Here is a 71,327-nt window from a genome sequence, read left to right as displayed (position 1 = left end):
CCTAATTCAGTAGGACTGCTGGTCTGACCAGAGGGAAATCCAGACCATGTGGTGCCCCCGGAAGCCAGGACAGGCCTGGAGCCGACCGTCCACAGAGGCGGCAGAGGGAGCTCGGCGCCGCCCCCCACCTCCAGGCCTGGGAGGCCAGAACCTCCATCTGCCCTAAGCCTCCCGGTTTGGGGGTACTTTGTTATGGCAGCCCTCACACACTCACACCCCGTTGTTTCTGAAAGAAAGAATCCTCCTGTAGTCACTTAAGGCCACATGGGTTGATCAGCCAAACGTAATGATTCTACTACTTGTTTTCTTTTTAAATTCTCCACTTAACTGTTTCCACAAGACATCTCTATTCTTTTATTTCCAGATTCTCCATGTAAGAATCTGAGTAGAGGATTTGCCTAGAAATATTTTTCTTGGGGACAGGACTGTCCCCAGATTGATGTGATTAATTATATCTCTGCTGACGTGGGTTTTTTGGGGTTTGGGGGCGGGGTGGTCTTGGCATCCTGGCGTCCAATAGAAGCAGCCGTGTTCGATTTAGGTTACTTTGCTTTTTGGCTTTGCTCTGCTTTCCACTAATTGAATAACCTAGTGCATCTGAACCAGGCCCCCCGTCACTAACACTGAAAAGCCAAAACACATTCCCAATTTTCAGGGAGCAAATTCAGTTGCTCGTATTCTAGCCAGTTGTATTTATGCCCCCAAATTGTCTCAGACCCTTGATACTTCTACTTCTTCCCCGTTGGACCTTATAAATGGTATCTGATTTGGCACAAAATGATACAAATTACTTAGTTTTGGTTTACCGTGTCAGTACACACCTGTGTTCTGCGGAGAGCACGTGCCGGTAAGATGCCGTAGTCCCCACCCGGGGCTGCTGCAGAGTCCCCATCGGCCCGGGGATCCTGTACGTGCAGAGTGCTGCCAGCCCACCCCACGTCCCCGGGGTGGTTCCCAGGCTCCCCCAAGGCTCATCTGGCGCAAAAGCCCGTTGGTCAGAGAGGACAGTCGCGAGCTGTTGCTCCAGCAATGGCAAAGTAACCCGGTGGGGATTAATTCACAGACTTTCAGGAGTCCTATTTTATGACTCTCTGTGGCTCTTTGTTAAGTGGTCTTTATTAGTCTCTGCTTAAAGTCAGAACCAGTGTGGAGAGCATTTTTCTTCTTATCCGGTGGGCACATGACAGTGGGTAGGACTGAGGCATCACTCAATGGCACACATAGTCCAGACCCTCCCAATAACAATTCCCCATAAGATGCATGGACAGAACGAGGCTGATGTCCGTGGCTTGTCGATTTTCTGATTGCAGCGCAAGCTCACATACCCCCAGGTGCGAGGGGCTCTGGACATGTGCATGTTCCTGTTGGCCCGAAACTCTTGGTGTCCTCTTGATTTACATGGGTAGGATACGTAGAGAGTCAGCAAAGCCCGTGGGAAATATCTTCGTGATCTCAAAGAACACCACGTACATGTATGTACGCCAAGCAGTGTGTGCAATGAGCACATCGAGGACATTAAACACTAATTCGTGTGTTAAATGGTCATTTTGTGTGCTTAATGAAGCCGGAGACCATTGGACCCAGGAACAAAGGAGAACAGTCAAAAAACACTCAGGTTACACAGGTATTTCAGGGCTTTGCCTCTCCCCGCACGTAGGTGTCCCCTGCCCCTGGAGGTGGACTTGGAAAGTGACCTGGAAAGTAAAGTCGCTTTTAGCAAATGATAGACGACCTTTGCTCAGAACCTTCTGTATTCGCTGTGAAAGGCTGTATTACTGCATTTCCAGCTCTAGGTCGGACACAGGGAAGTGCACCTGACTTGCGCCACGAGATTATTCTCCGCATCCCTTCATACATACCTTCTGAGCCCAGGGCAGCCCTCAGAGAAGCACCATGTGATGCTGGGGAAAAGCTCAGGTGGCAAATACTAGTGTCTGAAAAAGCTCCTCACCGTCGATTAGGTGCCACATGGTTTTCAAGGGCCTGTCTTTCATCCTCCCTAAGAGATGGCTCTTAACTGATGTGGCTTGGAGAACGGATTGGCCCTCACCAAAACAAAAGAAAAACAAGACCTTTCCAGAAAACCGTGGTGCACTCGCCAGAGCCAGCGCCTCAGACCTCGGGAGGGGCTCAGAGGCAGGGCTGCTCATTGCACCAAATGGCCCTGGGGCCGAGCTAGAGGGATTTACCTCCAGCTTGAATTCAGTGCCACAGAGTGTGGTGTTTACCGATGTGGCCCTGAGGTCCCAGGGCCTGGGGTCAAACCCTGGCTCCTTCGTGCACCTGCTGGGTGGCTTTGGAAAGGTCATCTAAAGCTAAGCCGCAACTTCACTAGCTGCCAGACAGGCATGATAAAAAAACACCCACCTTTTAAGACCTTTCAAAGGGATAGCAGCTTATCATGGCGTCAGGCATGCTCTAAGCAAAGAATGCCGGCTCCCGTGATCAGGAAGTCCCCAAGCACATGGGATTCCACGGGAAGATAAGATGTCTGCATATGTAAACAGACAGCTGTTGTGGTACACATTGGATGCCAACGAATAAATCTGTGAATTTTTCTAGTTTTATTAATATATCCTTCCAAATTTCTGTGGGATTTTTTTTTTTTTTTTTGGTGTTTTGAAAAAAATCGGCATCTTGATAGATTTATGTGTATCTTCTATAGAAGGACCTGATGCATACACAAGACATATAATGTGTGCACCGTTTTTCTCCCTGAGGCTTGGGAAAGCTCTTCAGACGTCCCACCACACCCTCCTGTCTGTAGGCTCCAGTGCGGGGTACAGACAGGGCTCCCTCCAGCCTCCGGCCGTCTTGCTAGCTCAGAAATGTCAGTCACCCACAATCGGCCGTGAGCCCAGAGAGAGAAATCGATCCCTGGAGGTCCCTGGCTCTGGGACCTCCCCCCCTTTCCCCGGCTCTCACATGACGAGGACACTTTGATGGCTATTAGGACCCACCCAGACATTCCCAGGTCATCTTATCTCAAGATCCATAATTTAATCACACCTGCTGCTATATAAAGTAATCAATACTTATGTGGCCTGGGGACTTGGGAAGCAGTCGATCTCTGGGTGGCCCTTACGCAACCTGCCGCAGGAACTCGCAGGTGCTTTGGAGGAAAATGAAAGGCATGAGGCTGAGGGAGATGCCGTTTCAGACGGGCAGTCGGGGAAGGCCGTGCTGAGGGCGCACATCTACGTGCAAGCAGGTGCCTTGTTTGGTCTCCTCCTCCTTTCTGGTCGTATGGGGCCATTGCTCTTTGGAGAGCTTTCCAGCCCCTTTCAGAAGCTCTAGCGCTATTCAGTCTTACCTCTTTTCCACAAAATTTGAAATCTGTTTTCTTTAAGTCATTGTTTTTTTTTTTTTTTAATGTCCCTGGTTACTGGAGGTGGACATGGTCCCTTGCTCCCACATGAGCAGCCTCCTCCTCCGGAGGTCAGAGTCCCATCTGGGGGGCTATGCTTCGTCTCAGGCCCCAGTTTCCTGAGATAAGCCTTGTGTGGGAAGGATTAGGGTGGAGGCTGCTAGAGAAAAGGTGACTGAGCGAATGGTCTGTAGAAATCGGGTGTGGGACACCCGGATGTCTCTGTCACGTTGCCTTCCAGGGCCCGGAGGGAAATAGGGGCCATCGAGGGGCGGAGGCCACTGCAGAATGTAAGGTGCGGGTATCTGGTATTGAAAACACGTTAATCCTAAAGCTTCAGAGCTTCAGGCCCCGAGGGACCCTCCAGGAGGGAAGGAGACCCAGAGAAGCAGTAGCAGAGACGGAAGCGGACAGGTTATTTCTCTGCGACACATGGAGATAATCCCTCTCGGGGAGGTTCAGATAATCCTGAAATACTTTTTATGCTGTTCACAGTAGATAAGTCCCCAGGGAGCACAAATCCCAAAGATACGAACACGAACTCCGTTCTGCCTCCTCGTCCCCCCCAGCTCCAGCCCCCTTTGGAAGATAAGTCGCTGGCCCCATCAGTATGTATAGAGTCCCTCATCCCGGCCAGCACCCCGGCTCCGGCCACCTGCCACTCTCCGGGTCCGAGGTGCTGCTGAGAGAAAAAGTAGCGCCTTGGGGAAGGAAAATGACCCGCGCCGCTGGCTGCAGCCTCCGTGTCCCCAGTTAGGAGCCTTTTTGCATTATTATAAGGGCCAGTGTTGCATCTTGGGTTCAGGACAGGTGCTGCTCTCCCATTTCCATCTATTTTCCACGTGTAGCGGGGAGGGCCTCAGATGCTCTGGCCGCACGTCCCTCCTCCCCTCTTGCTGCTTCATGGGGTAGCAGAGAGCATCACCCCATAAGCATCAAGAATTCCTGCTTCTGATATTTGCAAATGACACTACAGATAAAGGGCTGGTATCCAAGATCTATAAAGAACTTCTCAAACTCAACACCCAAAAAACAAATAATCAAGTCAAAAAATGGGCAGAAGACATGAACAGAAACTTCTCCAAAGAAGACATACAAATGGCTAAGAGGCACATGAAAAAATGTTCATCATCATTAGCCATCAGGGAAATTCAAATCAAAACCACATTGAGATACCACCTTACACCAGTTAGAATGGCAAAAATGGACAAGGCAAGAAACAACAAATGTTGGAGAGGTTGTGGAGAAAGGGGAACCCTCTCACACTGTTGGTGGGAATGCACATTGGTACAGCCACTTTGGAAAACAGTGTGGAGGTGCCTCAAAAATTTAAAAATAGAGCTACCCTATGACCCAGCAATTGCACTCCTGGGTATTTACCCCAAAGACACAGATGTAGTGAAAAGAAGGGCCATATGCACCCCAATGTTCATAGCAGCAATGTCCGCAATAGCCAAACTGGGGAAAGAGCCGAGATGCCCTTCAACAGATGAATGGATAAAGAAGATGTGGTCCATATATACAATGGAATATTACTCAGCCATCAGAAAGGATGAATACCCAACCTTTACATCAACATGGATGGGACTGGAGGAGATTATGCTAAGTGAAATAAGTCAAGCAGAGAAAGTCAATTATCATATGGTTTCACTTATATGTGGAACATAAGGAATAGCATGGAGGACATTAGGAGAAGGGAGGGAAAAATGAAGGGAGGGAAATCAGAGGGAGAGATGAACCATGAGAGACTATGCACTCTGAGAAACAAACTGAGGGTTTTAGAAGGGAGGGGCGTGGGGGGATGGGTTAGCCCAGTGATGGGTATTAAAGAGGGCACGTACTGCATGGAGCACCGGGTGTTATACGAAAACAATGAATCGTGGCTCACTACATCAAAAACTAATGATGTATTTTATGGTGACTAACGTAACATAATAAAATAAAATAAAATAAAATAAAAAGAATTCCTGCTTCTGAATGCGTCCCATTCAGGGCTGCCTGGAAGGAAAGCCCGTCAGTCCGGAGGCCCCTCCGCTGTGTGCCAGAAAGCTGCAGAATCCAAGCTGGTAACTAGGAAAAGCCACTGTCCCATAAGAGCTTGTCCAGTCGGCCCTGTTTTCAAAGAGTTAAAGTCTGGTTCATGAGAGTGACCAGTCTCACCTTCCTGCTGCGGAACTTACCCACGGGCTGTCCGTCCCTCGGCCATCGGCCAGTGGACACCATGGGCCTTATTCCGGCCACGGTACCACGCTGACCCTGTGCCTACAAGGACGGCCTGTGTGAGGCTTTGTTCTGCTCGGCGGCCCCACCCCCGCGCCCGGAGACTGCCTGCTCATTGTTCACATTATCCGGGAGAAGAAAATGACCCTCTTGTGCATGGGGAGGACAAAAAGGACCAAAGGTAAATAAACTGAATTCGAAGCTTTCTCACCCGGCGCCCCACAGACTGTGTACCGATGGAAAGCTCTTGGTGCGTGATCAGCAGTGGGTAAGAGCCGCTCCTTCCCACTTTTCGCCGGCATCTGGTTTTTAAGGAAATCATCATGCCCTGCAGATTTGCGGGGCTGATTGGTTTGTTTAGGGAAACTCAGAGGAGACTACAACAGTGAAGATGGGTCCCCAAAACTCCACCTAAACCTGCATCATGAAATGACAGTATGAAAAGATCTTTTAATCGCAGTAAAATACACCTAACGTAAAACTTAGCATCTTAACCATTGTCAAAGTGCAACATTTTACAGTTTTTCAAGTTTTAAGTGTTAAAGTTGAGTACATTTACACAGCTACGCTCTGGTCACCACCACCACCCATCCACAGATCTCTGCATCTTGCAAAACCGAAACTCTACACCCACCAAACAACTCCCGTGCTCCCTGCCCCAGCCCCGGGCAAGTTTCAGTTTGTGAACTGTCAACGGAAAGTTAAGGCTAAGCAGAAGCTCAGGTTGGAACTTTATAAGTACTCTTCAAATCGGGTAATGGGAAAGCATGAAACGTTCTGCAGCTAGAAGGAGCGCCCTCTGCAGGCTTGGTGCATGGCGCCCCCTGCTGTTGGAAGTGCATCATTGCCGCCTTGCTCAGAATTGGGGCTTCGCTCCGAGAGAGGCACCAGTGCTCTAGTGGGGTGTACTGGGCAGTTTCATTCCATTGAAATCATAGCAGGGATGATTCTGTTTTCATACTCTTTTAAAAAGCTGACTTTAAACCCTACATCTGAGAACGTGAGCTTTTTACCATGGCTGTAGCGTAACATGGGGCGGCGGGGTTGTGCATCGACTCTCAGGAATGTGTGCGGGGAAGATGTGTAACAAGCGTGACTGTCCTCAAGCCACACTGAGACTATCAGGGGCGCCACAGACACTTTGTAATGTGCTTTTCCAAGCTGTGTGTGTCCGTGTGACGGAGGCGGTTTACCCCATCTCCTTCCCCCACTGCAGTCGGCAAGCCAGACCTTACAGACGCCGGCCGGACGGCGCCCCTCCCCGCTGGCTAGTGCTGTCATTCCCGCAACCCTTCCTCTCCAGGTTTTCCCTGCCTGTGACTTTCTCCTCCGCGGAAGTGTCCCCTCCCTCTGCCCTGTCCCCTGCTGTCCCTTCTCTGTCAGAGGATGGATCGGCGGTCCCCTAGAGTGCCAGTCGCAGGACAGCAGCTCATCCCCTCTGGCGATTATCCCAGGCTTGCTCCCCCGTCACCCTCTTCAACACCGATGTCCAGAAATGGGGCTCGTTGGCCATTTTCACACATTACATCTGCTTTAGTCATTTCTGTTCTAGTAAGATGGCATATTTTTTTTCCTTCAAAACTGGGATTCACACTGGTTCCAAGAGGCATCCCGATGGAATGCTGGGTCGTGAACTCACTGTTCGCACTGGGAAGGCTCTTCGCAATGACCGCCTCTAGCTCAGGTGGCAGCCAGCAAGTGGGAGGGAGAAACTGGCCCAGACAGGCTGGAAGGGCGCCCGCAGTGCACCCGGGCTCCAGGCTGACATGGACTACCGCTCGTCCACGTCCCACCGCACCCCTCCCTCTTCCTGCCTCACCTCTGTCCCCCGGCACTTCCCTTTAATACTCACTGCAAATTCCTCCACATCGACCCTTCCTCCCCTCTCGCTGGCCCGTGGCCAACTCCCGGCATAGTTACAGTAGCACCCACCCCCCGCCATGACGGGGCTCCCTGCTTCTGCCCTTGCCCCCCGCAGTCGGCCCTCACACAGCACCAGGGAGCAGAGGGCCAGTCAGCACACTATGCTGACCATGGCACCCCCGGGCCCCACTCCCTCACCCCCTGCCCGGCTCAGAGCCATGACCATGACCCACAAAACCCTTGCTGAAGTCCCCACCCCTGCCGTATGCCTACTGCCAGCGCAATTTGATGCTGAGAATCAAAAGGCCAAATGATGTTCCTCAGGTCTTCATCAGCGCTCACTGAAGACTCGGGCAAGGTAGACATGGGCTGCCCGAGAGCGTCCTGCTTTTTCTGATAGGGCCCCTCCAGCCACAAGCAAATCAAATCAGCGTGCCTTCCCACTGGCGTGACACGGGACGCAGCTCCCAGGACACTGGTTATGAAAATCCAGTTGTCATGGGGCTCCTGGGTGGCTCAGTCAGTTGGGCACCAGCCTTCGGCTCAGGTCATGATCCCAGGGTCCTGGGCGCTCTGCTCGGGGGGGAGCCTGCTTCTTCTCCTCTGCTGCTCCCCCTGCTTGTGCTCTCTCATTCTCTCTGTCAGGTAAGTAGATAAAATCTTAAAAAAAAAAAAAAGAAAATCAAGTTGTCAGCCGCCTTCTGAAAGCTGCCCTCCCTCCAAATCAGGATTTCTCAAATCCCTGTCATAGGCACACATGGACTTGATCTGTCCTTGACAGATACAGGGGTCCTTTTTATGCTAAAATGTTTTTCTGACAAAGAAAAAAGATTACAGGGGCACCCGGGTGGCTCAGTCGGTTAAGCGGCTGCCTTCGGCTCAGGTCATGATCTCAGAGTCCTGGGATCGAGCCCCACGTCCAGCTCCCTGCTCAGTGGAGAGCCTGCTTCTCCCTCTCCCTCTGCCTGCCTCTCTGCCTACTTGTGCTCTCTCTCTCTCTCTCTCTCTGTGTCAAATAAATAAATAAAATCTTTAAAAAAAAAAAGAAAAAGAAAAAAGATTACATGTGCTTTGTGGGAAATGAGAAAGTACAAAGAGAAAAATAAAATCAGTCCTAATCTTACCGCCTCCAGATGACTCCAAGGTTGACATTTCATTGTGGTCCCAGGAAAGCTTTGATGATAATGATAGCTAAGACTGATTGATCACATGGACTGCGCCGGGGGCTGATAGGGCCCTGAATGCACGGGGCAGGCTCCTCAGCGTGGGGCATTCTGGTGTCTGGTCGTGCGCACTGCGGAAGGGAGCTGACACCAGAACGTACATCACAGGCTCACCAAGCACGTGGTCGAGAGCCAAGCTCATAAGCACCTCTCTGTACACGGTGTAGTTGCGGGTTAAACACTGGCTTACCCAGTGGACACTTAAACCCAATTAAAAGGACATTGACCTTGTCTTTCTAAGTAAAATCTCCAAATAAAAATGATGCCCAGGCCTGACCATGTTAACTAAAAACAGTTGCGTGTATCCCTTTTTCTAACTGCAGGGGATCAGAATCTCTGACTTGCTACTCATCCTGGGTCTTTGGGGTAATGAAGACAGCTTTGTGAGTTCCTCAAAAGCATGGTCAACAGCTTCTGGAGATGAAGTCAAACCCAGAGCTCTTGGCCATGTTTCTTTGTGGAGTGGGCTCCTCTCAGGACGTGCGGGCTTGGCTGTCCCACAGCAGCTGGGTTTATATGTTCTCTGCGTTCAGACGCTGACAGAAACAACTGGCTTCTTCAAATCCCATTCCCAAGTCCTCGTCCCGGGGCAGGGCAGGGACTGACTCTGTGGGAGAGGAAGCAAGGCTTGGGGAGGACGCTCCTTCTGTGGTTCTAGTCACACTGACTCAGACAGGAGCGTCTTAGACCCAGGGGGGTTGTTTCTGTAAGGCTTAGGGCTTCCTTCGTCCCCTGTGCATGCTATAATCCCGATTGAGCATTCTAATATACGACAGAACTTTGTCATAGCTTAGATCATTGTTATACAGATTTGGAAACGAAAAGTTAAATACTGCCCCCGACACAGAACAACTGTGTACCGACAGGTGAAGCCAGCTTAACAGATTGCCCCTCAGGACGATGCCTCTCAGGAACAACACCATCATACAAGCCATGGCCGTTGCATCTACACCGACTGGGAACATCCTGTCCTGATTGTGAATAAAAGGGCTGTGGCCCAGGGGTGGTTAGTTTTCTAAAGAGGCTAACGCAATGAACGGAAAGGAAAAGCCAGTGATCATGAAGGTAGAAGGTTTGTCTGGAGAGGTCCATGCTCTACTAGAGATGAATGTATCTTGAAACACAGAGAAGTATGTCCAAGTTCAAAATAGAAATGTCAGAGTCAGTGGCCTGGTCCTCAGAAAAAGAATCACAGTCTGTCAAATAAAAGAGGAATGGGTCATGGATCTTCTTTTTCAGTAACCTTTTAGCATTATTTTAGGTTTACAGAAGCTTTGAGGAGGTAGCTCTTTGAGCTACCTCTCACTCCATCTTGCTCTATGAGGGCCCTTTTGACGCACCTGAGGAGCCAACCCCACCATTAATTAAACTCCAGAGTTCATTCCGATTTCACCAGCTTTTTCCTTGTGTCCTTCTTGTGTTCTATGGTCCGGTCTGCGTGACCACATTCCAGTGAGCCTTCTTGTCCCTTAGCCTCTCTGGTCTGTGAGAGCTTCTCAAACTCGGTTTTTGTGGGCTTGATAGTTTTGAGGAATACTCATTAGGTATTGTGTAGAGTGGCCTTCAGTTTGGGTGTGTCTGAGGTTTTTCTCCGTTAGACTGGGCTTATGGGTCTGGGGGGAGGAAGCCGACCCAGGTGAAGTGCTGTTCTCCCATCTTACCAAGAATATGTGCAATCAACATGACTTAATCACTGTTGACCTTGACCTTGATCGCCTGGCCGAGACTGTGTTCGCCACTTCCCTGCTGGAAGGTACTCTCTCTAGGAGGCAGTTGCTGTGGTCAGCCCACACTTCAGGATGGGGGGGGTATGCTCCACCTCCCTGAGGCCTCATCCAAATATATAAATTGTTCGGCATTGTATGTGGGAGATTTGTCCCTATTCAAATCAGTATGGACTCGTGGGTAGTTATTGTACACTGGGGGTCATAATTCAATACTATATTATTTTGGTGCTCAAATCGTTCCAGCTTTGGCTATCGGGAGCTCTTTCTGCTGAGTTCCTGTGTCCTTTGACACATTACTCCAGGCTGATCATCTCGTATATTTCCTGCCCTGGTCTTCGAATAAGCCACTTCTCTAAGAAGCCCCGGCTCCTTTTATTGGAGAATAAATAGAAGAACCCAGATCTGGGCGCTGAGTGGGTTATTCTGTTTTGCCGGCTGCTTCCTAATCAGATAATATTGACAGCAAGCTCTGCAGGGGGAAAAAAAAAAGCCAACCCCGCACCTGCTCCAAGGAGAACAAATCCTGTTCATTGTCAGTAGTTTATTAGGTTTGTGTTCTGGTTTGGAAAAGTCAATGTCATTAGGCTCTGCAAATATTTGAGGAACACGGCATGTCATGGTCAACTGGGAGGGCTTGTTCCGAGGGAAGCCTCCTCCGGGCAACTCATTAGAATGACACTTTTCCTGAAATGTTCTTTGTTAGGTTTACTTCTGAAGCTTCTTGTTTTCTGAAACAGGCTGGTCAGATGTGATCTGGTTATTATTCTTAGGGGAAGTTGACCTGCACGTAAGTATTGATTGCAGCTTTTAACCAACACCACACCTACTTCTAAGTTGCATGTTTTTCTCACTGGGCAGTGCAGGAAATAGTCACTTTCTTAGGAGCTTGCTGGAAGGCAGCGGGCGTTTTCATCCTGGAAGCACGGCAAAGGGGCCATATTTAGAAATTTGGGGGGAGAAAAGAAAGGAAGCGTCGAGGTAGGCCATGTTCCTTCTCTTGGAACAGTTACCTGGGATTGCTGAAGCCCCAGACCAGACTGACGGCTTTCGGCTACCTTGCTCTAGAAGACCCAGTCTAGGCTCTCGGTGTGTGTGACTGAAAACTCTAAAGAGACACCTCGGTGGCATGTGGCCTTGATAGGGACCTTTAAGGTATGCTTAGCACAGATAGAGACCAGAGGGAGACCAGAGTCGCTCCATGAGTCCAAGTCAAATACTGTGGAATTTTGGAAATGGAATATCAAGCCACTCTCCTGGAGGATCTGTTAGAGACCCACCAAGCCTCAGCGTTTGGTTTGCAAGGGACCAGAATGGTGGTCACCCGTCCAGGTTGAGATTCATGTAAACGTCTCATGTGACGTGGGCAGCTCGTTGTTGCTGTGCCCTCGGATTGCACTCCCTCCTTCAAAGGTTTACTCATAATCTCGTCCAAGGCAGTAAAAAGTTTCCAGATGAACATTGTCCATGTGGAGAAGCAAGAGGGAGGGATTATCTGGCTTGGCGACAGATGCTTTCTTGTTCCATCCTCTCTGACGTGTGGTTACACCCTCCTTTTTCCTTGGTTTGTTGAAACTTAGAGGCTACTTTATGGTGATTTACAAAACACAGAGAGATTGCAACGTGCAGCATTATCTCACATTCAGATCATCGCTGGTTGTAATAGAAATACAGCATACCCGTGATTCTCCTGGAAGCCTACGTTTTTAGGAGAATATGCCCTAGGTATCGCCCTCCAGCCGGGAAAACTTAGAATAGCTTACCCTCCACATCTCCTTAGGCACAAAGCAAGTCCAGACTTGGGGCGATGCTTACTTACCTTAATCTTTACAGCTTTACTGCAGTGGAAAATATTTGGAAGGAGAGATGATCCATCTCTTCATCAGGGAAATGGATTGTGTCCCAGTCCCATGCTCAGTGTCATTTTGAAGTTTTAATTGCATGAAATTGCCTCCCTCCCCCACCCCACCGCCTCCCCCGAGCTGTAGGCGTGAACCTCACCCTTTCGGGCTGACAGCTTTGCAGTGGAAAAAGATGACAAGGCCACTTGTCCAGGCCACTAGGTAATAAAGTCTCTGAGCTCTGGGTTGCTAGATCTAAGGAAGTACTTTTCCCTTCATGTCAAAAATTGGGTGTGAGTACTGGCATTAGGCAGGAGGGTTAAATGATTGTACATCTGCCACTTTTGAAATGCAATGGAATATTCTTTCCAGATGCTGAAGCATGCATGATAGAATAAAAGCTCCATTACATTTATAAAGTGAGACATATTTATAATAGATCTTCCCATTAGCACAACATAGTTAATGGGACCAGCCTAATTCCATGAAACTTAATTTACCCAAAGCCTAAAGGATCATGCATTCTGAAATTTCAGCGTTCTGTTTTTACATGATTGTGATTCATTTTAGAATGTATTCACTTTCATTTTAAAGAAGAATCACTTGCACCTGAAGCAAGAAAATATTTGGTGGAATTGGCAGGTGTTTAGCATTCTCTTCCAAAGTTATATTATTACATGTTTTCATTCAGGGTTTGTTAATCAGTTATACACACACAGAGGTTAAAAAGTCCATTCCCTAAGGATTGTTACCAACAGCCCTTCCCCCGGCCTGCGCACTCCCCACTTTTTGTACTCCCAGACAGCCCCCCAGCTCCACAGCTCTTTCGATGGATTCCAAATGTGGCAAACTCTTGACAGCTAGCTCTGATTCCCTTCTTTTCTTGAAAAAATTGTAGTTTTTCCTGGACCGTCATCATTGTCCTATTCATAATTTTTCTCAGCTTTCTATTTGCCACTAGTTTATTCCCACATGTTCCCTTCATTGCATGCACCCCACATATGAGGTCTATTCCAACCAGCTCCAGTGCAAATCTGCTGACCTGTGGGCCTGTTCTCGGCCCTTCCGGGATCTTCCCTGACCCCATCCCAGGGATTCCCCAGGCCTTTTTCTTGAGACCAATCCTGTAATTTTTCTTCATCCATGACTCCTCCCTTGCTCTGGCAGAGGATACCCCCAGTGGCTTCTTGAGAAAGTGTTGTGTAGGAAGGAAATTCTTTGAGGCCTTGAACATCTGAAGGTGTCTTTCTTCCAGCACACTTGATTGACAGTTTGGTTCTGAGTTCTAGGATAGAAACCGTTTTCCCTCCTCACTTACCGCCCGTGTCTTCTGACTCTCGGTGTGAGCTTTCTAGCTATCCACTGCTGGAAGCTCCTAGAATCTTGTCTCTGCCTCCAGCATTGTGTGTGCTGTGCTTGGCGGGTCTTCCTTCATCCACAGTGCTGTGTCCACCTGATGGACCCCACGATGGTCTTAGAAGTCGTATCTTTCAGCTCTCAGATTTTCACTGTTCTCTCTTCCTGGAACTCATATTACTTGAATTTGTGCCTCCTAGATTGGTCCTTTATTTATATTTTTTTAACCCATTCTCCTGTACTTCCCATGTCTTTGTCCTGCTGCATCTTTGTTATAGATTTCTTCAACTTTATCTTACTGTCGTTTTGTGAATTTCTTATTTCTGACTTAATCTTTTTAATTTTCAGAAGTACCTTTCTTGTTCTTTAACCACCTTTTTGAAATACCATTTCCATTTGGGCCTTGTTTCATAGATGCGGGATCTTCTATCACTCTGAGAATATCAGTGGGGAAAGTTTCCTCTCTCTCTCGCTCCCTGTGTGTGCGCACACACACACACGCCCAAACACACACACACACACACACACACCTGTCCATCTCTCTATCTCTCTGCTTTGTCTCTGTTTCCTCCGATTTTTTTTCCCTCTGTCTGAGCCTCTTCAACTTAGAGGCCTTCCTCAAAGTCTGGTGATCCCTGCTTGTCTCCTCACCGTGGGGGGGCATCAGAAGCCGACTGGCAGCCCTGCCCGTGTGGGGGTGGCCGATGCCCTGTGTGGGCCTCGTGGTGGCCGGTCAGGCACGGGAGGGTGTTCTGCCTCACCAGGAGCCTCCAGCCTCCAGAACCCTGGGTCTCCTCCCCCCAAAGGATGCAGCTGGTTTCCTGTGTTCTGGGAGCTGAACAGAGGAAGAGGACAGGAGCTTCGACGTCATCCTTCCCTTAATCCCCCGGGTTCCGGGCAGCAACTGTCCTCCACTGCAGAGATGGAATTCCAGGGTCCTGCCAAGGTCAGGGGCCACAGTCACCAGCTGTGCAGGGGCGACTGGACAAGCTGCTTACTAACTAGACTTTCCACCGGCCTCCTGTTGGCCCTGCCCTCACTTCCAGAGGGCCTGTTGCCACATTTCCTGATGGGGTGAGGGGGGAAGGGCTGGAAGCAGCTCGCTCCCCACCCCCACCCCCTGTCAGTTTAAAATTCTATTTTGGCGGGGGGGGGGGGGTCTGTTAAATCCTTGTACTCCTTGCCCACCTGCTCTCCAAAAGTGCACATTCCGTGGCTGTTGTCTCTTATTCTCTTAACAAGACCTTGAAAAGCTCCCGAACCCATCATGAATTTAAGTCTCAGTGTTTCCTTTCTCGTGAGGTGCGCTGACTCAGTGTGGCTCTGCGCGTGCAGATGTAGTCCAGGTGCTTTCGGGTCACTTCTCACTCCTGGGGGAAAGCTGTAAAAATCCCATGACTGAGCACGTTCACCCTGACCTCACTGAGTGGCTTAGCAACCTAGTTACGCCTTCCATGAGAGCAACTGGTCTCCCTCAGTAGCCCCGCTGCGGGGGTCCCTCTGGGGGTCCCTCTGGGGCACCTGTGCCAGATGGGCGGGGCCTGTGTCCAAAGGTGAGGACAAGGCAGGACGGCGGCAGTGTGAGGACGGATGCACCAGCCCCTGATCGGGCAGCTTCGCCCTCCTTCCTAGCTCCGCGGGGTCACGGAACACCTGCCTTGATGTCGTTTCACTCACGTACGCTCCTGCTAACGACCTTGCTGACTGTCCCTTCTGCCCCCAGCTCTGTTTCGTGATGTTCTGGACGCCCAACGTTTCTGAGAAAATTCTGATAGACATCATTGGAGTGGACTTCGCCTTTGCAGAACTCTGCGTAGTTCCCCTGCGCATCTTCTCCTTCTTCCCGGTTCCAGGTAAAGACAGAGAATGAAAGGAAAATTCCTGTCTACCCTCATGCCCGATGCGGTCTTCTTTCTTTGGAAATGTTTGCGATGATGTCCCAAACAGGAACACTAAAATGTCACAGTGGATTGGAAAGGTGCCAACACATTACCTACTGGGTTGCAAGTTCAAGAAACAAATCGGACAGCCATAATTTGTTTCTTCAAGGACAGAGGTCGCAGACACAGTAAAAAGAAAGCGCACCCAAAGGGACAGCGTGAGGAGTTTTGGGGGGCCCTGGAACTGTCCCGTGCCCTGCTCATGGTGATGGCTACACAGATCTGTGCGTGTGTTAAAATTCTTAGAACTATATCCTCCGAAGTCAGTTTTATAATACGTTATTTAAAAAGTAACATAAGCAAAAAGGCAGATAGACTGCTAAAACCTGCAGATGGACAAAGACAGAAAAATACTGCTGGAGTTAAGAATCTGGGGGCAGAGCTGAGGCCAGACGGCATATGGCCAGAGAGAAAAGTCTCCATAGCCAAAAATAAGCCAGGCTGAAAATTCCCAAACCAATACCGTAGGAGGAGGTTTACTATAACGAGTGAGGCGGTTCTTTATTAAATGAGAAGAGCAGGCCGCAGAATGGCTGATTAGCATGCTACTTTTCTGTAACAAGCATATCACACACGCTTGTTATTCTGTGTGTCAAGTTCATGGTGAGTGCTTGGGTGTCCACTCACTGTTCCTGGAAGTAACTCACCAAACTGGTACCAGTGGTTGCCTCTGGAGCAGGACCAGGGCCTGGGGGAGTCAGTTGCACCTTTTCAATTCCATACCAAGCGCATGCCATTACTTATTCAAAAACGTATTGCCCAGGGGTGCCTGGCTGGCTCAGACGGAAGAGCTTGCCACTCTCGATCTCAGGGTTGTGAGTTCGAGTCCCGCGTTGGGTATAGAGATGACTTAAAAATAAAATCTTAAAAAGAAAATTAATGCCCAAATAAGCCACTAAATCATTCAGCTGAGAAGGCAGAATGGACAAAGCCACGGTTAAGAAATGGGCCGCAGAGCTGGAGGAGGCCAGGGCCAGTGGGGCCATCCGGGCACCGGATCGTAGGCCACCCCTGCTCTTAGACGCCGAGCATTTCTGGAGGCCGGGCCTCTCAGGTGTCACCTTCCCGGTTGTGGAAGAAGTGGAGAAGTGGAAGATCGCGGCCATGGGGTGGTGTCTGGTCTTTCTCAAGGGGACACTGGGGGAGCCACGCTGTGGAAGGTGACCCCACCTAGAGCAAGGCTGCCCCCTGCTGGAGACTAAGGACCGGCCGCTCCTTCCCCAGATTCAACTGGCGGAGGAGCTGGGGTCCCAGACAAATCCTGCTGGGACTGGACTGGTTTTTAATCTCTTGACTCACTTCTGTGTCGGTCACACTAAGGCTTCGGGCCAGCCATCAGGCCCCATCTGTCTTTGCAACCTGCGGGGTTCAGGCCAAGCGGGTGGGCGTTCCAGTGGGCGCCCCTACCCTCTGCCTCAGCCAAACCCAAGTGTGTGTGTGTGCCTCATAATACAAGGCCTCCACCCCGGGCAGGCAGGGCCTCCCATGAGACGAGGAAGACAGGAGCGTCTTCCTCCCAGTGTGCCCTGGACATGAGTTTTTACCCCATGAGTCTGCCTGGCGATGCCCACCCTGGGAGGACTAGGCCATAGCTTCCAACAGCCCCTTGCAGTTGCAGATCAAATGTAAACATCCAGGCACTTCCTCCTGACCGGGGTGTCCGCGGCCCCCCACGCAGTCCGCGCCTAGAGCCCTCGTTTGTGCCCAGGCCGGGCGCCCTGCCCTGCCCCGCGCTGTGCCAGGGTGGATGCGGAGCCAGCGCCGGAATGCACTGCGAGGTCCTTGGGAATAGTGACCGACCGAGACAAGGGGGGCTGTTAGGGAAGGAGAGGAGGGTGCCAGCAGTCCGGGATGGCTGGGAAGGAACGAGGGAAGCCCCATCCTTCCCTCTCCCCGCTCCGGTCTCCACGATCCTCCCCCGCCCCTCCCCCCAGGAAGACGGGCCTTCTGGTCCGGCTTCCCTCCTCTTGCACAAACTGGATCGCTGGCAAGGTGTGGCTTTTCTGTGTCCTCTCTTCTAGAGAGCAGAGATCAGAGCTGGAGGCCGGGCTGGCGGGCAGGGGGGCGGTGGGCAGGCCGGGCCAGCCGAAGACAGACAGCAGTCACAGCGGGGAAAGGCAGCTGCCTGCAGCCCTCTGTCTGGGCGCTAAGGGCTGCAGTGAGGAGGCAGCCTGGGTAGGGATGGGGCTATGGCAGGCCCAGAAGCTGGCTCAGGAGCCCCGGCAGGAAGATGTGGCGGCCAGCCCGGGGCCGCAGCAGCACGGCCTGGGTCCTCACCCAGCCACCCCACGACCTCGGGTGTGCTGGCGAGGCATGGGGCAGAGGCTGAGGACTGGGAGAAGCAGGGTGTCACTGACCAGTCCTTTGCTGTCCCCTCAGTCACTGTGAGGGCCCATCTCACCGGGTGGCTCATGACGCTGAAGAAGACCTTTGTCCTGGCCCCCAGCTCCGTGCTGCGGATCATCGTCCTCATCACCAGCCTCGTGGTCCTGCCCTACCTGGGGTATGCTGTCGGGGAGCGGGGAGGGGAGGGCTTGGGGGCTGTGGGTCCTTCTGCCACTTAAGAACATCTGCATGTTCATGTGGCATCCCCAAGCATATCTAGAATTAGAAATGCAGAGTGATACCTTCTTCCTCTGTCCAGGCAGTAGGTGGAAGGCGGCTCAGCAACATTCTAGAAGAGTACTTTTGGGGTCAGGCCCATACACGCTATTCACTGAGCACCTGCTACGGGCGGCAGGCTCGGGAAGGGGGAAAGCACAGGGAGGAAGGGCGTCGTGACCCCCACCCTCAGAGCTCCCATCTCTGTACAGAGACGAGCGCAGGAAGGGCTGTGGGCTCACGAGTGAGGGGGCCGTGGCCCACGGCCCCGCCAGCAGCGTGGAGCCAAGATCTGGAAGGGGAGTGGGGGACAGCTCACCTCGGAGCTCCAGGTCCCCTCCCCACACAGGGGGGCCGCGTATCAGGTGCAGCCCTTCCAGCAGAGCTCGGGGTGGGCGGGGGCAATTGGTTCCTCTCTTGTCTGCACCTTTCCCGGGCTGGGTTTCCACTCTACCTGTGCCTCAGCACGGCTTTAACAGACAAATGGCCTTTGTGTTCTCATCCCAGGGTACACGGAGCCACCCTGGGCGTGGGCTCCCTCCTGGCGGGGTTTGTGGGAGAGTCCACCATGGTCGCCATAGCCGCGTGCTACGTCTATCGGAAACAGGTGAGCCTGGCTGCAGACCCACGCACCTGCCCGGGCTGTGAAGCCTCCCCAGGTGCAGGGATCCTGGGCAGCTCCCTGTGGACCCACAGCGAGAGGTGGCCGGGGCGGTGGCACCTCCCGTTCATGTCCCACCTCAGCTGGATCCACACTGCTCACCAGAACTCCGGGGCCCCTCCTGCGTGTGAGTGACCCTCGTGGCCAGAGTTGCTCAGTCCTAGGTCAGGTTCACTAACAAGGGGACACCTTAGTATGTTGTTTTGTAGGTTACTCCTTATACCCATTACGTGGATTATTCCTGACACCCGCCTCGTCTCAAAGGGCAGCCAGATTGCTCAGGAGAGACGACTGAAAGGATACAATCCTGCATCCTAGTGTTGCCTTGGGAGAATACAAATTGTAGAAACTAAATAATGCTTTGACTATGCAAGAAAATGCTGAAACCGATCCATCCTTTAAGTCGTTATAAACTCAGACTTTATCGCTGAGGAAGGACCAGTCTAAAAAATGTTGGGTGATTAGGATGCCCTCTCCCCACTCTGCCTCTGCAAAGCCCTTCCCCTCTTCAACCTCAGATCCCATGCCCTTCCAGGAAGTCTTCTCAACTGCCCACCGTGTGCACGCTTGCACACACACACACATACACAGTGTACTCACCGTTAGCACATAATTCATTTATCCTGCAGGGTTACCTAATTGTTTGGGGGTATAGTCCTAAGATTATGACTACTTAGGGAGCAGGAGGGACAGGATTAGCCAGGGAGTGGAGGGGGGTAGAGAAGGGAAGGGGCCCAAGGATGGATCGCTGGGGCTCCCCAGTGATTCCCCAGCCACGGCAGCTGGGTGGCGAGGGCTGAAATTGGCAGAGGCTTGAGCCCAACCAAGGTCAGGGTTTTACCTACAAATGAGATTAAAGAAAAGAGGGGCAGGGCACAGAAGCGATGCTAACTATTGAGCATTTCATTTAAGCTGATGCGCGGGGAGAGGAGGCAAGAAGGCCCATGGGTTGTGGGGGCAGGGGCCTGGAAGGAGAGGCAGACCGTGGCGGGAGGTGGAGGACCGTGTCCTTGAAGCTGGCCTGTCAGTGATGCCAAGGGTGTTGGTAATGACAGAGTCTCCAGTGAGCCGAGAATGGCGGGGCTGGGGGGCGGCACTGGAGAAGCTGACCCCCAAGGAGAAGAGGTCAGGGCCCGGAGAGGCATTTACCGCAAGGCGGCCAACATGGCAGTGCGGTCGCCGGAAATCGGGACAGGCGACCAGCAGGGTGGGAGAGAGACACAGACCTGGGGTGGCCTGGAGGGGAAAACAGTCTGCATGTGGGGGGGGCGGGGGGCCCCAGGGCAGGGGGACAGGGCAGCCAGGATCCCCCAAAGCGCCTAGCACAGTGCCGGCCCCCCGAGTAAGTAACCGGACTGAGAGGAATATACTGAGCCCAGATGCAGCCGCAGGGAGGTCACCCGAACCAGAAACGGGACCCAGGTCTGCAGCGAGGGGCCCCCTGAGACCCTGGCGGCCTCTCCCTGCTCGTGGCTCTGCGGTGTCGCGTCCCCGTCACAGCCCCACACTCATGAGTCTTCTTGGGTCTAGAAAAAGAAGATGGAGACCGAGACGGCGGCCGAGGGGGAGGACTCGGCCATGACGGACATTCCGCCGGCAGAGGAGGGGACAGACGTGGTGGAAATGCGAGAGGAGAATGACTAAGGCGCCGGACGCGGGGACAGCAGGGCGGCCAGGTGGCAGCGCAGCGACATCTCCTCTCCCTCGTGCTTTCTTTCTTCTGCTCTGGGGTTTGGGTTTGGGTTTGGGTCACGGAAGAGGCCTTGCTAGAGGTTTCGTGTAGACTCTGCGGCATACTGGGTATGCTCCCTCGGCTGTGGGGACCCGAACAGTGGTCCCTGCCATCGCTTTGGACACACAAACAGAACAATGAGTTCACGCCCCCACTTCCCCCGAAATCCCAAAGACGCAGCTGCCTCTAGAACAGCCCGTCCCCTCCTCCTCCCCCCTCGGACAATCTCCACTCGGAACCAAAGGACTGCGGCTGGGCCATCAGCGCCCTCGGCCGCCCCCGCCCAGCAGGCCCGACTGGACCCTGTCCCTCCGCGTCGCTCTTCCGAATCCACAGGTTACAGCTCGGCTCTCTGTGGCTGGCTTCCCAGGAACACGGCTGTGCAGAGAGAGACGCAGCCCCGGGGGCCTGCGGCCACCAACGCCCGGCCACCCCCCTCCCCCGCCGTGCAGAGCGTCCGCGACAGATGGCAGCCCGGCCTGGCCGCTCACACTGACCAGTGCCTTTGTGGACGCACTGCACGGCCGGGCGGACGGACGGACGCGCGGGCCTGACCTCCCGGGGGAAGGTTCGAGACGCCGGGGGCGTGGCGGACTGAACGGTAGCATTTCACCTGCATTTTCCTAGGTTTGAGCGAGCTCCCACTTTTCAGGCCCCGCCGTGTACATACATGAGCTAAGTTTTTTAAGTTGTCACAAAAGCGCATCTCCAGACATCAGCATCCTCAGGCATGACTTCCCCGAAGGCTTGTTTGTCACTCACCTTTCCTGAAGATGGCGCTAGAGCAAGCGAAACGGAGTTTTTTCTTAGTTTTTTTAAAGTGAAAGGAAGCTTTAAGTCATAATCTAGCATTCTAATGCCAGGTTGCTGTATCGTAACTTTTGAAGTAGATTCGTTACCTGGTTCCGCTACTCTTACTCATAACCATGCGGGGCAGGTAATTCACACCATGAGAAAGCAAGACATTTTCTAAGCGATAGCAAAGTCACTATGTGATATTCCCTGAAATGACACATTTGAAATCCATTTAGTGCAGTATATTTTTCTAAGTTTTGGAAAGCGGGTTTTTTCTTTAAAAAAATTATGGACACAGTTCACTAAATTCTTGATTTAGTCAAAATTCCTAGACGGAAAGAACCTAAACACAAAAATATTTTAAAGATATAAATATATACTGTATATGTTATGTAATTTATTTTAGGCTATAATACATTTCCTATTTTCGCATTTTCAATAAAACGTCTCTAATACAATACGGTGATTACTCCTGTGCTCTAGAGACCTGCGGTTGAAACGTATTGTATCGATGAACATTGTATCTTATTTACAGCAGTTCTACAGAGTCTGTCATTTGTATATAAATGTAAGGATCAATAAATGAGGAAGGAACTATTTTTCATTATGGGTAACGGGTATAAATGGGGTCAGCTAGCATAGACAACAGTGAGAATGGAAATACACACTGGAAGGGGCGAAAAAGGCAAGCCTTTTGTGTTTATTATTTTCAGTGCTGTGTAATCATATTGTTCCTCGTTAAAAAAAAAAAAAGAATGTAAGGGCATAAAGTCAGCCACGAACATCACAGGGCTGCATTCATATTTCTGGACATCAAGTGACCTTGGGTGTGTCCACCGTGGGGACAAATTTTCATGGGCTTCCTCTGAGAGACTTTTCCTCCGTATAGATGAGTGCTAGAAATTAAGATGCGTAGCTCTCGGGTGGTTTCAGGGACAGATCTGAGAAGATGGGGGAAAAAAAAAAACGTCTAATTGTATCAGCTTTTTAAAAGTACATGACTAGAAAATTAAACAGCAGTATTTTTTAACATGTGTGACTATCTCATGCTTGTGCGGCTGGAACTTAAAGATCAAATTGAAAAAGCCACCTCTTCCGAAGTCGGGGAAAGATCAGCTAGAGACCCTTCATTACACAACTAGAATGTGTCATTAGAACCTCAGAGACACCGTCGATGATGAACATCACGGGCCATAAATATGTGGCGCCCGTCTCAGAGAACTCGGGAAGACCACGATGACAGAGCCTGTGCAGGACGTGTCCAAAACCTTCTGCCTCGACGCACGCCGTACCCTACACGGTTCCTTCACATGGGCGGCTTAACTTCACTCATGGCCTACCACACACACCTCAGCTTCTAGAGCAAGACCTGGTATTGGCAGCCTTAGACAGGAACACTGCTCCTTCCCACTTTTCAGAGTAAGGAGGGCCACGCCTTTGAGTTTGCCGACCAAAAAAAAAAGATTTCCCCAACACAGGTTTCTTTTTTATTGCCAGTCGCTCAGCTGACATATAATTAGAAGGGCGTGGAACCTGGGAGAGTCACATGGCAAGGACCGTGAAAAGACCAAGCGTGACCTTCTCCATATTGGGTGATACATGTAGACAAATATAATCTGTAACGACAGGGGCATAAAGCCGTTTAAAATGCTGAGAAGTGAGTTGGGGAAGCTCAAAGCAGTCTTCCTGCACTGACGGTATTCCCAGGTCGGAGGCCTCTTCGCTTTTTTGAGGGTCCTATGCCAGGTCATTCTAAAACATAAAGGTGTCGTGTGCTCTGTTCCACTCGGAGCTTGGTGGCACAGGGCATCAGATGCCCAAGAAGTGAGCGGGAAGAACCAGGCGAGGCTTGCTCCAGGAAAGTCATGATAGGGCTGGACCTGTCGGCCATGAGGCCCAGGGGCATGTGGAGAGGTTTGCACGTTGGCCAGAACCCCTCACTTGACTGGGATTCTTCCATCTGGGCGCGGGAGTGGAAGCCAGGCATGGTCCCTTGCTGCCTGTGTTGGGTCTGTCTTCTTCCAAAGGTCTTGTTCTGTGTCTGTTTCATGGGTCAGCCTGAGCAGGTGGCTTGGCTTTGGAAACGTCCATGGATGGTTGATACCTTCAGAAAGAATAGCTTTTAGTGTTGTTTAGGATATGTCGGGTGGGCCCAAGGAAAGCTTTGGTATGGTATCAAATGCACTTTTTCATTCTTTGAGTCCTACCAATAAATAACTTTGGGAGGTGCAGAGGGCAGGGGACCACAAGGAGGGAGGCCCAGGGAGGGGCTCCACCATAGCCCAGCTCCATCAGGCTGAAAGTTCTCCAAACCCCAGGGCACGTCCCAGCCAGGGTCCAGGTCAGTGGTCCTCACAGGAAGCCTTTTCTGGATCTCTCTCAGGGTTGAGATAGTCCTTATATTTCCCAAGTATGACAAAAGTTCTTCAGTGATAGTTTAGAGTAAGAAGTGAAAAAAACTCAACAGCTCCCCACCCTAACTGTTCCCCATTTGGGGTCTTTTCTTATGGTAAGGAAGGGGGGTCGGAAGAGAGTAATTTTTTTTTTTTGTACGGTTAGTTTCTAGAAACAAAACAATTTAAAGACTCAGTAGTTCTCTGACCAGAGGGTTTTTCCTTAATTCAGACTAATGTGGGAGAGCCCAAGAGGCTGTGTTGCAAGAAAAAAAGTATTTATAATCTTATAATTCAATGACATGACCTTGAGAAATATGTTCTTGTATTTAAAAATCTTTCTACTTCCCTGAATCTCTAGGCAGACCAGTGCCCAGGACAGCATGCACTGTTGTGTTCCAACCAGTCCTGGCTTCTGGCCTCTTCTTTTTCAGGTGAGCTGACCCCTAAACATAGGATGAAGTTTTCAAAGTGAGGCACAGCCCAGTAAAAGGGGCCTTCTGTGTTCTAAGTCCCGCCCCTTTTTTGTCACTGGGCGGGGCTTCAGAAGACAGGGCCCTTTGTAGCATTGAGACCTCTGTGGTCCACGTGCAGCCAATTCCATGAAACCCGTGTCTCCGCGCCCCCCGTCTTCCGTAGACAGCCACCCTCCCCCAGCTCTTTCATAAAAAGCATGTGAACCATAGAAAAGCATGTTTTTGAGCAACCTGTTTGGTAAATATTGGAGAGGCTCCTCCGTGTGGTTATTTTGAGTCTATTTCTGTCGTTTGAAGCAGCAAAACATCACATGATTCATCAGCTGATCTAACCACACATAAAACAGGATGTAGAAGAAATCTGAAGACAAATGTACCAAAAGGCCCTGCCCTTTTAAAGGCTAAATGTCTAAAATTAACTGCGCTAATGTTTAAAGTGAGAGAAATTTTATTATGTAATCAAAATAACCCAAACCCCACTCAGAGGTCAGAAAAGGGGGCTCTGTGTGTGTGTGTGTGTGTGTGTTGTGTGTGTGTGTGTGTGTGTAGCTTATTATCTGATCTCAAAAGGGAAGAACAGTGGACAGATATTCTGAGCTGACTGACTTTCTTCCCAAGAGGGGATGTTGGAACGATCAGCAGCCTCTGCTAAGCAGAGCACCCAAGGTGGGCCTCCTCAGTCATCACATTGTTTTTTAAATCATTCTTTGCCAAGTCCACGTAATTCCAAAAGATTTCTTTCCCTCTGCTTCATGTACAATGAGCCAGGGTACCTAAAAGTCTGCGTCAGATCATGCCAGAGACTTGAATAGATGGCAGTCTGCCACTCGCAGACGGGGCAGGTTTTTACACGACACCTCTTTCTAAGGTTATGAAACTTAAGTGCACTTCGCTAACAAGACTTACCACAGTCCGTGCGTGTACACAGAAACGCACAAGAGCTAGGAACCCTTTGTGTGTCCACAAGTAGAAGTGGTCTTCTTAGGTTGAAGAGAGCTGGAGACAGACCAGCCTGTCTGGCTTCGTGGAAATTCAGCGGCATATGGAGATTGGTTGGCCCCGGAAGATTTAGGGGCAGACATTCTCCAGCTATGCACCAGGGACAAGAAATGGTTGCCTTTGGTGTTGGGAAACATCATGGCCAGGTGGACTCTGGTTCCCTGAAGTGTGGGGCCGTGAACACGGGGGACCCACAATTTGGATGAACCAGCTATCAAGGTGAAGTTCAGACCAGCTCGGTGGAACAAAGGGGGTATAAGGTATCCATCAGCACCAGTCCCCCAGCTCCCGCAGCGGGGACCAGTCTCCACAAAGCAGGCAAGCTCCCCCACGGTGCCACATCCACGAGGCTCATGGAGGCAAATACACAGCTCCTTGGAACCAAGCTATAGTTGGTTTGCTTGGTGATGGATTGAGAGGACAAATATCTAAAGCTGGGATGACCAAGGAGCTGGTCCTAGCACTTCAGAAATACTGACAGAGCCCCCCAAGAGATTCTGTGCGACATGGACAAGCCTGTGCTCAGTCATTTAAGGAGAGCTTAAATGCCTGTGGGTCTACAGCCGTGACCTTCAGATCTCTCACTCCTTTCCCGCCACACACTGTCACCTGCACCGTGAGAAGCTCAGGCCATTGCTGCTAAGGCTCCTTCCGGGGCCAACATTCTGTGTACCATCTAGGATTTAGAACACGCTACAGGATCCTGCGGTGGAAAGATAAAATTACCTCGTTCTTCATCTCAGATCTGAATGTTAGCAGTGTTCCAGAATGTTTTTTTTAACAAAATGAAGTCTACTGGGACTTCACCCGACACGTGCCAATGATGTCCATTGACCAGCTCTTCAGTTTCACATCAAAACTGTGGGTTTCGTGGAAGCCAGTCACGTTAAAACATTTGTGCAGCCTTTGATTAGAATTGACTGCAGAGGTCAATATAAAATACATACAGCACTTCAACAAGTGCTGCATATGTATTTAATAGATGTAACTTCTGGCATTGTTAAGAGCATTTCTATATGCTTTCCTTTTTTGGCTTCTTGGGGAGGTGGAGTTCACACTCATGTATTCTCAAACAGTTTTCACACTCTAATTTTACTTTAAGTAAAGCTTAAAGTTGGCATACAATTGAGATTGCTCTTAGTTTCTTGATTTTCTAAACTCTAACCGTCAGTCTATTTATACATCCCAAATTACACGGTTTCCTAATTCTAACTACATTTCCCTTTTCTGTCAAACATACAGGAGGCATTAAAATTTTGCCTTTGCCTTAGTAGCTAAAACCTCTAACCACTGGGTTATTTCTCTAAACTCCCTTATTTAAATATGACCTATTGCTTCAAACTGTATTCTATATGAAAATGAATTTTTACTTCCCATCATTGCAGTAATATTGAAAGTACTTCTCCGAGCCTCAGCTTCTCCCCCCAGCTTCTTGAATGGTGATACCCAACTTACACGGGCGTCAGGAAAGTAAGAAGGCCAGAACCCGAAACCCCCTCCTGCCCACATCTAAGAGATTCTTGTTCTGATCAATCGCTGTGTGAAAAGCATTACTCTTCTTTAAAGTGTAATGTCTTAACCTCAAAGAGTGATGGCTCTCATTCTTTGAACCTCCCATGAGAGATTACAGAAAGGGTTTTATTACACACCTGTAATTAATAGGGTTGGAAGAATCCCGCTGGCCTGCCTGAAACTGCATCTCCTTTATTACGTGTCTTCGGGTTAAAATCCCCGATGTCATGCCTCGACCACGCTTCCCTGTTACCGCCTCTAACACTGCCATGCTTTCTTGCCAACCATGGCACGTGGGCTATGGCCTGTTTTCTTGCCCGGCTCGAATGTCAGTGCGTGGTGCAGTGCTGGCCCAAGCATCCTCCATCTGCCCCATGTGGAGCAGTACTACCTCGAGACGCAAATCTGCACGCCTCCCATGCTTTCTCCTGACATCCCAGATGAGTCACATTACCATCCACCCAGAAACCTACTCCATGACACTCCTATCCCATGCCAACAGGGTCCCACTAAGCCCCAGTAGTTCTTCCCTCCTGTCACTCTCTCCCTTGTGTCCCTCCTCTGCATCCTCTTTAGTCCCGCTGGCTTAGCTCAGGTGCTCCTGGTTCCCTAGGGCCAAATGGGACAGGAGGCTTCTCCAAGCTCATCTGTGCCCCGGACTATGATGTAAATGACACCCCCTAGAGTTTTTGCAGTGCACAACCTGCACAACCATTCCCAACAGCCTGCCCACCTTTCCTCACCTTCACTCTATGTCACACATTGCAGAGAACTTTTAGTGTTCATACTTGTCTTCATTTATGATGGCTGAGAGCTTTTAATCCAGAGGCTGTTCAGATAAACCATGAGATGGTTCATGGTTTTCAAACACCTGCCTCTAATCTCTTTGCCTATCTGTAAATTATCCCGAACCACCCACACCCATGTTATACAATGGTAGCAATATTCCAAAAGGTTTACCCTTGTGATGGGTAGTTTGAATATATTCATAGGTATGATCTACTAGGCTTTTGGGTTAATATCATGGAGAAAACTATGCCCTCTTCCAAACTATCCCTTTCAACTCTTTAAGGCTCCACTTGAGTGGGGGGAAGGCTGGCTTTGCTTGTTTCTTTAATTCGCCCCATGAGCTCCAGGCTTCTTATCTGGACCACACAAGCCAATAAATAGCGTGCTAACTTCACAGCTCAATACCCGGGTCTTTGCACAAAAAGAAAAGGAAAAAACAAAACACAGGAGCTGTGAATCCTCCGTCTACCTCGGCTGCTGACTAGCTTTGAGTCAGGCAAGTTACTGGATGCCTGTGGGTCGGCCTTCTCTGCTCCAGAATGAGCTCTTGTCCGGTTCCGAGCTAACGTGGCCACGGGATTTGCAGGGCCCGACGGCGGGCGGTGCGGGCAGACGGAGGGGCGTGTGTGCTGGGCCCCCGAGCGGCGCGCGACCGGCGCTGTGAAGGCGGCTGCAGCCAGCCTGTCGCCCCCGGCCCCCGGACACGGTGAGGACACATGCTCGCAGGTTCGTGCAGCAGACACCCAGGCATGGTTTCTCCCCGCGCCAGGCAAGGCCACGTCCCACCTCAGCCGCTCTGCCTTTGCCCCAGATGCTGCCCTGCTCGGCAATCAGCTTTCCTCCCCCCACAGCTGTGGTGGTCAGAGCCGCTAGGAAAGAATGCCAAGGGCCCCCACGCCCCAGGCCTGCTGACTCCTAAGCTGGGAATCCAGTTCTGCGTGCTCCCGGGTGACCTAATCTGGGCCTGTCTCTAGTTCCAAATACGCACTGGTGATCCCCAGGGCAGTTTTTCCAGCCCGGACATGTTCCTGCATTTCAGACCAGTCAGCTGCCAACCTGAGGGGTCCCAGAGGGGCCTAGGCCCTTACACGCCTCCCTGCACACTTTCTCACCACCCTGTCCCTGCTTCCTCCGGACTTCCATCTAGATGAGTCACATAATCACCCACCCAGAGGCCTCCCCCATGCCCCACCCCTCCCTCAATCAAGTCACGAACCCTGGCAGTTCTCTCTCCTGGTAGCTCTCACTTCTGTCCCTCCTCAGCATCCTTAGTCCCTCTGGTTTAGCTCAGGTGCTCCTGGTCGCCCAGGGCAGGACGCTATAGGAGCCTTCAGGCTCATGTGTCCCCCTGGACTGTGAAGTGAATGACACCTCCTGGAGTTTTGCAGTACACAACCTGCCCAACCACTCCTAGCAGGCTGGCCACCTCCCCCCACTACCTCCTTGCTTTTCCAAGCTGGCCCTGCCTCTCACTCTAGGCATTGGGTTGCCACAAGGAGGACCTCACACTTACCTGGGTGGGCACTAGGCTGAGCTTGGGCTACAGGTCATAAACAGGCCCCAACCAGAAAGGTGGATGCTAACACCCAAGGAGAAGCAGCATCACAAGATGGGGACTCCTACAGGAGCCCAGCATCCTGCTCCAGGTGTTTTCATGCCTGGCCCATTCCAAAACCTGTTCCCTCTCTCATCCTCACCCGCCATGAGGGCATAAAAGAACAAAGAGCAGTTACTCAAAAAGATAATTTGTAGAGATGGTTTCTTTGCAGAGTTATACTGAGCCCTTCTCCTGCTCAGGGATGTGTGCACATGTGTGAGTTGGGGAGGGCAGGGGTCTCTTGACACCTTAAGCATAGTGATAGGGCTCTTCAGGAAACACTGCGAGCTTGAAATGGGCCCCTAGTGGTGGGGACTCAGTGTCCTGGGGTCTGACTCCCCTGTCAAATCTGCCAGAAGAGAGAGCCAAGGGAGAGGGGGCATTGGGCTGGCCGCAAGTGCCAAGGTTGGCAAGGCAGAAGTTGCAAAGTCTTCCCCATGAGCCAGACGTGAGCTACACTGATAACAGGCTGACCTGGGGTCGTCTTGAGGGGGTGACCAGGGCTTAGAAGAAGGAAGCTGGAGTATCACTGGATCCCTAGGAGCTGCAAAGGAGGAGCTGTGGGTAGGAGAGAGGATTAGCCACATCAAGGGAAGTACTCATGCAAGGCTGAGCTGCAGGCCGGAGGAGGGGCAGAGGGGTCCCCAGTGACCCCTGCAAGTACCCCACACCACAAGAGAACAAGAACAACGCCCTGGCCAGGCCCAGCAGTGAGGCTGGTTTCGGACAGCGACCATCAAGAGTAAGATCTTTGCTCCCCCTGCCCTCCTGCTTGCCTCCTTCCTCCTGCTCCAACTCTGGAGGGCCAGTTGGGCGATCAGGGACTACTCATAGCTTTGACTCTTAGACGAGATGGGGTATCCCAACTTCTGAACAGGAATCACATTTGGCAATGTAAAATGCCTAAGTTTTTTAAGATTTATTTTAGAGAAAGAGAGAGAGCACAAGAGTGAGCTGGAGTCGGGGAGGGGGCGCAGAGGGAGAGGGAGAGAGAATCTTAAGCAGACTCTGCACTGAGCACGGAGCCCGACACGGGGCTCGATCTCAGGACCCTGAGATCACGACCTGAGCCAAAATCAAGAGTCAGATGCTTAACTGACTGTGATTGCGCCACCCAGGCCCTCCTGTAAGCTTTCTTTATTATCCGAGGGTGCTCAGGAGAGTCATGGATGCCCAGAGTTGAGTTTTCATCCAGGGGTGGGGGAAGTTCCCCTACTGATTACCTCTTGAACACTGGAAGACAAAACTGCTTTGTGATTCTTCTGTCCTTGGAGCCCTGCCATTCAGCTCACCTGTTACAGATGGACGTGAGCCGTGTGAAGGTTGGGGATAGCTGGAGAAGGTCTCGGAAGGACAGGGAGGGGAAGACTCGGCCAGCTCATCCTTGCATCTGGAGTTTGGAACTGGGCAAGCACTCTTTGGAGAAAAAGGAGGCATTCCCAACTTCCTCCCTGGGATGTGACCCCCAGGACACCTGCCCAGCACTTCCTGAGGGGGTCTCAGCTCCAACACCACTTCGTGTTGATGAAGGTCAAGCCCTCCGTGAACTAAGATTACCTAAGCCAGCTGTCAACTGCAATCAAGAGAGCTCAACACGGATGTGCGATCACCCGTCAGCCTTCCCTTCTCGATGCTTCCTACCCTAAATCTCTGTGAAATACTGAAACAAAAACCAAAGGTACCCTCACAGATGACAGTCTAGATAGAAAGTACGGCAGATGGGCAAAGGATGTGAGCTTCCAGAAAATGACCCATGAATGGCTTCTACAAACGAAAGCAGGTTCAGCCTCACTCAGTACCGGAACGCAAACTGGATGTCCAACTACCAACTCAGCAAAGATCAAAAACTACGACAGAGCTCAGCATTGGCAGGGGCCTAAGGAAATTGGCGCCCCTAGTCCCCAGTGGAAATGTCCATCAAAGGCACCTCTTCAGGGGCGCCTGGGTGGCTCAGTCGTTAAGCGTCTGCCTTCGGCTCAGGTCATGATCCCAGGGTCCTGGGATCGAGCCCCGCATCGGGCTCCCTGCTCCGCGGGAAGCCTGCTTCTCCCTCTCCCACTCCCCCTGCTTGTGTTCCCTCTCTCTCGCTGTGCCTGTCAAATAAATAAAATCTTTAAAAAAAAAAAAAAAAAAAAAAAAAAAAAAAGGCACCTCTTCAGGCCACACTTTGGCAAGATGTTTCAAGCCCACCCTCAACTAGGGAGATTAACGTCATGGGTGAGCATGAACAGGCAAAGCAGGAAAGAAATCCAAATGACCGATAAATATCTAGGGAAAATGTCCACCATTACCAGAATCAAAAGCCAATTAAAACTAGATGTCTCTCTTCCCACTTTTTTTTCCTTGCTGAATCGTCCAAGTTAAAAATGAAATCACACCTAGTATGGTATCCCTCGGGGAACAAGGAAGCAGGCCCTCCAGTACCTCCCCGTGAGCCTGAAAATTCTTGCAAGGGTAGACTGGAAATAGGTTTCAAGAGCTTTACACATGTTGAATCTAGAAATGCCTAAAAAGATTCATGAATGAGAATGCTTATTATAGCACTACTTATGAAAACTGGAACTATTCAGGGGTGTTGACTGTATGCTTTTAAGATATTTTTAAAACCTTAATAGCATACCATGTTCCTCATGACCTGGCACAATGAGGATGTGATCGTCAGGTACATAAACCAACAATTACCGAGCTGTTGGCCTTTTATCTTCAGTGCTCTCTCCGAGATTTTCGAAGAGTGCCACCTCCCCGGTGAGCAGCACAGCCTGTCACAACCTGACCGCATTTCATCTGCCCTAAACTACGCTCTAGTTCTCGATCTGGGGAGATGGCACCAGGAAGTATGTGGAAGGCACCGTCCTAAGCTACAATACTCTACATGGTAACAGTGCGTGTAAAGTACCATCACCACGGTCACCAAACTTCTCACCCACCCAGAAGGTCCCAGGCCCCACGGGCTCTCCTGGGCGAACGCCCGGCAAGGCTGGGCCAGGACTGTGGCTGGACCGGGCCCTGCAGGCCCACGGATCCTCCTCGGAGGCTGTCAGTGCGTGCGCCTCACTCCACCGCTACCACGGGCGAGAGGACCGGCTGGTACTGAATCCAGACCCACGTCCGGAACGAGGCAGCTCGTTATTCTGCAGCACCTCCTTATGGGTTTGACACCGTGAAGTCACAGGCGTCACAGGCCTGTCGGGGGGGGGGGGGGGGGGGGGGGGGGGGGGGCGCCTAGAAAGTTACAGTATTAGACCCGAATTGCCCGAAGTCCTCAAAGGCAACACAGCAACACAGCCAAGCTTCTGATCTTTTATTTTCTACGTTTATTATTTTTGGTGATTTACGTGTACAATCCTCAGTGGCCCGGTTTGCTAAAGGGGATCAACAGTGAAGCCCTGAGTCGGCTCAGCCTCCACCAGTGAAGAACTGAGTCAACAAGCCACAGGGTGAACCCCCCACCCCCAAGCCAGGCACCCCGCCACAGCCGCAGGTGGGAAGCACAGCCCCACACGGGCTGAGCCTCAGGAGCACGTTTCTCAGAGAACAGGTTTTTGACAAATGCTGACATTTTACAGTGTAAACAGAGGAGACTTTGCTAAGCAGGCCCAGATGAGTAGGGCCAGGCTCACCCGGCGAGCTCCCGGCCATGCGCCGCGCACAGCCCAGCCCCCGGGGAAGGAAGATTTACCCTCTCCAAACTCACAATACAGAAAGTCAGAAGCTGCTAAAATGCAGGTAACAATACCAAAACATTCTAAGAACAACGGAAATGAGGGAGCTCATTAAATACATTCGTTTTGGCTTTGTGCCCACATGGAAACACTCAGAAGTGATGGACGGTCCCCCGGACTGCGGGAGCTCCTGTAAAGGGTACCATATGTTAGCACCATTTATGGGCATACAGATCAAGGCATTTCTTATTATAGAAAAGCTCTTAAATCTAAGTACAAAAAAATGATTTTGAAGTTCACAATTAAGCTCAACCACCCCTGGTTACTAGGAGAATGACCGCCAAGACCAAAGATATTTCGAGCCCCATTATCTTTTCCTTCCTTGTATTAACCATGTTCTGACGATTTCATTCCTGACCCCAGACTTACACCCAAGAAATCAATGTGACTGAAACAAAACTCCAGCCGGGGTTCTCCTCCATGAATAGCCCTGGCTAGTCCTGCGCATTCAAAATATTTAAATACACAGGTGGCCATAGGCCTGGGAACAGGGGCATTATGTGATAAAATGGTTTGCTGATATGGTACTTCAATGCAATGAACACATCTATAGTTCCGGACTGAACTAACCCATTCCACCATTCCTAGTAACCAGGAATTTACCATGGAAACAAGACAAGTGGGACAACCGCCCTCAGGCCCTCCGCAGTGCTGCTGGGCCCGTGGGGACCCGGGTGCGGACCCACTGATATGGACCTGCCCCTCCCGGGCAGGGCCGCAGCCACCTTACCCTTACTGCTCCCACCCCCGCCCCACCGCGGCCACAGACAGCCGGACCAGCTTAGTTTTGGGCTTTTCCAGGCCTCATGTTATTAACTGAATGGCAAAGGCCTTAATCGTCAGCTGCCTTTGTCTTTTCTCTGCACAACTCAGCACTGGCTCCCTGGTCTCTCTACCTCCCCAGAAGAGATCACCAGGGTTTTCCAGAAGAGTTAAGCACTAAACATTGTACTTCCGTGAAACAGGGAACGTCATACATTTTAGGAAAAGTGATCTGCAGAATCCATACACAGAAGTCCTTCTACTCATTCAGATTTTCATCCACGTGTAACACAGGCCAGGAGGTCTGTTGGCCATTTGTTTTGTCTTTTTGTTTTACTCTGAAGTAGGCTTAACACCCAGCACAGAGCCAAACGTGGGCAACGACCTGAGCCAAGATCAAGAGTCAGGCGTTCAACCAACTGAGCCACCCAGGCGCCCCTGTTGTTTTAAGTGACATTTTTACTCTAAAATCAGTTCCTTCTTCAATTCACTTCCTACAGTTCCTTGGGCCACTTTTATAAGTTACTTGACACTGTGCCCTGCCTTTTGCTGAATGATATGGGGATTCTATGCCTTTCACACACTCTTCAGATGCACCTCACACACACTGAGGACCTCCTTTTCATTGTTTTAAGTAGTTACGGGCTTTTTTTTAAAAAGTCATTTATTTCTATGGAGGCCTACAAACAGGATTCCCTGGAGGTGTAGACTTCTGAAAATACTTCTGGGCTTTCAAGGGGGAGTACCTACAAAGTACTGCCTAATAAAGAGAGAAAATGAAACAACCAAACGTTATTTTAACATCAGAAAGAGGAGACAGCCAGGAAACTCTATTGGAGTCTGATGTATCTGCAGCAATAGCAAGAGGGCCAAGCAGTAAAGGCAGGAGAGAGAGGACATAACAGCTGTTCTCCAGGAGACCTTCGGGAAGCGGCCCACGGACACAGAGGTGAGACGGCACCTTGGTGGGAGGGGCGGCAGGACAGGAGGGAAAACACAGCCTCTTAAAAAAAAAAAAAAAAAAAGCACATAAAAACCCACAAAAGATGTTTCTTCTGACAGAGGTGTTAAGACTCACGTGGCCTGAGATTCTGACCTGCTAAGCCCTACAACTGGAAGGAACCGAACAATGAAAGGATCCCAAGGCAACGCCTGACACCTTGCATCAGACCTCAGGTCGCTCAGTAGCGGACATCAAGTCCCAGTGTCAGTGGCTCCACGAGGAAAGCACGTCAGTCCCGTCCGGCGCGTCTAAAACATGCTCCGATATGCCGTATTCTAAGGAAGATTCAGATCAAACCCCACCTAGGTCGGGAGCCAAGTGCAAACCACACCTTGGCCTCTCGTCCTCCCCTGCGGTCACGGCCGTTGCACGTGCAGGAAGGAGTGAACCCAGCGCGTGCTGTGTGCAGGGGGAGCTAAGCAGGTGAGGGGAGGAGCCAGAAGAGGTCCTGAGGAAGCAATGTGAATTCCAGGGAACTTGCTAGAGGGACCGTCTTCCAGGTTTCAGTGCGCCTTAAATAAGCTCAAAGGTGTAAGTCATGCCTGCTTAAGATGAGGATCATCTTTCTGCCAAGACCATAGGGTCCAAATCTCTGAACTCTTGCAATAAGCTCTGGGAATGAAAGTAAGCCCAGTGCAGTTACCGGTGCTCATTTCCTAGAACACTCTATCATTTTAGAGACCCCTCTAAGTAGATTATCCTGCATCCATTTTGGTCTCAATGCAATTTCTATCCCCTGCTGCTGCCACCTGACCAGCCCATGACCAGGAATGATTCATGGAATTAAGATTCTGGGCAACTGAAGTTGCATGTTACAATGAAGAAGCGGTTATTTTTTAAAGTCGGCCAATCATTTATACTGTTTCTTGAAAGCTCTACCTTTCTGATGCTCTGATCCCACTAAGCCTGCACGACAGGCCGAGAGCAGAGTCCATAAGGCCTTGGGTCAGAAAGCCATCTGAACGCATGCTTTCAAACTTGCATCACTGTGGTGGTGAAGACCACAGTTTCCATACGCTCTAACAATACCACACACAGGAACAAGAAAAAAGTATGCACGTAAACAATTAAGTTGCCCAAAAGTTCAGTTCAAGTTCACTAAGATTAGAACATTTTCAAAATGTAAAGATGGTCATGAGTATTATTAAGTTGAATAGTAGGTATGGACCCACAGTCAGACTCAGTGAACCCCCCGGAGGACAGAGACCCCCACTGCCTTGTGCCGAAACATTTTAAGTGTGCTCTAAAAAATGTTCCAGAATGAACAGTAAGCATTTCCTACTGTACAATTACAAATCCTAAAATGAAACATCAAAGCCAATAAGAAGTCATTATTATTACTTTAATTTGGCTTCTAGGTACCTCCTTATTCGAGGCACCATTACATTTCACAGTGAAAACCACAAAGCCTCTCCAACGCATTCACGCACATTCGGAGCAGAACCCGATTCAAACACTCTAAAGAATAAAGGCCTCCCAAACTGTGGTATTACTGATGAGGTAATGGGAAAATACTAATGTAACAGTCTGCATAGTTTTGTTTGTCCTCTGAGTTTTCTTAGAAGAATTTTAAGTATAAAGCAAAACTTACATTTTCAAAAAAGGTTTGCCACTCCCCAAAAACATGTGACAGCTTATTAACTATATTAAATTGAACCAAATAAAGACTTTATTATAAAATAAAGCTTGGTGCCTCAGGGTGACACTACCTTCAGAGAGGCTGAGCCCATGCAGGTGCTGCCGATCCAGCCCTGGAGTGATGTGTCTGGTCCCTGGGGGAAAACAGACACAGCCCATGCCCCTTGTGGAGGACTCCAGCCCTAACTGCGTTCAACCAGGCCTCTGGGCAGCACTCACTCACTGCCAGGAACACTCCCTCCTCCCTCAGGCTTCCCAAACCAAATCACAGGCCAATGCAGCTTGGCCCCACTTCCGTACTTGGTTTTAGTACTTGCTTCTGCTTCATCTTACTCATGAAAAATCTTAAGACACTTTGCTATGACTCATCCCCCGGCAAGAACACGAATTCGGCAGTGGAAGCACCCTCAAAAACAGCCCATGGAAAGGGCACAGGCAGACCTAGGTCCAGCCCCCCTTCCCCCCCGCCCCCCGGAACTCAGATGAGAGTGCCTGAAGTCATCGGACCCTGGTTTCCTCCTCTAAAAGAGCAGGGGGATCTCGGCGCTGTTCTGACTATAAAATGGCACATCTACGAAACGGAGAATCAAGAGCCCGACGCCAGAGCTCAACTACCAGCAGTGCTCACCCAGCTGACAGCGCAGCACCTGCATGAGGCACCCGACCAGGTGTGGCCGTGACCTCAGGCACCTGTCACATTCTGAGTCAGGAGTTCCAGGTGCCGTCACGTCCCTCCGGCGGCTCCTTCTCCAGCCTTTAAGTAACTCCTTTTTGGACCCAGTTTTTAATCTTCTATGAGACAATCTGCTTAGAATAGCTTTAATTAATATGTAAATCCAAACCAACGCTCAACAAGACTATCAGAGGACCTTAGGACTGTGTCCGTAACAGACTCCCTCCCAGAGGAAGGGCACCGCAGAGACCCATCACCACCAAAACAGAGACTTACTATCTTAGGAAAAATGGAGAGCCAGTTTGATTAAAGAGTTTGATTCTGAAACATAAAGAATACATTCCTCTCCAAAATGAGTCTCGTCTGATACAAAAGACCTGCGTTATGGAGAAGATGTAGTTTGTACCTTCCAAAAGAAGTGCTCTGAAGGCCCCCCTGAAATATATTGCATCAAAGATGAGGGAAAACACTTGGTTAATTCTTATCAGAAGCTGTCTTCAGAACAGCCCAGTCCAGCTTGGCTCACGGGGCCCAAGAGTTCCCACAGGTCCCTCTGAGAGACCTGGAGACCCAAGGCCCGAGCCAAGGGGCTGCTGCCTGTGGCCCTCGGCCGTGTGGCCAGGCTGTCCCGGCATGTCCCTCACAGACTCGTCTCCTCGCACACTCTGACAGGAACGTTGTAGTGCCGGTCATCTTCGGCGATCAGCGTCACCACCGGCCAGTCCAGGGGCGGATCGGTGGGGTAGACCGTGATGAACTCTTCAGTGCTGTACTTGGAAAGCCGATACACCTGAATGGTATGGCGCACAGCGTAAGCAAGAAGGAACATTTCAACCTGGGGAAGAGAGCAAAGAGGTGAGCGGAGGGAAGCCACCCTACCAGACGCAGCTCACCACCACCTGCGCCACGCCCAGAGTCCCAGGCACCGCGCAGCCCGGCCTTGCCGCAACCTTCCCTCCTCCGTGTGGGCCCGGCCCCCAGCCTTCCCTGCACGACTGTCACAAATAAGCAGATCATCGAAAGTGGGCTACATATCTGGGAAGGGACTTGTATCCAGAATATATAAAGAACTTTTATAACTCAACAATTTAAAAAAATGACCCGTTTAAAAATTGGGCAAAGGGGGCGCCTGGGTGGCTCAGTTGGTTAAGCGACTGCCTTTGGCTCAGGTTATGATCCTGGAGTCTCGGGATCGAGTCCCACATCGGGCTCCCTGCTCAGCAGGGAGTCTGCGTCTCCCTCTGATCCTGCCCCCTCTCATGTTCTCTCTGTCTCATTCTCTCTCTCAAATGAATAAATAAAATCTTTAAAAAAAAAAAAAAATTGGGCAAAGGATCTGAATAGAACAGACATTAATCCAAAGGGGACATGCAAATGGGCAATGAGCACATGAGAAGTCATCAGAGCAACGCACACCAAAACCACAATGAGATTCCCCTTCACACCCACTAGAACAGTTATAATCAGATGATAATGAGGCGTGACTACTTAATATGCACCAAGTTTTCTTTTGGGGTGATGAAAATGTTTTGGAACTTGATAAATGTACTAAGAACCACTGAGTCATATACTTTAAAATAGTTAATTTTATGTTACATAAACTTCAATTAAAGAAAAAAAGAAGTATATCCCAGGTATCTACCCAAAGAAATGAAAATATGTGTCCACACAAAAAGCCTGTACATAAATGTTCAGAACAGGATTATTCATAATAGCTAAAAGGCAGAAAGACCCCAAACGGCCATCAGCTGACGGATGAATGCAGTCTGTCCATACGCTGGAATATCGCTTGTGACGTGTGCTGCAATATGGATGAGTCTTGAGAACCTGATGCTGAGTGAAAGAAGTGAGTCACAAAGACCACATCTTGTACGATTCCACTGCTACGGAATGTCCAGAACAGGCCAATCTACAGAAAGTAGACGGGTGGCTGCCTAGGGCCAGGGGAGGGAGAATTAGTACCAACTGGTCTGGGGTCTCTCTTAGGGGTGATAAAACAGTCTAAAATTAGACTGCAGTGACGGGTGCCCAACTCTGTAAACACACTAAAAACCACTGAGTTGCACACTTCAAAAGGACAAACTTTATGGTATGTAAATTATATCTCAATACAGCTGTTATGTTTTAAAAACGGGACTCGCCATTACAGTAGATTTCACGAGGACTCCCCAAGAACTAACTTCGGTCTAACATGCAGACCACGCTGCCCCAGGCTCTGGACTAAAGGGACGTGCTGCGGTGCAGGAGACAGGAGGAGCCTACACTCTGAGTGCAGATGGTTGTTTGAAGCAGTCCTCTTCAATCCGCCCTGACCTGGCAGTGACCATCAGCCTTTGTCCTTTGCTACACACCGCAAAGGTTGCACTTTGGATGGATAGCCTTAAATGCTACTTTAGTAGCCGGCTAGTCCACTAACGAAGACTTAAGCTTTTTAAGATAACACAGTGAGCACCCACCAAAGATAGATAGTGCAGGGTGTGGTAAGTCACGGGACAGCACTGCACTGGGTCTCTGCGCAGAACTCCAAACTTAGCATATGTGTAAAAGATCCGGGAGAAGGCTGGTCTCTACTGGCTCAAGGTGACTCCCATTCTATTTTTAAAGGACACTATCGAATATGGCTACAGGTGCCAAGATTAAATAACAAGACCCTCTGCTTCATTTATTTGTAGCCTGCCAGGCGCAAGGGTACCGATCCCATCCAGCATCCTGCAGAAGCAAGCCCAGGCTGAAATAAACGTGGTGGTTATGAAACGGGCTCACGATTCTCTTGCCCTCCCCACCTGAAAAGGTGGATGGAACCTAAAGCTCTCCCCTTGAGTGTGGGATAGATTCAGTTATTTGTTTTTAATAAACAGACTATGGTGTAAACAAGAGTGTGTAACTTCCAAGATGAGATCATAAACACACTGTGGCTTCTTCCTTGCTCTCTTCTTGGATCACTTCACTGTCGGGGAGAAGCCAGCCATTGTGTCCCAAGGACACTCAAGCACTGCTATGGAAGAGCCCGTATGCTAACAAACTAAACCCTCCTCCAAACTGCGCATGAGGCCTCTGCCAACAGCCAGGTGTTGCGCCATGTTAGAAGTGGATCCTCCAGCCCAGTCGAGCCCTCAGATGACTGCACCCTCCTGAGATCCCCCGAGCCAAAACCACACAACTAAGGTGCTCCAGAATTCCTGACCTACAAAAGCTGTGAAATAATGTTTAATGATTAAAACTGCTATTTTGGACTAATACACATCCAAAGGCACAACTCACCTGTTCAAGGCCACCGGTGTGTCCCACCTGGTTTAGATGGTTCCTTAGCAGCTGTCCAGGATCATTTGATGTGTCCCGAGCAAACAGAAGCACAGAGAAAAATGGAACTTCCTTTCCCTTCTCTTTATCATCATATAGTTCAATGGCTCTGTTTAGCATTAGAAATTTTACAGCTTCATAGAGGCTATATTCCTCTTCCTCATTTGTGAACAGTTCATCACAAGCTATCTGCCTTGCTTCGGCAGTTCTTAGTTCCGCCAAGCCTGCCCACTATAACAAGAAAGTTATGTAACAATTAAATGTTTGTTCTAAAAACCCCTGGTATACTTCCATACTAGGAGCACAAAATTATTTTCAAAAGTAGGCGACCATGGGTCATGTACCAACACTCACAACATTCAAGTTTCTAGCTCAAACAATGGTACTCTTCAGACCACACAAATTCCTTATTCAGCTTTTCCCCCATTAATCTGAAACAAAAGTACAATGCACTAAGGAGAAGCACTGATACTATGGAATAGAACTTTCAACTCCCCTAACTTCCTAGACAATGAAATTGGACCAATCAGAAATACTTATGGAGGAGCTAATAAGGTGCGTGTGTGAGGGCTGTGTGTGAAGCTGTGAGCGGTAACTAAAATTATACCTGCCTTCAAGGGGCTTACGGGAGCACTTACCACCCAGAAACACTAAGCCAACCTGCAAAAATTAAGATGGGCAAGGAAGACTGTGAGGTCTCTTGAATGTTAGCTTACTAAACTCATCCCTCTAACTTCCTAAAAATATACATGGAGTTTCAAATGAATACATCCACTAAGGAAATTTTTACTGACTCCTGCTTAAGAATAAAGCAGAGTACTAGGAATACAGCTAACACAGGCAAACGTTTTAAGTGAACAAGAAAACTCTATAAATATATGTGCTTTTAAGTTAAAGTGAATGAGGACAAGAGATACCAACATGAACTAGTCCTTATGAATAGCCGGTAACTATTGTTCCTCTCAAAAAAGCCATTAAAATTCTAAATCCAATAGTAAATTTTAATGGTAATGACTGTACCACAGGATCCTCTTCAGTATGTGGTTGAAAGCTGGAGCATCTCCTATTTGCCAGAAGTAGACCCAGCTGGCGGTCAAGAGCATGGCTCTAGACTCAGAGTCAGGATGGAATGAAGGCCTTGCTACCAAGCAGTTGGTGGCTTTTGCTGGGCACTAACCGACATCTGGGCCTTAATGCCCTCATCTTTAAAATGGGGATAACAACAGCAACAACACCTTGGTAGTTATGAGAATTAAATAACACATGAAACATTTAGTGCACAGCCTGGCACACAGGAAGGACTAGTAATGCTGGCTTAGATTATTAATGAATAATTTTAATGTTATTGTAAATTGGAAACACTTAAAACATTCCCCAAAATGAGGATCTATTTACAGCATACACACCTAATACAGCAAAAATTACACTTTCACAAGACCTTAAAATGGATGAAAAAGAAATTGTCACCAGTGGCTGAACTGAAGAGCCTTCCTGTTCACCCACACAGCCAGAGCCCTGCTCTCAGTCCTCACCTAACCTAGATCCTGGGGTCCCCAGCCCCTGCAAACTCCGTGCTCCACTCCAAGAGGCAAAGAGAACAGAATCCCTATTTCCTTCTCCTGTCACAATTTTTTAATTGCTAGACTTTCCATGAAACACTTATGTTTGTAAATAAAAACTAGGTTCCAGGAGGTCAAGGCCCTCAGTTCATTCACTGAACAATATATTTACCAAATGCCTATGTGTCAGGCTTGGTGCTCGACACTGGGTGAAAGGAATGAGCAGGACAGACTCTCATGGAGCTGAAAGTCTAACCGTGTGGCAGACCATACTGGAGGAAACAGATCAACACGTTGGGTAAGTGCTAACGGACTCTTGAAAGCTGTCTGACGCCTCCTTACCAGCACCCCCAACCCCCATCTACAAAGCCTGGAGTAATCAGCAGGCTCTCAACTCAGGGTTCCTGGTGTGGAGAGCTTCCAAGCCAAGCAACCTAGTGGTCCAGGTGGGCCAGTGTACAAGCAGGACCTCCAAAACCCATGGAATACTCCAGAAAGGGAGTATTTTAATAACCAAATCACTGGGAATCACCTGACCAAGTTCACCCTATAATTCTGTTTCAGAGAAACCCTCAGGAAAGTTTACAAAAGGCAAGTTACTGGGGTGCCTGGGTGGTGCAGTCAGTTAAGCATCTGACTCTTGGTTTCAGCTCTGAACGTGATCTCAGTGTCGTGAGATCAAGCCCCACCCGACTCAGGCTCTATGCTCAGTGCAAGAGTCTGCTTGAGATTCTCTCTCCCTCTCCCTCTGCCCCTCCCACTCGTGCTCTCTCTCTAAAATAAATAAATCTTTAAAAAAAAGTAAAGACAAGTTACTGAATCTAAATAAATAAGCCTTTAGAAAAAATAAAGACAAGTTTCTAACAATCATTCAGAAATGAAAACCAGTCTAATAAAAAGGGACAGAATCTTAAAACATGAACATAACTGGAAAGAATTTAATAAATACGAATTCACATCATTGATAATACTCTAAGAAATAGAGACTAAATACAGACTATCCCTGATACTTGTCAGTATGACTTATAACAAAGACCACATTTAAGATTTCCTTTTAAGAAAGTTAAACATTTCACTAAACACAATAAATGGTGTCGATATTTCTCGATTTTACCAAAGACTTCACAGGAAGAGTTTATGTTCCTTTAAATTATGTTGTCTAAATACCAGCCATGGGCATTTGGCAATCCACTACGTGAGGACTAAGAAGTGGTCTGCTGGGGAGATCAGGAGTGAGAGTTTTGCACTTATCAGAGCAAAAAAAAACTACAGATTCCAAACCTTCTTCCTTAGCAACGTGAGGGACTCCTTAATTTTATCAACCAGGTCCTCGCTCTTCCCCTCAAATTTCAGTCCAAGTTTCCACTGCTTTATCCAGTTGTATTTGCTTATGAGTTTTTCCGGTAACTGGATTATCAAGAAACAGAGAGATAAAGAGGTGTTAACATTTCAAGAAATCCATCACAGGATCCTGTAGAAACCACAGAGCCTACAAAACCTACCTTTGTTTCCAGAATTAATTCCCGGCACATTTGTCTGCTGGAAGGAAATGGTGGTTCTGACTTAGATAACAAAGACAGGATCGACCTTGCTCAGTTCCGACCACAGCCAGAACATTCCACAGCACTTTGTGAGGGGACATTAAGGCAGTGTCCCCACCGTATCTTAACAAACCCACCCAGGTCGCTAGTGGGATCACGGACAGCCTCCCTGCCACTCCCTAAAGCCCAGCTTAGGAAGGTGCTTCCGGCAGGCGAGATGGTCCTGAATAAAGTAAAAACCTGACTCTTTCCTGATTAGAAAAAGAAAGCCTAACTTCCGATATCACCACATATCCTCAAAAGCTTTAATAGTCACAAAAACAATGCGTATCTAGCTTAACTGCCTCATCAATACAGTGAGATAAAAAAGAGTGGAGAAGCCGCGGGGGTTAATAGCTGCGTGGGCAGCTCATTAAAGTGACAGCTGAGCTACTCCTTTGCCTGGTTCCTTTTTTTTTTTTTTTTTTTTTTCCTGGAGCGTGTTTTATTTTGTTTTCCCCTAATCATCCACAGAATCCGGAGTCTGCAAGGCAAGCTGGGACACAACGTGACCGATGACAGCATGGGAACTCCGACACTCCCCACGTCCCGGTGTGTCAGGAGAAAATTCATCATGAGGCCGGGCACAGGCGTGTCCCTTCACTGCTGTAACACCCAGAAAGGAAAAGAAAGTTCACCAAGTCAAACCATCATTAGAGAAGAATTCGTTCCTACGGCATCCTACGAGAAACGTGAGCTTATCTAACAGTCAAAAATACAGTTTTAAATGAAGCCACGTGTGTTCAGTTCCCCGAGAGTCTAAGACTCTAAACACCCTTTCTTTGTACAAAGGGTGATTCTAGCTCTACCTTCTCAATCTACAGCCATCATGGGAAACAAAGGTGGTTCCGTTTCTGCAAAACACAACTGCCATGCCGGTATGTAAATTCCTCCTCAGGTAAAGTTACCACAGTGACGGAGATGTACAATCACTCACTAAGTCAGGGAGGGGCTGCGTCCTCCCCATCTTACTACCACCACCCCAGCTCTGGACCCACACCGCCCAGCATTTCGCCCAGCATTTCAGCAACACGTGGGTGGTTCTGCTGCAAACCCTCAATTCAGGTTCCCGAGGTTCATCACCAGAACCTAAAATGCCCCCAAGTGGCAATAAGCTGAAATCACAGTTGGGCACAAGACATGCACGGAGCGGGGAAATACGGAACGTAAGCTGGGAAATGGGGTAGGGAGAAGCCTGGAAGACCATCGAAGCCTCACGTGACATTGTGCACATACCCCAGCAGCAGTCACAAACACAACTGAATCACTTGGAAGACCCCAAAGTTCTAACTACATACAGGAAAACCCTGAAATAAAAGTCCGTCTCCTCATTCCTTCCACGCACTGGGCAAACTGTTGCTAGCGTAATGACCTAGCTCAGGGTTGTAGGCTTCTGGGAGATGTGGAAATCCTGGAGAAAGTCCGAAAAATGAGGTGTGAGAAAGAAACAATGAGGAAAGAATAATGCATTTGGAATGATTTATTCAAAAGAAAAAAGAAGATCTAACTTTAAATGCTTTCCAGAGTCACAGTGCATAGAACACACATAAATAACCACTCTTTTCTACGACACACAGACTGGACTTTTGTCAGAGTAAGAGAGATTTAAGCAAGTAACAAGATTTAAACAAGAAACCATGGGGCGCCTGGGTGACTCAGTCATTAAGTGTCTGCCTTCGGCTCAGGTCATGATCCCGGGGTCCTGGGATCGAGTCCCACATCTGGCTCCCTGCTCCACGGGAAGCCTGCTTCTCCCTCTCCCACTCCCCCTGCTGTGTTCCCTCTCTCGCTGTGTCTCTGTCAAATAAATAAATAAAATCTTTAAAAAAAATAAATAAACAAGAAACCATGATTGAAAATATTTCAAAATAAGGTAGGTAATTAGCTTAGAGGGAATTTCACTTGTGCCTCTACTATAAAACTTCTTGTTTTCTCCAGCAAGTTGTCTACAATTCTTGACATCGTCACCATGATTAAAAGGGGGGTAACAAAGATGTGTCCCCAAAAATAACTCATAAAAAAAGAGCTTTGGTAAACACTGCCACAGGTACCTCCTGTTCAGAGACATTCTAAAACTTAGTAAACTTGGAAACCAAAGGATCCCTGCCCTGAAGGACACTGCCTCTCAGGGACCAAGGTGCTGCCCCCAAGTTTAAGAACAGTCAGACCAAGCCAACTCCAATGCTGGGGGTCAGGGTCAGATGATCAACTGCAGTCAAATGCGGAGAATGGGATCTGGACACAGGGAACCCAAGCAGGGCAGGACAAGAGGGGCAGCGAGGGCAAAGCTCAACCTCCCAGGCTGAGAACGAAGCCAGGCCAGAGGAAACGAGCGTGGGCAGAAAAAGGGTCTCTTGCACTAAGCTCAGATTAAGGGGAGGGTCTCTCAGTCTAGCTCTCCTCTTTCCTTTTAATGTTCTGAAACCAATGACGTTCTGGGAGAGAGAGAGAGAAGATGGCAAAATGCCACAGAGAACATATTTCAATCTGCAAACAGAAGCAGATCAGCCCGCTGCAGAGTGCCTGTCATTGGTGACAAAACAGGGCTTCTCTGGGCTTGCCCGAATTCTCGATGAGGTCAAGAGATGCTCAGCAGTGCCCGGCCTGCAGGCCACTGGCCAAGTCTGGTTCTGAATCCACAGACTCACCACAAACTTAGGTGTCCCGGGGGACCTCTCTGACCACCCCCCCCAAAAGCGGAAGCGCGGGTTAACATAGAGCCAGTGCCGTTCAGGAGGCCCTAATAGTGCAAAACTAGATTCCCTTCAGCCTGCCTACTGAGAGCTGCTTTTCTGTGTCCCCAGAAGTGGTGAGTGCTCCCACACTTCTAAAAGCCCCCATGGACACACAATAACCACAGGTGCTTGTGCCCTGAACCAACCAGGACAGAGGACTGTCACTGAACACGGGGTGGTGGTCAGAAGAGGCCCTGAGCATTTCCGAAAGATCAAGGATCAGGGTAAATGGAGACAGACCCACCGTCACTGGCTCTGCTCCAAGTGTTTACAATGGCAAGCCCATGCCACCTTTAACACAAAAAATGTAGACCCAGCTCTAAGGGCACGCAGGGTGTTGCCTAATCTGACAGGACACGTGTTATTCTGACGTATGAGGAAGATGAGTAAGAAATGACTTTCATCCCCCAATTCCTGTAAGACTGTCTCGTTCAGCAGCAGTAACGTACCCCTGGATTTGCTTGTCGTAAGTGAGTACGTTACTAAGTAAGTATTTTATAGTAAAGAGGCTCCTTACTGCAGTCGCACAGAGTCCCGGAGCTGCAGAGACCCCGCTCCCGCGGCGAGGCGGTCCAGGCGCCCCACCAGCACGGGGCGCGCCGCCGGCCCCCGCGCACCCCCACCCCTCCCCCTGCACGCCTGGTGCTGCCCGCCCCGCTCTGCCGCCCCGCGCTCACTCACGGAGGCCCCTGTCACAGCGGGCTTTCTGAGGAAAGGCCGGCGGAAGGGCCCGAAGGAGAACAAGGGTGCAATGGTCTCCAGGCCTGTGCCCTTTGAGGCCGTGTGATCCCTCATGTACCTCATCTCTGGCTTATCTGGCAACCAACCTTCTCTAAAAGTCGTCTTAATTCCAGGCAAACACCCCAGCTCCTTCAACAGTTCCTGAGCAAGACGAATCACCTCCGTCACACTCCCCTCTGCACTGAGGATACAGGCACAAACCCTCAAGATGGGATCTAACCAGCCCAGCTCAAGATGGGACGGTCACTGCCTGTGGTTCAGAAGTGTTCAAGACAAGGCTTCGTTCTCACTGCCGGCCGCACGTCACGTGGCTCTGACTGAGCGTGCAATCGATGCACCCTGATGACCTCTGTAAACCACCAATCGATGCACCCTGATGACCTCTGTAAGCCGCCAATCGATGCATCCTGATGACCTCTGTAAGCCGCCAATCGATGCATCCTGATGACCTCTGTAAGCTGCCGTGAAGGCAGATCTCCCGCAGCCAGCACTCTTGGGTTTTGTTAGTGTTTGTGTTTTTTGTGGGTTTTTTTTTTTTTTTAAGCACAGGGCTGCCAATTTTCTTCCAATTAATGTCTTATCATCAGTTCTGCCCATTCCTGCCCACCAGACTCTGAGATATTCTATCATCCAACCTATCATGTGACTTCATCTGATGTAGGTCATACACACAAGTCACACTGACACAACATTCTAGGGGGTCACTACCACACTGCAGATTTAAAACAAAGAAGGCCAGGCATGGGACACATGCCCTGAGCCTCATCTCCCACGAAGCCTCCCCAGGGGCACACGGGCCGTCTACTACACCAGTCCTCTTAACACCACGCAGAAGGTGCTCATGTCTTGAACTGGAGCTAAAACCACAGAACGTGCATTCTAAAACCCCGACAGGTTCTCAGACGGGACAACGGACAGCCCACTTACTACACACACCAACACTGACGTCGAACTGCTCCTAAGTGCTTTTTACAGACTACAAACACCAGCTCTCCAATTCAGCGGAAGTGTTCAAATACATTTTACCACGTTTCTCTTCTGGGAAAAACAGCCATTATCCTTGGTCGCTTTACTATGCAAAATCATCCCCACCACACAAACTAGAATGAGGCCACATGCCGGCGTCGCACGGCAGACAGCCCCGGCACCCGGCACGGGCTGGAAAGGGAGCGCTCTCTCACAGAAACGGTCGGAAACGTGGCGGACTCAAACCTGCGGCAGCAGCGTACCAGCGTGAGCTCCGGGTCCTGCAGCCAGGAGGGCGGCGCCGCCGGCTGGCTCATCGCCTGGAACAGCGTGGCCCTCAGTGCGCAGTAATTGTCTCCGCGGACACGCCTGATGGAGGTGAACTTCTGAGACACCTCCTCGTAGCCCTGGGGAAAAGCATCCAAGAGTTCAAAATGGTCATTACTGACTTGAGACCGTAGGGTAAGTTTTACTCCTGTGGGGAAAAAACGTGCCCCTGATCCCCGGAAGAATGAACACCAGGCTGGCTGAGTCCCTCACACAAGCCACTCTAAGTCCTTCTCTGACTAGTCAAAAGAAATTACCAAATGTTAATACTGTACAAAATATCAGCATATGTAACCGATACAACACACAGGAACACATAAATGATATACACCAAATATTATGAAAACACTAGCCACTCCCGAGGTTAGGAGTTAGATGTCCCTTTCTAAACAACTGTTGTAACACTCACTTACTGATAACCAACATCCTGAGGGGTTTAATCTGTGTGGAAAGTGACCCTAACTCTAATAAAGAGATAGGAAAGAACAGAGAGAAGTACTAAGTTTATACCTCTGAATTTTAAAAAATTTAAAAAAAAAAAATCCCAAGTTCCCATGATATATTAAAAACAGTCTACATGCTAGGAGATGTCTGGATCATTCTATCAGACTCTTTACAAAGTGGATTTAAGTGTCATTCGGTCTGGAAGTGAAAGGAGGAAATGAAAATGTTCAGTGACATAGGTGTTGTCACTCAAAAACAGTCATCCAAATGGACCATTTTGAAGCATACTCCAAAAACAGCCACCAGAAAATGGTCCACAGGCACCAGGACAACCTGATTTCTCCAGCGGGATGATGCTCGAGCATCAGGATCAACTTCGCTGCCTCCTGCATTTCACTAGCCTCGTCCTGCGGGCCCTTCTGCTCATCTTGCTCATCCGTGACAGTCACTTGAAACTCTGCTTCCTACCCTGCCCTCACACAAAGGAAGGAGCACCGCCCTCATCGTGGGGTGGGCGCCATGCAGACTCTGACTAAGCACTGGACCCTTGTTATTAGTTTTCAAGGTTCAGGTCATAGCATGATGTTCTCAGCAGGCGTGAGTCGCGTTTTCATTCAGCGCTCCAATCGCTGCAACATATTAAGGGCCCATTAAGCACCTTTGCCCTTTGGCAGACTCCTAGTTACCCTGGGAATATTCTCGATGGCTGACCCAACTGTAACTGCATCTTTCCAAATGCGTAAGTTACTCGTACTATTTCAGAGGTGAATCAAACTTCTAAAATTAAATTTGAGTTTATACACACTTACTCCCAAAAGAATATCCAAAACAAAAATAAACTGTAAGATAAATAAGGACAAAAAAAGAACTGAGATCCAAACTGTTATCGGGCCCCTGAGATGCTCTAACTACTGCCATGGGTCCCAAAGTGACACTGGTCTAACTGATGTGCCTTTGATTATTTGGTCACTGAAAGAGTCTGACTACATGGTCAAATCTTTCCCTCAAACTAAAATCACAGAGAAAGGGTTTTAGCATGAGTTCCAAAATATGGAATATTTGGATAACTTCATAGATACTTTCGAGTTATGGACCCTGTGGTGCCAACTGTTAGATCCTTTAAAGAGTCTGAGGGTCATAAAATAAAACTGCAAGTCAGGGAAAGCATTTCTGGGAAAGATGAGAAAACATATGTAAGGTATCCAGCCTCCTGGTTATCCAGTTTGATACAGGGGTCAAGTTTGGAAAACCTGTAAGTGGGCAAAATATACACATTCAGCAGATGGCCTCAGAAATCTAAACGTTCATAGTCGCAGGCACTTCATGACTGAGCTCTCTACCAAGTGCCTGAGACACAAAGAGACTACAGCTCAGACTGGCAGGGAGCAAGGCTCACACTGGCTCTCAGAGCTTTAAGTAGCAGCTACATTCTGAAGAAGGTCAGCCCATTTCAGGGCATGTGAAAGAGGCACAATGTTTTTTATAAAAACAAGCTCTGAGGAAAAGAACAGATATATACAAATATTAAAAAATTTTAAATCCTAAACAATACAGATCTAAACAACAAAATAGATATTCCTATCAAATATGACAGGTCAGTATCTCTAATATAAAAGAAGTACGTTCAAATTCGTAACATAAATAATCCCAAGAGAAAAATGAGCAAAGAATAAACCCAGAGATTATAAGAGGTGGTGGAAGTTTTAGGTCGAAACTGCCATTTTTGTAGCTCAGAAATGGTCAAAGAGTAGCAATTTCACATCGTTCAACCCACTAAGGAATGCTGGATTCAGGGTACATCAAAGGGAGAACCAACAGGGGGCTGTGCTTGACCAGTGTGCAGTGAAAGTGGGCCTGACTATGACTGAGAGTGGCCCCACTCACAGGAGGACCACGTCACAGGAATCCCCAATGTCCCACAGCCTTGGACACTCCCTAAGGGTTGTCAATCTACATGATAGGACCAGGAGGAGCAGCTCCAGGGACACCTTAAACGAAGGGATTAGTTTCAGATCCCTCTGCACATGAAGTGCGGGAGAGCCCAGGCCCCTCGGATAGGAGGGCAGGAGACCAGACCCAGGTAGGGACAGCAGTTGGGATGGCATCTGCTGGTCCCGTCCCTAAAGCTTTTACCACACAAGGCCAGAAGGACATTCCCAAATGACCCCAAGAGGACAACCAATGACTGGCCCAACTCTGAACAGCACAGCGTTGTTTAGATGTGTTTTTCAAAGAAACAGTTACTGAACAACTAAAGCTGGCCCTATATTAATACTGTGACTCGAAACAAGTCCCTTACCTTTGGAGTCTGTTTCCTCATCTCTAGAAATAGAATACCAATGTTTACATGATCTAAAGTAACTACGTCTAAAAATATAAAAGAACATATTACGTAACTACTGATGACAGACTATTTCAAAGACTTGCAACTTCGTGTATCTAGGCATCATACCTTTTTCATACATGTGGCTTTTTGTGTATTTCCCCTCCATTCTTTTTTGCAGTAGTCCATGATGTCCATTTCAGGAGCTACACTCAGTCTGGCTTCTGCTGAAGAATCAGAAAGGGGGGGTGGGTGGGTAATGGAACAAAGCATAATCAAAATAACAGTACTGCTTTACTCAGGTTACGTTTTCTCTAACTTCGTTCCAAAAAGATCCAGAATCCCGCCACTACCTATCCCCACCCCCTCACTCCTAGATAACCCGGAGGTCTTCCGATGGGTCTCCAGTGTCACCATACCTTCTTCTCCACATGAAAGCCAGAGTGATGCCTTTAAAACTTCAGTCAGACAACTGCCATCATTCCTGGGTTCTGAGAGCTCCAGAGCCTCCCACTGGAGTGGCATCGATGTCCCCACTTCCTACAACGGTCCCCTGTCCTGCGCCCCCCCCCCCCACTGCCTCTCTGGCCTCGGCTTCCACACCTCCCTACACTGACTGCATTAGCCCCACCAGCAGCTAGCCTCCCCTGGACCTCTCCCACACACTGTGGGGCTCCGGCACTCCCTACAGGTCTCTGCTCAAATGTCACCCATAATGTCACACATACATACCTTCACTCTACTCCCCTTACACGGTTTTGTTTTTCTTCTGGGCACTGATCAACACCTGACATATTTCTTTTTCTGCATTTCTCCCTAAACCCCCACTCACACCCACACCCACGAACACAGTAATGCATGAGTTCCTTTGAGGGCAAGGGCTTATTTTGTGTCTCAGCTGTGTCCTTAGCACTTGGAACTTCATGGACACAAGAAGAATATTATTCTAATCAAACTAATCGTGCAGTAGCCTGAACTATGAAAAAATACATCTAATGATTTTTAAGTAGTTTTTTATATCCACTATATAAAGAGATAACACCTACTATAACAAAAAATATATTTGTCTTTATTTATTTATACTCTGCCCTCATCCCAAAAGGCTATAAGGTATTGATAATAAGCCAGAAACTAATGGAGCTCTCAATGTTAGCTGAGCTACGGACCTCACTTAACTCTTGTAAGACATTTAAAATACAACTTGCAATCAGACAAATTATATAATTAAAAAATGGGCTTTATATTGTCCTTGTTTAACACGTAAGGTTTGGGGGTTGATTTTGTGGTATACATGGACGCACACACATGCGTATGTGTGTTTTAGGAAGAAAGTGAAGTAATGCTCAGGCATATCTTGACTTCCTTTTAAAATTATTGAAGAAGTAAATGTTAGCAAACAAATTAAGATATAAACACAGAAGTACCTTATAACGTATTTACTCCTGAGGAAAGATGTAAATTAAAAACACACTCAGCTCGATTCAACACATATTTACTGAACGTCTACTATGTGCCAGGCACTGAGCTAGAAACTGGGGTTACCAAGGCAGTGAAGACCCAGATTCTGTCCTGAACGGATTTAAAGACTACTGAAGAAGAAAAGACTATGGGCATTGACAAGCCAGAGTGTGACAGATGCAGGGATGAGTAAGGAGCACAAAGTCCTTCTTGCGGGTTATAGATAATTCTGTGGCATAAGTTAGGACTGGCTTACAAGTGAAACACACCCTGGAAGCATAATATCCAGAGACCACAAATACCAATGCTGCACAGCCAATCCTAAATACAGACCCATCAGTGTTTAAATTCAAGAAACTTGGAGTGCCTACTCAGTGGAAGGAAGAGTTCCTTGTACAGGTCTTCTCACTCACCTCCCCACAAAGTACAAGTACAAGGAACGGCAAACATCCAGAAGTGAGGACATTGATTAGGCCATGTTTTCCCACCAGGCAGCCCTCTGAACAGAGAGCACATTTCCAGCTCAAGAAGGACCTCATGAGAACGAAGTGCAGCCTTCCTGCTCTCCTGGCCTGCAGTCCTCATTACTGCCCACACCAAGGTAAGCCCTGGCCCGTGGCAAGGCGGGCAGGTCCACCGCCTCAGAACTGAGAGGAGGAGGCAGGAGGGTCAGGAAGCCAAGTCACAAGCCATAAGCCTGTGCTGAATGAGAGGCCTGCGGGAGGCAGCGAGGATGGGGAAACGGAGTACCCACACAGCTGCCAGCACCAAACTGATGCTCGGGAGTCCCGTCCTGCTGCTGTTCTTTGGGAGGAGGGCTCCAACAGCCCCTGCAAGCCCTCCTTTAGGAGAGAAGTGGAGGCACAGGACAGGCAGTCCCTGACCTCAAGCAGCTTCGAGTTTAAGACAGTTTGTTTAAATGCAAACTACACAGACTGTTACTGTTTCCAAGAAAAAACATTACTAATGTCAAAAACAAAAACAAAAACAAACCAAAACAAACCCAAAGGAGAAGCTGAAAACCAGAGGGGTAATCAGGAGCTCAAATAACCAAGAGGTCTGGTCCTTAACCACCATATGGCGACAAAGACAAGGATTCAGAACCTGGAAAGATGGGAACTTAATACTGAACTTCAGAAAGCTGGGCCTCTGGGTCAGAGGGTGGGCCGGGGAGGAGAAGAATCGCACTTTTTCTGTAATGGACCAGAGAGTAAATAACATATGCTCTGAGGGCCATAAGGTTTCCGGCACAACTAGTCAACTTTACCATGTGTGAAAGCCACCACAGACAACAGGTAAATAAGAAGTTCCAATAAAACTTTATTTATAAAACCAGGTAGCATATCAAATTTGGCCAGGGAGCCATAGTTTCGCTGACCCTGGGACCCCTTTGTTAGCGAAGAGTGTTTTTTTACTAACAGAGAGCATAAGAAAACTTTCTGCCTTGGCCTGGGCTCTGGCTTGGGAAAGAGGAAGTCTCCCTGAGAATTCATAACCACAGGCTGGCTCTCATACAGGGACAGGACGGGAATTCAGACTAGCCACAAGACCCTGGAAACTCAAATTTAGAAATTAACATAATGTGGCCCAGAGTAGGTGACACGGCGGGTGCCTGGCAAGAATAAGGCTGAACTCTCTCCCACTCAAGCCAGACTACACAAGCCCTACACAAAAGCTGAGCTTACAATTCAAACTTTGAAGAAACAAGAAATAAGCAAAAACAGCAATGGGCATAATTAGACCTGCCAAGATTTTCAGAGAATGAAATTATGAGACCCAGAAGAGTATGTTTTAAATACTTAAATAAAAGGCGTAAGAAACATGAGCAAAAGGCAATAAACTATCAAAAAGAGACCAGGCAAATCTGGGAGAAAACAGCATTTCTCTTTCTTTCTTTTTTTAAGATTTTATTTTTAAGTAATCTCTACACCCAATGTGGGGCTTGAACTTACAACCCCGAGATCAAGAGTCACAGGCTCCACTGACTGGGCCAGCCAGACGCCCCCAGAACTTTTCCAAAAAAGAAAATAGACCTGAAGAAACTGTCCAGAATGGAACAGAGGCTACAAGATAAAAATATCTATGAAAGGGCATGTCATGAAGAGACTCAGATGACTGAAGGAGGTGAGCAAACATCTACTTAGAGTTCTGGAAGGAGTAAGTAGAGAGAATAAGAAAAGAAGATAATGGCTGAGAATTCTCCCAAACTAATGAAAACTAGGCATCGAGGGATTCAAAAAGAAGACCTCAAGCAGTAGGTTTTTAAAAGTCCACACTTAAGGGCGCCTGGGTGGCTCAGTTGGTTAAGCGACTGCCTTCGGCTCAGCTCATGATCCTGGAGTCCCGGGATCGAGTCCCACATCGGGCTCCCTGCTCAGTGGGGGGTCTGCTTCTCCCTCTGACCCTCTTCCCTCTCGTGCTCTCTGTCTCTCATTCTCTCTCAAATAAATAAATAAAATCTTTAAAAAAAAAAAAAAAGTCCACACTTAACAGACAGCAGAAAGTAACTGCAGAATACTGAAGACAAAGAGAAGACAAAAACACCTGACACATTACCTACCAAGGATTAGTCTGACCGCAGTACTGTCAACTACCCATCTTCAATAAGATTAAACTGTTCATCTGGAGCTCTTAAAAAAGAAAGATAAGACTAAATTTGCAAGCAAACAGCTTCCCACGGACAGACCCTTAGAGAGGCACTTCCAAAGGATCTTATTTCAGGAAGGGCAAGAACCCAGAAGGACTAAGATGCAACCTCAGACGAAAGCCGGAAATGACACAGCTCTCTCAGAAGTTAAAACACCTGCGGAGGGAGGGCTTCCCCGGCGGACAGGGCGAACCACAGCAGAGCACCTGCAGAGTGACACAGAAAGCAAGAGTCCCTGCAAAGGCAGCGGGGACACACAACGACGGAGGTACCACTTTCTCCTCAGGACTACGACTAACACGGACTCCGGTCCGAAGTGAACGGTGTGCAACGGCGGCAGCAGAAACCGAGCATCCTCTGCAGTTCGTGGAGGACCGGGACAGGTGGCCCCGGGAACCCGCCTGACGGGACAACTGCAGAGAAGCTGGTCTGCTGTGGCTACCACAGTAAAGAGTTCCGCCAATTCCTTGTGAGGATGACTCAAGAAAGACCTGAAAATGATCAAAAACCCCACTTTGCATCATTTGTTCCTAACTACACACACGACGGTATTTTTGTTCACCATAAACCAAACACAAGCTAGTGCTCGAACTAACCAGCAGCAGGTCATGAGAGAGAATGCCACTTGCAAGTCACTTATGGTGTATCCCCCAAGTGCAGCATCCCCTCAGCTCCAGCCCGAGCTAGCCGGGGAAGTGGGGGTTCTTCTCCACAGACAGCCCAGTCGGGCCTGCCCGCAGCGCAGGCAGCCAGGGGTCCTGCCTCCCCCTAGCAGCAACGGGCCCCTGGGTACGGGGTTCTGAGGGGTGGGGGCAAAAGAGCAGGCCTGACTGAGCAGAAACATGGACAAAAGGTCATGACACGATGAGAGAATTCGTGATCCCATGATCATTTTTTCTTACAAGTCAATCAAATTCACATGGCCATGTGCATGCAAAGACACAGGGAGCCAAGCTTCCCAAGAAGTCCTTCCGTTTGAAGTGAAAAGTGCATTTCAACTCCAAACACTCCCTCTAAGAATACGAAGGAAATCACGGACTAAGACAGGGTGGTGTCGAGAGAGTGAACAAATCCTCACATGTGTAAAAATGATGTGAATGTAAAGAACACAGGGAGAATATTTGCATTACGATTTCAAAACCTCAGGAAACAGTATTCCCCAAACATACGTCAGCAAAATGAATAATTAGATGCAGCTAAGACCGTATGCATAAGAATGTTTCCTAGGAAGCAAATCTCAGCATTTTATGAAAATGGATATATCGACTTACTGCATTTTCTACTGTAAATAGTAAGAACTCTATGAATAAAACAATTCCAAACATACCTGATAACCCTCTTTCATGTGTAAGTAATTCTTTCTCCTTTTCTATTTCATCCGCGTCACGATACATGTCCTCCTCACTGAAATCACACCAAATCAGACATTTCAAAAATTTGTTGCACTGACATTTTCCCTATTACAATATGCACTTGCGTAAAAAATTTATCAGACACTAAATGTTTAATTTTTTTCATATTACATTGATGATGATCTGATATAAATATGGATCTTAAATCTCGGATGCTCATGCTTCTATCATTCCACTTCAGAGCTTCTTAATTTAAATGAGACACTTTAACATCACTCCACTGGCTACATGGCTCTGAGGCCTCTTTAACTGGAACATCTATTAATGTGGGCTCAACCATGTTGGTAAGCATCTTAGCATGTGTCTTATCAACGACGCCCTGTCACGATCCTATCAAGCTCCAAGAATGGAGACAGTACTAATAAAAGTATTTACACAGGAATGAAGGCCATGTGCTTTATTATGTCACAAGCAAATTTTACAATCACCGCTTTAAAAACAAGGATAGGAGAACATCAATTATTGTAAGTCCCCAAAGCTCAAAAACCTCCCAAGGCTCCTCCTGCTCCCTGACCCCCCACTCTGAAGCAGCCAGCCACATTCTGTTGAGCACATCCCTCCCATCCCGCATACTTGAAGTGCTGCCACTCTGACTGACTTTGTTCTTAAGTCTCTAGTCTCATTTAGTGAGTGAACAAGAACCTGCTATGTACCAGAAAGGAAAAAAAAGCCCACTGGGTGCTAGACAAGGACTATCGCCTTTACCCCTCAAGATAAGCCACAACCTGACAATGAGGAGAAACAGAAATACCAACCCTATCTTTACTAAAACCACAAGACATGTGAAAGCCCAAACAGTCCAAAAGGGGACAAAGAAACAGTAAATGACCAAGGACAACAGAGCCTCCATGCCAGTGAAGGAACATCTGCTGGATGGTAAGACGGTAAACCTGCAAAAAACCCCAGAGGGGCTCAGGGACTGGCAGGGCCAAGTACTTCTCAGGGTACAGGAGACCCCCAGAGCTGGAAGCGAGGCAACTGGCCGACGTACACATAAAGTGTAACCAGACCCCCAATTCCCTATGCTTCCTCCCCATGACAGCACAGCCCAATCTCCACACAAGACAGAGGCTCCAGGCGCAAGGAAACACAGGAAGGAGTTAATAAGGTCAGTAACAAATAAGGAATTAAGCGAATGACCTGAAATACTCCCATCCCCAATTCCCCCGACACCCCAGCTCCTGGTACATGGCCCAGCGTAGCAGGGGGAAAGAGGAAGGAAGAGGTGAGCAGATGAAGAAGGGATACTGAGAGAAGCAGACTGAAGTGGGAAATCTAACATACCCACCTTCCCCCACCTCACTGAAACCCTTTAATTCCCAAATAAACAGGGAAGTCTCTTATGTGGTGGACCCAACCCACCACACTAGCCTGTATTCCGTGATTCCCCTACACACACCTCCGCTTCAGTCCAAACACCTGACCAACACTTAGCCTATGCTTTTACACCGGTGACTGGCTCAATCCATTCCCTCTGCTGGAACGGCTCACTGCCTAAGACCTGAGGACACACACGGTATGGGTGACCCGGCTATAGAATGCCATGGCCAGAGCAGGGACCCAGAAGTTACAAGGTCAGGTTTTAACCACTCCGCCCTCCAGCCCTCATTAGCCCTGCGTGTGTGACCATGGAACTGAAGTAATCATACCTCTCCGTGCCTAAATTTAACCACTTAAATGTAAGCACTGTAAAAAGGACAGTGAGAGAACTCATCTCAAAAGACTGTTGTGAAAATGGACACATGTAAAATATCAGCTCTCCAAAAAGTTTGCTATTCTCATTCTCATACTACACCACTGGTGCACAGTACTAACAAACAATTCACCCAATGTCATTCCTTACTCCTCTTTTTCCTCTCTAAATAAAGGTAATGATGTGTGTGTGTGCCTATTTTTTAAAATACCGTAGGGCTGAGGGAACCTCTTAGGAAAAGGTACTTTCCAAGTTCCCTGACCCCCATGAGATTCCAAGTAAAAAGTATGGTGTCACCCAGGAAGCCCATGGCCAGAGGTAAAAGCAAACCGAAACCAGATTCACAGGGACTATACAACAAATGCCTAAAATCAAAAGTAACTAAATGTGTTAGTTCTTCTTTTAATAATTTCATTATATCTTTTGGCCTCCTTCCCAGCTTTATCAAATAGGAGAGAAACTCTGAGCCTACAAAACAAGCACTGAAGTGAACTACTTTCTTGACATCACCAGAAGCATGTCTTCAGGCAAGCCACTTCCCTGATCTGCGCCACAGTTTTTCTCATCTTCAAAGTGAGAAGAGAGGACAAGATCTGTACGATCTAAAGGGTTCCTCTTCCAGGTCTTGAGTTCTACCAGACTACGAATCTACGTGTTGTTAAGAGCTGTACTTCAAGCGAATTCTGTGGCTCTGCTACAGGCATATTTGCCTCCCCCTTTGTCCTCTTCCTTTTAATCTGCAAAATACCCCAAATGCAATCGCAACACCAGTGCCCAGAGGAAGTTCTCCAAACAAGCATCTCTTGGTACAGCCACACATAAAAATTCCCACAAAGGCCAGGAGGAATGGAACGAAAAGAAATCAACGTGAGAACTAAATGTGAAGGGAAGACAGAGTAGAAAGGAAGATTATTGGAAATAAAAAAGCACTGATTCAAGATATACAAAAGCAGCAAAGCAGAAATGGGTAAATGGGAGGCCAGCATGCATTCAAATTACTTTAACCACAACCAGATTTCATTCAGATCCTGTGCACAAATGTTTGCTAACTTGCCTGGCCACCAAGGACAAGTATCCAAGGACATTTGCTAACTTTACTAGGCCACTAAGGAAACTGTAATATGGCCTTTAAAGGCCACCTTAAAAATGATACTAAACCTCTAATTCCTTGGAGAGAGAATAAATTTTAAGTTCAAGCAATACATTCAATTACTATGGTCAGGAAAGAAGATACTTAACAGCCAAAATGAAACAGTCATCCAACATAAGGAAGACCAACCAGAGAGAGAGAGAGGGAGAGAGATTTGTGAGAACAAGAAAAATAAAAATTTTATTTAAGAAAATAGTTCACTCAATAATCTTTTGCTTTAACCTTTTTAAGTATCAAAATATTAAGGCTGAAAATGACAAAATAAAATATTTATATATTACACATATATTTATTTATATTTTATATTTATATATTATTTGTTTGTTGTCTATTTATTATATCTAAACTAGAGGTTTGAATTTTTGTTATGAGAAGTGAAGATAGTGAAATAATGAAAAGAAAAAGGATATTGCATTGTAAGATAAAATCGTCAATGATGACCAGTTTCAGAAATTTAGTAATCTTTTGTGTTTATATGTCAAGTTGGGGTGGGGATGGAGAGTGCTTACCATTTGGCACTAAAGAGGCCACTGAAACCCAAAGACTCAAATGATCACTACGGCGAAAGGTTTCCTTCTAGAAAACATACAGATAGCTAGAAAAGTAAGACAAAGTCCTAAAAGTGACTTGATTTCTTGGGGACAATGGCATGTGAGTCATGCTCAATTACACAACTGAGTTAAATTTTAAAACCAAAATCCTAATAAGTTCTACTTAGAAAATTCTTAGTTTAGCATGCTGTTATTTTAAAGTGTGCATTTTCAAGCTCTGGTTTTCTCTTAAGCTAGAGATGAAATATTTTATTCTTAATATAAAGGCAGTAAACATGATTGAATGAATGACATGATTTTGCAGACCAAATTATAACCTCTCTTGCTCTGTTCAAAGACCTATATAACAATAAATGTTTCAAAATTTAATTAAAAAATGCTTACTACAGAGACAAAATTATACCGTTGCCAAGAACAAAAGCTATCAACTAGAAACACAGAGCTCAGTGAAGCAAGACATTTCTGTAGAGCCAATTTTTCCATTTCTGATACATGTAATATGAAAAAAGTCAATTCTAACATATATGCGAAACTAACAAGACAGCATTGTAATCACTCACCATTATGAACATTTGCATTAAGTCCCCCCTAATTGTCTAAAAAAGCTAACTATGGCTTTGTTCAGCTTTCTGAACTTGAACACTGTAGTTCATGCTGAACTTGGCCTACCCTAGAAGACCCACGGCCCAGGCAGTGTTAGTAAGACAGTGTCAACCACTGTGACACCAACGTACCTTCCCACAAAGGCACAGGAAAAGCAAAGACCACTCAACCCAGCCTTTCTCCACCACTTAGCGGTTGTAGAGATGGGTGAACAACACATCAAATGCAGGAAAGTACCGGCACCCAAGCCAAAATTCCATCTCCCTTCTGCAAGTGGACTTTCCACGACTGGCTCATGCTACTCCACGTGACTTCCAGAGGTAGCTGGGGACAACCCAGACATCCTCAACAATGAGGTCTGAAACAGTCTTTACTTCTAGGTGGGAGAAGGGGCAGGAGGGAGTGGCTGGCACCCCATCAAACATATCCCACGGGAGCTAAGGAGTGAGGCGAGTGGGAAACACTTTTGCACAACAGCACATGTAGCAACACCCAAGAACAATGGCTTAGAAACTCGTTGCTCACAGCCCTTTTGAAAATCCATAGCTTTCGTCAGAACCTCAGGCCAGAAAAACAAATACACATAAAATTTCACCTTCAATTTCAGAGGGGTTCACGGACATTTGCTCCCCACCACACACAGTCAGCATACGGACCCTAGATTCAAACCATGTCCCCCCATCAGCCAGGCAAAGACCGGCCTTGAAGTAGTCTTGCTTCTCAATTCCCTAAGCATGTCTAGCCTGGCCACCGACCATGTCTCAGGACCATCTTGGTCCTCAAGGACGGTAGCTTCCTTAGCTAAAGGCAAGAAGTGGACACAGCCTCAGTTTCAAATGCAGGGGCGGGGTGAGCAGGGGATAGAGCACAGCAGATGTGCTCACAGAAACAGTAAGGAAGCTCCAAGAAAAGTCAACCAAATCTGGTGTGACCTAAGACTTCTTCAAATCAGACCGTAAGTCATCTTGTGAGCCACCCTTAGGGCTTGTCCAGGGGATGCCAGCCAACAGCAGCTCTCAAATGAGCGAGAGGAGGGAAGGGGAGACGTCATTATAAATCATGTTCCTCTGCCTGATTCTGCTGAGAAAGCCAGAAAAAGATGGAGGTAGGTTCCCACCAAGGCATCAGGGAACTTGGCCCTGAAACCTACTCCCTGTCTCCCTGGTCAAGAAGCACCTCTGGAATCTGCAACTCAGTTTCCTGTGTGTAAATGACAAACCAAGGCTGGGTTTTTTTCTTAGATTCCTTTCAGACTGTCTGTAAATCTACTGACAGCGGTAAGAAGGGGTGTGCCTCAAAACCTTTTCATCAGGAAAGAGTGCTCCTTCCCACCATGGGCCTATTTCCCCAGGTTCTGACTCTGGAAACCACATCCAGCATAAAAACTTGCCAAATAACTATGCATACTTTTAGGAACATGGTTCTGGCTTCAAAGTTTCTGCATCTCAAAGGGGCATGAGAATGCTCCACTCAAGGCTAAGGTGCAGCTTCTGAGGGGGAGGGTCTCTAACCGGGGAGTCACAGCTCTGACCACCAGGGCAAGAGGAAGTCAGCAGCAGTTAGAAACCAGCATGGACCGTGGAGGGGCAGAAGCAGAAGACCACCCCCCACCCCACCCCCTCACTCCCGCCACTGCCCATCCTACCTTACCCTCTGCAGAGTCTGAGGTCGTTCTCTAACCCAGAGCGCAAACCTGCAGCCCGAGACCACATCAGCTCACACATGGGCCTGCACAGTGGTTTCAGTTAAAAAATAAAATGCTACTCTTTAAAAATCAGGATATTTCATTAAAAATTCAGGATATCTGGACTCTTTAAATACAGAAAATCCAGCAGGCAGAGGGTAGAACCTAGTGGACTCTGACCCCAACAGTGATGGACACAGCTCTCCAGAAACCCATGGTCCACACCTGGTCAGCCGCACTCACTTAGGTTACCTGCACAGGCAGGAGTTTGAGACTGCCTACTCCAAATCCTTCCCAGGAGCCATTAACACATTAAGTGTGGATAATACCATCCCAGAGGACTTAGATGCTCAATAAATGAGAATGTGAACGCCCATGGTAAAGATCCATGCACATCAACGCTGTAATACACTAGCTGCATAGCAGGCCTGCCAAGGACCCCTTTTCAGAAAACGCCAACAACAACAACTAAATCCCATTTGAACACACCTTACAATTCAACTTGCCAGCCAATTAAGCTATCTGTCAAAATGGTTATGAGTGCTTTCATCAATTTTGGAATTCAAAAGCATTTATATGTGCCTAGAACTTGAAACCGTAGAAAAAGTTTCAGCTTTCAAGTCTATATTCTGCTTCCATCTCACTCCCAGGCCCTTGCGAAAACTATAAACGCCTGCCTTTATGCTGCCTTCTTTACAATTCACTAAATAATTGATCTAACCAGCGCTGCCTTTCGTATTTAAAAATAAAGGGGGAGGGGACAGCTAGTTAAGCCGTTAATGGGCAAAAGAGAACTGGGTCAGACTCCGTCCAAAGTCTGTTCAACAGGTGGGGCGCTCATCAAGCGGCGACTTGCCTTCCAGGAACAAACTTGTCGCGTGGTTCAGTTTTCCTTTGGCTGTGATAGAAGCAACCTTACTTCCTTCCCCAACCATGTCGGAGGAAAGATTCACTGGGAGTTAGTTATAACAGTACGCTTTTCCGGTTTGTTTCCCAAGTTCCTGGAGCTTTGTTTTAACTTTAGAGCTATTCAGATTTAAAACCAGGGGGCACTGGGTGACCAGAATTGTGAGACCCCGGGCCCTGAGGAAAAATATTTGTACGGACACTGGATACGAGTGTCTTCGAATTCCTCTCCGTCGCCGACGACCTTACCCAGAACCGAGGATGCGAAGGGCTCTCCGCCGGTTACTCCCCAGCCCACCCCACCCCACGCCCACCCTTCCCGAGGGGAACAAGCCCGGCACCCCCGCCCGTCCCCGCTGCGCCCCGCGACTCACTGCTCGGCTGGGCACCGCACCGCGATCCGCGGCTGCCCGCCGGCCGCCGCCTTCCCGCCCTCCGGTGCCGCGGCTCTCGCGGGGCCCGGGGATGCGGCCCCCGCCTCTCGCGCCGGCTTCTCGGCACGGCTCGCGCCCGGCCACGCTCCGGGCTGGGGCATGGTGCCCCGACTCATGGGGCCGCCGGCGGCGGCGGCGACACACCGGTTCGGCCGCCTCCGAGCGATCCAGGGCCCCTCCCGTCGGGGCGCCCGGCCGTGGCCGCCGCCGCTCTACAGCTCGCCGGCTTCCGTGGCTGCGCGGGACGCTTCCGCACGCGTCACCGCCGCCCGCCCCGCGGCCTCTGACCCGCGATGAGGGGGCGTGGCCCGCTAGGACGGGGTGGGCGGGGAGCCCCTGGACGCCGCGCCTGCGCAAACTGCTGCGCCGGCTGAGCGGTGGCCGATTAGGACCGCCTGCAGGGCGCGCGGACACTGCGCATGCTCCACACAGCTGGTCCTCCCTGGAGTTCCCAGCGCGTCTGGCTTTCCCTGGATGTTGCGGCCCGCCCGGGACGGGAGAGGAAGGGAAAACACTGGACGAGCGGAGGAACGCATCCTCGGTGAGGAGGAGGAAGGCCAGACGAGGGTGTGAAGAGTGCCAACGCTTTTGAGCACCTTGCAGTGTCAGTCTGGGCTTCAGAGCCGGGCGGGGTTTCGTCAACCATAAAACGAAGGATGTGGGCAGACTGAGTGATGTGCGGCTTGCCTGGCCTTCCCCGAGTGACAGCTCCGTCACGACCCGCCCCCGAGCCCGGAGAGCTTTGGTCTTGGGTGTGGGGTCAGCTTGTCGCTCCAGGGCTGGGATTTAGGTCCCTCCCCACTGTGAAGGCGGAAGGGTGAACTGTCTACTGTGCAGTTGAGCAAGCTCAGCACAAACAGTGTGGGCTGTATTCTTTAAAGTGAAATTTGATGTAAGGGGAAAAGGAGCAAAGGGAAAATGTTAAGAAACCTCAAAGATCAGGAGAGAGCGAAATGTTTCATCTCTGGAGAGAGAATAGAGGAGAAGCCTCTAAAGATGAGGAGCAGTCAGGGGTGCAAGGGGTATTACCAAAGCAGAGTGCAGGACCACGGTATGGAGGAAGGGAACCCATGGGCAGTTCAGAAACCTGTAAGTATTAGGGGACAAGACAGGTAGGTAGCAGATTTTACCGAAAGATGAAACTGGAAGAAGGATGCTGCAGACCAGATGGAGAAAAGCTTCCTTAGGCTAGGGAGGGAGCTTGTGCTTGATCCTCACTAAGAGTTGGAAGGTGGCGACTATTTTAAAAGATCACTTTGTTAGAGAAAAGATTGGGAAAGGGCAAGACTGGGAGTCCAGTTTGGGGAGACTAGATAGTAGTGGGCATCAAAGGGAGAAACTGGATGGAAAGAATATTTCTTCCTCCAAGAATATTGGAGGAAAGGGGTCAAAAGGCACAAACTTCCAGTTATAAGATAAATAAGTACTAGGGATGTAATGTACAACGTGATGACTATGTCTAAGGCTGCTGTATGATACATAGGAAAGCTGTTAAGAGTAGATCCTAGGAATTCTAATAACAAGATTTTTTTTTCTTGTATCTATATGAGATGATGGTTACTAATAAACCAATTATGGTAATCATATCACAATATATGTAAATCAAACCATCGTGCTATACACCTTAAATTCATAACAGTGATGTGTATCCATTATTTCTCAAAAAAAAACTGGAAAAATGGGGGTAAAATGTTTGTATTTTGAAGCAAAGAACTATAGGATGGGTTTTTTCCTTGAATTTTGAAAAATAAATACACATGCTAAAAATACTCAGAGCATGCAAAAGAATATAGGAGTTATATTTCCAGTGGCTATTAAGGATGTGGGATTATAGTGAGGTGAATAATGTCTCCCAAAATTCATGTCCATTTGGAATCTCAGTGTGACCTATTTGGAAATAGGGTCTTCGTAGATGAGGTTAAGATGAGGTCATAATGGGTGTCCTTATAAGAGGAGAGGATGCAGAAATATATAGTCACAGGAAATAAGGACATATGAAGATGGAGGCAGAGATTGGAGTGTTGTAACAATACGCAGAGAAATGCTGTGGGCCACTAGTAGCTAGGAAAAGGCAAGGAAAGATGATCCCAAAGAGCCTTCAGAGGAAGCGTGGTCCTGCTGATAACTTGATTTCAGGCAGCTATCCTCCAGAACTGTAAGAGAATAAATTTCTGTTTTTTTAATCCCTCAGTTTGTGGTACTTTGCTGTAGCAGCCCTAGGAAACTAACAGATCAAGATGAAGACTTACAAAATCCTATCAGGCTGAATTTACTGATAAGGGCCCACCAAGCAGATATTCTAGATACAACCTGTTATCTCCAAGGGTTAGAAAAAGCTTAACAGTTTGTTTGAATGGTTGCTGAGTATGTCTTTTTCTATTATGCATGTAAATCTGGGAAAACAATCATAAGATGGGTTTAGGGACCCACTAGGCCCACTATGAGAAGGACCTAAGCAAAACCCTATTGATCAGTTGACTTCCATCCTCCCCAAAGTACCTACACTAAATGAACTGCCAGAACTGCCTAGGATATTACTGAGGAAGGTATCCAAAGGCTTAGGGGCAAGGGGTTTGACATGTTAGTGTGTATTTATCATGTAAGACCTGTTCACCCACCGCAGGAGGGTCCAAAGGACATTACCCTTCATGACTGTGAGAAGTAAATCTATGAGTGAAGCCCCAGCATCTTTGAAGAGACATGCAATTGCTTTTCTCTGTATTCAGATAAATCTTGGAAACTACCACCATCAAACTGGGATTCCTAAATGCAGTGGGGATAATGGGATCCTAGTGGAAACTACCACCATCAAACTGGGATTCCTAAATGCAGTGGGGATAATGGGATCCTAGGATGGCAGGGACCAAGAGGTGGCACTTAATTGTCAAAAACTGGATGGGGGTCGTTACTGTAATGGACAGCTGAACTGAAGCAGTAATCAGAATTGTCTGACTTTCAGAGACCTATGACATTGGCAGTTGATCATAGTGTCCCTAGGGAAAAAAAGAAATGGACAATCTCCTAAATTCATACTTGGTATTAGCAGAAGAGTTCTAGGTCTAGCAAACAGAAGTCCTAACTTGCACCACCAGAACAGAGCATCACAGCCCCTCTATCATTTTCCATACTTGAGCCAGTTTATACACTCAGAACTCTTTGAATGAAGGAGAGGCCAAGTCCTCTTGGGGAAGTACTTGCTCCATTGCTAAAAATGTATATTATTAATTTGTTCCCAGTCTTCCCCAAAGGGTCCTATGGCCATCTACCAGGGTGATTGCCCACTGGGGGGAAGGAAATAATCAGACTTTGGGAGATTAGTAGACAATGGCTCTAACTTGACACTGATTCGTGGAAATGCACCACATCATTGTGTCTACCAACCAGAGTAGGGGCTTGTGGAGGTCAAGTGATTAAAGGAGTTCTAGCTCAGGTTCATCTCACATTAGGCCCAGTGGGTCTCTGAACACATCCTGTGGTTACTTCCCCAGTTCTAGAATGTGTAATTAAAATAGACATGCTCAGTAACTATTAGAATCCCCACGTTGATCCCCTGAGCTGTAGAATGAAGGTTGTTATGGTAGAAAAGGCCAAATGGAAGCCACCAGAACAGTTTCTGCCCATAAAAATGTAAACCAAAGGCAATACCACATTCTTGGAGGGATTGCAAAGATTAGCACTACCATCAAGGACTTGAAGGTTGGAGAGGTTGTGATGGCAACTTCATCCCTTTCAACTTGCCTATTTGGCGTGTGCAGAAGACAGATGGATCTTGGAGAATGACAGTGGATTTTCATAAACTGAATTATGTGGTGATTCTAGTTGCACTGCTATTCCAAATGTGGTTTCATTGCTTGGGCAAATCAACACATTTCCTAATACTTGGTATGTAGCTATTGATCTGGCAAATGCTTTTTCCCTCTATACCTGTTGAAAAAGTCTACCAGAAGGAATTAACTTTCAACTGACAAGGCCAGTGATTCACCTTCACTGTCCCACCACAGGATATATCAACTTTTCAGCCCTGTGTCATGATTTAATCCTCAAAGACCTCCTTTCCCTTCCACAGAAAATCACACTAGTCCATTATATTGAAGATGATATGTTGATTGGCCTTGGTAGGCAGGAAGTAGCAATTACTGTACACATATTGGTAAGATATTTGCACATCGGAGGATGGAAAATAAATCCTCCAAAATTCAAGGGCCTTCCTGAAATTACTAGGGGTCCGGTGGTATGGGGTATATCAAGATATCACTTCTAAGGTGAAGGAGAAGTTGTTACTAAAGGAAGTAACTACTAAAGGAAGAGGCACAACACCTAGTAAAAGAGAAGTCTCTGCCACAGGTCCAGGCGATTGTGCAAGTTGCTCTGCCATTTGGGTCATAGGATCCAGTAGATCCAATGGAGCTTGAAGTGGCAGTGGCAGATAGAACTGCTATTTAGAGTCTTTGGCAAGCATTTATAAGTGAATCACAAGGCAAATCTTAGGATTTGGGACTAAAGCCCCGCTATCCTCTGTGGAAATGACTCTCCTTTTGAGAAACAGCTTTCGGCCTGCTACTGGACTTACTAGAGAATGAATGCTTCTCCATGAGTCACAAGTTACCATGTGACCTGAGCTCATCAATAAATCATGTCAATGGATTGTAACCTTGATAGATGTGATCTGATGAAAATGGCTCTGCACTTCTGTGATCTTCCAAAAACCTGTAACCCCAATCCAATCATGAGAAAAACACTGGACAAGTTACAATATCCATTAGAGGGGCATCCTACAAAATACTTAACTAGTATTATTCAAAACTGTCAAGGTCATCAAAAACAAGAAGAGGGATGCCTGGGTGGCTCAGCTGGTTAAGTGTCTGCCTTCAGCTCAGGTCATGATCCCAGGATCCTGGGATGGAGTCCCGCATCAGCTCCTTAGCAGAGAGCCTGCTTCTTCCTCTCCCTGCTGCTCCCCTTGCTGTGCTGTGTTTCTCTCTCTCTGACAAATAAGTAGAATCTTTTAAAAAAAAGAAGAAGAAGAGTCTGAGATACTATCACAGTCAAGAGAAGCCTAAGGAGATGGACTGACAACTAAATGTAATGTGGTGTCCTGGATGGGATCCCGGAACAAAAGAAAAAAACAAACAAACCTTCCTTAAGAGAAGTCAAGTAAACTATCACCTTGGTTAATAATAATGTATTGGGGCACCTGGGTGGCTCAGTCAGTTAAGCATCCAACTCTTGGTTTCTGCTCAGGTCATGATTGAGCCCCAGCTCAGGCTCCACACTCAGCAGTCTGCTTGAGATTCTTTCTCTCCCTCTCCCTCTCCCCCTTATCCCTCTTGTGCTCCCTCTCTCTCTCTCTCTCTCTCTCAAATAAATAAGCTATTCTTTAAAAAAAATAATGTATCAATGTTGGTTCATTAACTGTAATAAATGTACCATACTAATGTAAGATGTTATCAGCAGGGGAAATTGGGTGTAGAGTATATAGAAACTCTGTACTATCGTCTCCATTCTTCTGTAAATATAAACTATTCCAAAAAATAAAGTCTATTATATAGAAAAAATCAAATCACCACATCACAAACTGTTAAACCAAGACTTTCCAAAATAATGAAGAATATCTAGTCACATTGTACCTATTTTGCACTTCGATAGAAAATTTTTAATGTCAATGTTTCATCTTTAACCTTTTTAAACTTCCTATTGTGTATATGTTTTATAGTGTACATAATAAACACAGAGGTACACATACATTTTTTAATATATGCACATTGGAGATGTAAATTTTTACTGACATTACATAATATATACAATACACAATAATTATAAATTATTAGCAAGTGTGTTAAACTAAATAATTCAAAAATTAGAGTTTCTTAGAGGAAATAGAAGTAAACCTATGAATTGTGATATAATTACAACTAGCCTATTCTTATGTCAAGATGAATAAATAACAACAAAAATCTATAAGCCTATGTAAAAGCCTATATAGTGACATTACCAGAACAATCCCAATTAGTTTCCAGCTTCCCCTTTGGTTCATTCCTAATTTGATAACTAAAAGTTATATGATGACATTATAATTTGTAAGTCCTTCAACTTGGTAACTTACATTTTGAATCACCTTGGATTGATGTAACTACCTTTTCATTGCCTTGCCTAAAACAGTTAATTCATGAAAGGCTCCAAGTTCCTTTTCTTGGAAAACGCCAGCCCTTATTTGTAATAACTTCACGAGGAACGGGGCCAAAGCATTTAAAGTGTTTGTTTCTTAGTTTGATTAATTCTCTGTAAGGAACTTAGTACAGGTTGGATGCATATCCCCCCATTCAGTAGCACAAACACATTTTACAACGAAGTCAAACACCTCCCGTTTTTGCTCTATGGAATTTCCCAATGTCACAACAATAAAAAAATAGATTTCAAGTATAATTGTACAACAATTTCAAAAGTATTAACAGGAAAGGTACTTTTTAGTTTATTCTCGTTTCATAAGTTATATACCTCTCAAGCTTGAAAGGAAGTATTGTTAGTTTCACTTAGAAATTAACTGTTCTAGGAATAGCCAACTTTTATTTGAAAGACTTTTTTCCAGCATACCCCTTGATTGTGAAATGCTCATTGTTTTAAACAGGATTGAGGTGTGTGTGTTGGGGGGTGAGGTGCCTACCATGTCTTGGCAATTCTGAAACTCGAAGAAGTAACTTTAAATAGAAAAAAAATAGGGGAAATAGTTCATTAGAAAAAATATCTTGCATATGCAAACAATGAATCATGGAACACTACATCAAAAACTAATGATATAATGTATGGTGACTAACATAATAAAATAAAATTTAAAAAAAGAAAAAATAGCTTGCAGCAGTATTAATTTACCTGGAAAGCCCCAAAACTGTCCCCAAGAGTTTTTCTTGGGAGAAGTATGGGTCATAGTGAAATTTATTTTATCATGAAAATAAAACTTACATAAGGAGATGACAGACAGAATGATGTTACACAAAGACTTGGGATTCTGGAAAATGTTAAACTAGTCATTGGCCTCCAGCTAAATAGAATTTCATCCTAAAGAAATCATCCAGGCAGATGATAATCTTATTTAGAGAGTTTCTGAAATGGAATTCCATACTCTTACATACCTTAATATCTGCTATGGACTGAAATGTATCCCCCATAAATTCATATGTTGAAGCCCTAACCCCCAAAGTAACTATATTTGGTGTTCCAAACTAAACGTTTGTGCTCCGCCCCCCTCCCCCATTCACATGTTGAAACCCTACTTCACAATAGGATGGTATTAGGAGGCAGGCCTTTGGGAGGTAATTAAGATGAATTAAATGAGGTCAGGAAGCTGGAGCCCTCCTGAATGAGATTAGTGCCTTTCTAAGAGTCATGAGAAAGTTTGCTTCCCCTCTCTGCTCTCTGCCAGGTGAGAATACAAGGAAAAGTCAGCAGTATGCAAATGAGAAGACAGCTCTCCCCAGAACCTGACCATACTGGCACCCTGATCCTCGACCTCCAGCCGCCAGAACTGTGAGATATAATTTCTGCTGTTTAAGCTGCCCAGTCTGTGGGACTTTCTCCTGGTAGCATATGCAGCCTAAGCCTTAGCCTTAAGCAAACTAGACAGTATCGCAAACTACTTCCTTATACTTGCCTTTTAGGATAAGCATATGGGTTCCTTTGGAAAGGAAGCCCATCCTTCATACTGCACACTGGAACTTTAAAAAAGTCAAAGGGGCAAACCGTAGAGGTTTCCCAAGAAAATTAAGGCAAGGAAGAGATTCTTTGTCACTTCTGTGCCATAACGTAGGAGAGCTTCCCCTCCTCAAGTCGTCTGATGTTAGGTTGATGATTCACATATAACCCCATCTTATCTCCATCACATTAAGAGAGGAAAACATCACTCTACATTACCCAAAACTCTCTACTTGTGATA

At 47.9% G+C, this 71,327-nt stretch overlaps 2 protein-coding genes across 3 annotated transcripts in view; one reads left to right on the top strand and one right to left on the bottom strand.

Annotated features, from left to right (window-relative positions):
* The window catches only part of ANKH (ANKH inorganic pyrophosphate transport regulator), a 129,521-nt gene extending 107,168 nt beyond the window's left edge, over positions 1–22,353 (top strand). Inside the window, exons 9-12 of the mRNA XM_032415390.1 lie at positions 15,318–15,447; positions 17,914–18,037; positions 18,643–18,742; positions 20,327–22,353. Coding sequence (XP_032271281.1) covers positions 15,318–15,447; positions 17,914–18,037; positions 18,643–18,742; positions 20,327–20,440 — 468 coding nt within the window. The 3' untranslated portion in view covers positions 20,441–22,353. The remainder of the gene's footprint in view (positions 1–15,317; positions 15,448–17,913; positions 18,038–18,642; positions 18,743–20,326) is intronic.
* Positions 22,354–32,389: 10,036 nt separating this feature from the next.
* Positions 32,390–63,606, bottom strand: OTULIN (OTU deubiquitinase with linear linkage specificity). 2 transcript variants are annotated; one of them, XM_032415301.1, is made up of 7 exons: positions 63,341–63,606; positions 56,295–56,371; positions 50,992–51,089; positions 48,032–48,175; positions 43,028–43,153; positions 40,149–40,418; positions 32,390–37,722 (listed from the first exon to the last, which is right to left on the bottom strand). In XM_032415301.1, the coding sequence occupies exons 1-7, from the start codon at positions 63,514–63,516 to the stop codon at positions 37,528–37,530; spliced, it is 1,086 nt and encodes a 361-aa protein (XP_032271192.1). In that variant the 5' UTR covers positions 63,517–63,606; the 3' UTR covers positions 32,390–37,527. The 2 variants fall into 2 exon arrangements, with proteins under 2 accessions (XP_032271192.1, XP_032271193.1); XM_032415302.1 differs by having other exon boundaries at positions 50,992–51,086.
* Between the last annotated feature and the right edge of the window lie 7,721 nt (positions 63,607–71,327).

This window comes from Phoca vitulina, unplaced genomic scaffold (genome assembly GCF_004348235.1).
Source record: "Phoca vitulina isolate PV1807 unplaced genomic scaffold, GSC_HSeal_1.0 scaffold17, whole genome shotgun sequence".
NCBI lineage: Eukaryota > Metazoa > Chordata > Mammalia > Carnivora > Phocidae > Phoca > Phoca vitulina.
This window is presented reverse-complemented; position numbering and strand designations above follow the sequence as displayed.

Excerpts from the sequence above, each read along its gene's own strand:
- OTULIN (XM_032415301.1), bottom strand. The coding sequence starts at position 63,516 with ATGAGTCGGGGCACCATGCCCCAGCCCGGAGCGTGGCCGGGCGCGAGC. Across the intron at positions 56,372-63,340 it reads GTGCGGTGCCCAGCCGAGCA|TGAGGAGGACATGTATCGTG; the intron begins GTGAGTCGCGGG and ends GTGTGATTTCAG. Across the intron at positions 51,090-56,294 it reads ACATGAAAGAGGGTTATCAG|CAGAAGCCAGACTGAGTGTA; the intron begins GTATGTTTGGAA and ends CTGATTCTTCAG.